General features: G+C 37.3%; 1 protein-coding gene across 1 annotated transcript; it reads left to right on the top strand.

Moving 5' to 3' along the window:
• The first annotated feature begins 38146 nt into the window (after positions 1-38146).
• On the top strand, positions 38147-56017 carry tmem179bb (transmembrane protein 179Bb). Its single transcript, XM_039769107.1, has 5 exons — positions 38147-38341; positions 47420-47613; positions 48427-48561; positions 49720-49798; positions 53701-56017. The coding sequence occupies exons 1-5, from the start codon at positions 38246-38248 to the stop codon at positions 53860-53862; spliced, it is 666 nt and encodes a 221-aa protein (XP_039625041.1). The 5' UTR covers positions 38147-38245; the 3' UTR covers positions 53863-56017.
• The last annotated feature ends 11858 nt before the right edge of the window (positions 56018-67875 follow it).

Below are 67875 nucleotides of genomic sequence, written 5' to 3'. Positions count from 1 at the left end.
GTGGTCTATGTTGTGTTTCAAGTTGGCTCCTAACTTTGGGCTTGATTCAGCAAGTCTACTGGCAGTGTTTGGCTGTGCACACTCACCTCTAAAACAAAGCTATGAGCATTTCCAACTACTTAGATCAAATGGATAACCTACTTGCTTTTCATCCATTAAAGATGATGACACTATGGAAGAAACTCTGGGCTCTCAAGTCAACAGCTGTTATAACTGATACGTTGAGCACAACATATTGCCATTTGAAGGTATTGCATAATATTACAAATAGAGAAAAAGAAATAATGAAAATTAGCATGGCAATATTGGCAACACTAAATTGGCCCTGTATGCATATGTCTAGCAATAGACAGTTGTCTCTGCTGGGGCTGGCTTCTGCCTTACAAATAGCAATACCATGTTAGGCCTCACACCCTTATGACCTTAAATTGGATAAGCAGTTATAGAGTGATAGTGCTGCTGCCTCGCAGTTAAGAGACCTGGGTTCGCTTCTCGGGTCCTCCCTGCGTGGAGTTTGCACGTTCTCCCTGTGTCTGCGTGGGTTTCCCCTGGGTACTCCGGTTTCCTCCCACAGTCCAAAGACATGCAGGTTAGGTGCATTGGTGATTCTAAATTGTCCCTAGTGTGTGCTTGGTGTGTGGGTGTGTGTGTGTGCGCCCTGCAGTGGGCTAGGAGGGATGTACTATTAAAATTATGCCACAATAAACTATTTGCTAAAATAGCTGTGAGTTTATGAGAGTTTCATAAATATTCAGTACTTTTTTGGGTAAGGAAATATCTTGTTAAAGTTTGGAAATGGATATTAACTAAACAATTGGCTGTTGTAAATTAGAAAACCTGCGGTGGGCTGGCGCCCTGCCTAGGGTTTGTTTCCTGCCTTGTGCCCTGTGTTGGCTGGGATTGGCTCCAGCAGACCCCCTGGTGACCCTGTAGTTAGGATATAACGGGTTGGATAATGGATGGATGGGTTATAGAGTGAATGAATGGGCATGGAAACATGTAACTGAACAGAACAGATACAGATTGTTAACTGTCCCAAATAAATGAATGTTTACTATGAAATGCAACAGAGATGATGTGGGTCTTCAAGTTAGATTTAACTATGAAGGCTGAAGAGCTTCACCAACAGGCTTTGCAATAGCTATGCTATAAGGTGTGAACTAACATAAGAATGCCCCAATGTACGTTTTATGTTAAAATCAATCAACATGTATATTAAAAAGTATGCACAAAAGCCAGTTGTATTGCTGCTGTCAGCAAAAACAGAAAACAAGAATGCTTATTATAGGGCATTTTAAAAAGAATGTATATCATTCACTTTTTCTGTGCTAATGTATTTGGTCAAACCTCAATTTTTTAATGGGCATGATTGCTTGATATTACTTCAGTTGTATTTTTGGATGCATTTCCACCGTATGTTACCTCATTGTGACATGCACAGGTTAAAAATTTGCAGTCTCTCAACAGCTCCAGACATCTGAAAAGGTGTAAAACATCTTTTGTTGTTTAGATACTAAGTGCATCAGACTGAAACTACCCAGTGACATTAGGAAATTTACTGAACAATTGTGTCAAAATAAAGTTGTTTTCAACCGGTCAGGTTTGTCATTTCGTAGTTATGCACCATCTAATATATTAAACCTATACATGCAGCAGATTAATCTAAAAATCTTTGCATCTATAGTTATAAACTTTTAAATACAGCAAGGCAAAACCATCCAGTGACATTCATTGATAAGTTATGCTCTAAACATGTCAGGCAAACATGGAACCATTACAGCACTCCATAGTCACAAACTAGCTGTTTTATTTAATCATTTAATTCAAAGCAGCCAGTGGCACTATGGCCTACATTGAAGAGTCATGTGCTAAGTACAACATTTAAAAATATGAAATCTGCATCTTTTCTAACATTCAATAGCCATGTGTTATCTTTTTTATTTAACCACTATGTTTAGTAGACTTAAAGAGACTGTGCATGCTATGTCCCATTGTATCTGGAAAAGTATAGCATTTCACAGTAGTGTACCATTTTCATCAAACACTAGCAGACCCAAAGTGATCAGAGACAATATGATGTTTATTAAACATTTATATTAGATTTATATTCAGAGCAAAAAGTCACATTAAAGGTGTGGCCCTTCTGCATTTTTCAACAACTATATTTAATACACCAAAAGATGGTAGTAATGCTATGTCATTCATTGAACTCTCATGTGCAACATTTCACAGCCACACTTGCTTAATTCAACTACCAGTTTTAGCAGACTAAAACCAGCTTACAAACAACACTGTAAAAGAGATTGAAGGGCTACATAGTTCAACTGGATACAAACAGCCAAATGTACCTAGGAATGAACACACGCAGTAGACATAATATTTAAAGTTTAAGCTCAAGTTTACTGTTATGTGTATAGAGTACATGAAAATTCTTACTTCCATGTCTGACCAGTCAACCATGGACCTTACTTTACAAACTCTGGATTCTGCCATCTCAAAAGTACTTTGTTCAAAAAATGTAATCTAAAAATATTGCAGATACTGGGCGATTAATGCAATACATTCACCTCTAAAAACATTGCTTGATCATCCTAATAAAAAGCTTTTCAGTTATGATTTGCACCTCACAGTTCTTCTGTTCTTTCTGGGTTTATATAGTACTCTTATTATATCACTCATCCCATAGATACAGTATGTAGTTCAGGGTAATTAGCAAATGATAACTAACGTGATGTGAATGAATGTGCTCTGGCTTTCCAACCATAGCTAGTTTCCAAGGATGAAAGTCACTTTACCCTACCTCAATTCTAACAATGCAATATATTAACAATGTAATGCATCAGTCGCCTGTGGTAAAAATGTCTATGCTAAATGTAACAACAATTCTAAAACTTAACAAGAAACACAGAGATTCAAATAAGTGCAGACACTGTGAGTAAAAGACGCACTGCATTTAAAAGTAGGTTAATGAAACCAAGATGGTTTCCTAGCAAACCTTTGCCTTTACAGTATAGCAGTGTTTGATCATCTTCAGTGTTCCCTGAGTACACTGGATCTTTCATTTCTACAAACTGTATGGAAAATGTAACTCAACGCCACACTACCAGGCTGTGTGTTTAAAGGTGACCACCTAGGAGCAGCTCTTTATAAGTTCCTCTACATATTTAAACAAGATTCTTAAAATAGTTGTTAACATGCAGGTAAGAAAGAAAAAAGAAAGAAAAGAAAGAAGCTACATTTATAGATGGCATGAAAAGCTTCAGCATACACTGTCTCCCTGATTGTGTCACCTCAAAATACAGATTTGCTCTTAATGTCACATCAGGCAATCAAAATTCCTCGACTGCAGGATCGATCCATTAACATATGACTTTCACTATATACTTCAAATCCAGCTGTCTAGAATTTGCTTTTTTGCCTTCTTCTTTATGGTGTGCTTTGTTGATTTGTGTACTCCTGATGCCAAAAAGAAATTAAGGAAATACAGTAAAAAGGTTTTTCTTTTAGGAGTCAGTAAAAAAATTGTAGGTCATGAAGTATTTATGATTTACTGTATGATCCCATTAAGGGCAATCATGCTTCTTTGAAGAGAGCGATAGCATTATCAGAATTTACATGTATCTAAATTAGACAATTTGTTCATTTATTGTCAAGATTAATTATTTTTACTGTGTATAAGGATTTCAGTTATAGTGCCTACTGTTATGGCCAAGTGTTGACTGTGTGATGCTGTTCATCTTTGAGTAATATTACTTGTTACTTCACACAGTAAGCTGAAAGATTTAATCTGAATGTATGAAAATCAAACACAAACAGAGGAACTTAAACTCACCTTCCCTTATTTTAATGTAAAGCAGCACTCACTCTAATTGTTATTTCCTTTACCATAGAATGAAGGTTTTAAGATTTAAAAAAAGGTTGTCTTTTCTTAACAAATACACACAGTCATCAGTTTTATGTATCATGTTCTTGTATGTTTATGAGGGGTGGCATACCATCAGTGGCTGGGTCCTGTGTGTATCCACAGCTGCTGCAATAGGCTATGGCCTCCTGACCCTGAATTAGACTAAGTAGATTTGACAATGTCATGTTATGTTACATATCTATATATACAAAAACATCAAAATATCACATTGAGTTTTGTTTCACAAACAAGTGATAATGACATTTTTAGGGCTTTTTTAGAATTTCTAAACGTTACATGAAAACATTGCATGATTTCGCTAATCTTTTTATATAAAGAGAGTAGATTTATTTTCACTATCTGTCTGCAACATGAATAACTGGAGAACAAAATGAACTCTCACACACTGATGATTAATTTATAACCAGCAGCCTAATATAAACTTAACAGCACTGAATGCTATCAAAACATATCAAAAACAGTGGAAAACAATGATTACTACCCTGCAAACCAAGTACATATATTACCCTACTGCTCTAGCTGTCCCAGGGCAAAATTGTGAATATCCACAAACAAGAATATCTACAAATTAGTTTTTGCATCTAAAACCTACACTTTTAACAGTAATGTTAAAGTAATCAAAAAGCTAGAAATGAATATATTTTAACAATAGGCAACATTGTGATTTTCTGGTACCACACAGCTACACAGTAACAGGTGCAAACAGAGGTTTGGTAACAGTATGTGAGGAATTTGCATATTTATCCCCCAAATTTTTGTGGGCTTTCCTCCCGGATCCCAAAAACATCCAGGTTAGGTTAAGTGTTAGCCATAAATAGGTCTATTGTGTGCGTGAATGGGCCCTCTGATGAACCAGTGTTCATTCTTGGTTTGGACCATATGTTGCCAGGATAGGCTCTGGTTCCTCCATGACTAAACAGATGAAACTAGTGGGATTAAAACTGAAGAATTGGTGCAATTCTTAATAATTTCAGTTAACACTCTCTTAAACTATGTGAGATCAATATTATTATTATTAATAATATTATTAATATTAGTTATTTAAAAATATTGCTCCATTTGATTATTTAAAGATATTGCTCCATTTGAATTAGCGGTTTGTTTTATATTCACTTCTTAATTTATCAGTTTTCTTAGATTGCAGTAACTCTGAACCTGTTTGCACTGGGACACACCTGTGAAAATGGTAGGATCTGATATTGGTCCAAATGGCTGTTAAGCATTAAGTGCTTTCTCGCCCCTACTCCCTATTTGAGAAGCACATACACACACATACTGTAGGTCTGTACTGACTTTATGCTAACAGTCCACTTTATATAATTTAACCTCAAAAGAAAAACTCCAAAACAGGCAAAGTTCAGTGGTTTTAGAAATAGTATGTTTTTTAAAAAATGATTTAATTTGCAACACTATAATGAGATTACTAGTTCAGTGACACGCTCTTACGCACATTTTCCATCCTTTTTCAAACTCATGTATTATGTTTGAATTGGACTGATGGAATGACTGTATTAGTATCTTATGGTGCAAATTAGATTAATAAATGCCTTATAAGGAGAAGTGGCAAAGAATTTTCAAAATATTAACTGAGGTCTGAAGCACAAGAGGACAAAATAAACTTTTAATGAAGCCAAAATACTAACCAAGAAACTCGGTCAGAAATCCAAAATGAGATTCAAAGCAGTAAGTTACTTAGACATAGTTTTCACTGCATTTTCAAATGACAGGTATTTTGATCCTAATATCCTGACACATACAGTGCATGAATATACTGCCATATTATATAGAGGTGAACTAAATGACTGGCAAAAGGTTTCATTGCCATAAACAACATGGCTTTGTCCATGAAAAACCAAACACAATATGGGGAAACAAAAACCGTATCAAAAAAATGCACAAGAGTAATAATACAATATTTACAGTTATGAAAACAAACATAAGCAGCATCAAACAATGGAAGTAAACATCCATCCATCCATCCATCCATTTTCTAACCCACTGAATCCGAACACAGGGTCACAGGGGTCTGCTGGAGCCAATCCCAGCCAACACAGGGCACAAGGCAGGAACCAATCCTGGGCAGGGTGCCAACCAACCGCAGGACACACACAAACACACCAAGCACACACTAGGGCCAATTTAGAATTGCCAATCCACCTAACCTGCATGTCTTTGGATTGTGGGAGGAAACCGGAGTGCCCGGAGGAAACCCACGCAGACACGGGGAGAACATGCAAACTCCACGCAGGGAGGACCCGGGAAGCGAACCCGGGTCTCCTAACTGCGAGGCAGCAGCGCTACCCACTGCGCCACCGTGCCGCCCTGGAAGTAAACAGTCAAACAGAAATCTAATACGTTCCTAACAATTTAAATATTACAGACACCAAAGGTTGTCCCAGTAGTATTGGCTGCAAGGCAGGAGACAATGTTAGCAGTTTATTGCATGGCAGAAGCACACTATTTTGTTAAACCAATATAAAAATCATAGGCAGCAATCAGCAAATGTGCTGCCACAAAGACAAGGCAGAGGTAGATAAGAAAGCGACTAGGAGATGAAATGCAGTCAAAGATGTAAGTCAAGAATCGTTAACCATAAGACCTTAGAAATGAAGCAACAAAATCATATCACTTTACAGAATTCATAATCAAAGATCAAAACCAAAGATGTTATTGCACCAGGTTACTAGACATACAAGGCTTGGGAAAACATTTTCCTTTTTTTTTGGTTTGTATCAGTAATCTGGATAACCAGGAAGTGCATGGCCCAGCCATGCCAGTGATGTTATGTATTCTGACCTCTCAGTCATCCCAGCATAGCAACACTATAGCAACCATAATGATATTCCCACAAAATAGCAGCGCCCACAAAAAACAATAACCGTGTTGTACTGAAATGCAAAACAATTTTGACTCCCAAAACATACTCCACTGATAAAAACAAATAAAAAAAATTAAGTTCTGCATCCAAAAAAAAAATCAAAATCTGCAACAGACACCATGAAAAAATAATAAATGACATTGATAAAAACAGCAAATAGCTGAGTTTTTTGAGGTTAAAACTAGAATGAGAACCAAAATGCATTTAAAAACCTCCAATCTTTTAAACAACAATGACTCTAAAATAGTAAAATTGCAAAGAGGCCTACTAACCCTGCAGATGTGAACATATAACTGACAGATTTTTTATGTTCTTCCTTGTGTGCATTAACTTTCCAAATTGTTTGTTCAGTTGAAGGTCAAGGAATGATCTTTATAAACCAAAAATTATTTTTAAAATTATGTTTGCATGTGGAAGTGATTGAAAGGCCTATGTTGGGGCATATCAAGTTTGACTTTCAAACTCAAGCTTATGGCCATGTGTACTGTGATGTTGATATGGGTGGTGGTACTTTTAATGACCACCACGCAACATTACCGTCGCAGCAGGGGGATCATAAGCCCTATTGTGAGGTCTGAGATTCCCCTAGTGGCTAGAGTCAATGTAATGTAGCCTCTCAAGGGTATTGGAGAGGAAAACCAATCTGCCCTTTCTCCTGTACAATGCTGCAATGTGGCTAAGATGCAGGGACACCTGGTGCCACTTGAAGCATCTACTCAGATGACACCAGATATTGATGCCAGCCAGGACCCCATAAGTGCTTATTGATGGGTTACCTGGAAGGATTCAAGGACACAATATAGAAGGCCTTGATTCCTGTGGGCCAGTGAGGTTAGAGTTGGGAGACACCTAGTGACAAGGGATCAGCTGACCAGAAGGAGGAAGAAGGGCCAAAATATTGGAATATGAGCAGGGAGAACAAGTAAAAGAGTAGCCGGAGTTACTGGCACCTAGCTGAGCCCAGAGGGCAGAGGAGCTTATTATTATTTGTACCATATTACTTTGTTGTTCCCTTTGTATTATTTATTCAGTTTTTTTTTTTTTTTAACTATTACCACAGTTCCTTGAGATTAGCTAAAACAGCTGTGCTTTTTGGGACCCCCTTTTTGTGATCCCATGCTGATGTTGTTGTAGTTGTTTTGACCATTTTCATTTAGATTTGACTTTGCTCTTTTGTTCTTGGTTTAGCAGACTTGCTTTAGTAATTTTTTAATTACATTTTGTTTTGTATATTTAGCATTTAGTTTTTTTATTTTGTATTCTTTGGTTATTTACTTATTTGGTTTGGAATAATTAATTATTTTGAACGTTGCATTCGGAGACCTCTTTTTTTTTCTCTTTATTTAATTTAATAAATTAATTTTAACATTAAAAGTTGTGGCTGGGAAAGTTGTGTTTTGGCATTCTGTTGAGTTTAGGCCTGAATCACGACACCAACTACTGTAACTATAGGTGTTTTAGATCTATCTGAATAAGTTTACAGAGTCACTAAGAAGTATTCGGTTATAACATTAGACATTCTATACTGACATTTAAATTTTGATAAGCATGGCATACATGATCATACTGAAATGATGCACAGTTGGCCATTTTTGTTTATTTTGTCTAGAACAGCTAAAAGGCGGATACTGCCTGAGCACTGTTTGAGCCTGACGTAATACCAAGTTAGGAAAATTACACACAAGCAGATGATTGTTGAAAGTGTCTCTCTAAGGATGCTTTTTTTGTTTTTCAAAGAAGACTGGAGTGTGAAATTATATGGGAGTATGACCAAAAATAATAATACAGTCACTGATTATTTATTTCAGGCATCTGAATAAATAACTACCTTTTATGTTCAAATGTGTATTATTTTTATCCAAAAATACAGCTAACAGTATAATAGAAAAGCATGCTCTACCATCAGACTACCAAAATTATCTCCAAACAAATTACAACAATTCTCCTCTAAAAAACCTCTAGATGCCTAATAAAACAAAAACCCATTTTTGGTCAGTGCTCACTAGCAATTTGTGCAGAATTTCTAACCCAAATGGTTTGAAACCAGTGTTGTCTCTGATCCTGCAGGAGAGCAATATGCTTAGTTGTTTCATAGATCTGAAGAGGCAGAAAGAGCCAGAGCCATCATGCACTGTAAGGGATTTCTTTCAAAAAGCTTTTTTTCTCCCAAAAACAGAAAGACATTAAAATGATCTCTTATAGAAGAGAACAAAAGAATATAAGGAGTATTGGAAAAGGAAAAGAAATAAAAGGGAACAGCACCTGGAGAAAGAGAGAAACATAGTGAAATTAAGACTCTAATGTGGAACTTCTTCATAAAAGAGTGCTCTGTAGCATACAAGGCCCCTGGAAAAGGAGCCTCAAAGGCAATTTAAACAAACAAGTGCACATAAAGGACAGGCTCTTGGAACTGAAGGCATAATCATGCATACTCCCATTATTTTATAGTACTTTAGAGTAGCTACAGTAGAAAAGCACTATATAAATATAATTAACTAATTAGTAAATACACGAAATCCAGTTAAGGGTAATGGAGTAGCCAGAGTACATCCTGGCAGTATTGAGTACAAGGCAATAACCAAACTTGGATGAGGCCATCAAAATGAAGACTGAATGGAAAACAAGATCAGCTGGAAGTATGCATATCGTCAACACTCAAAATTGCAGATGTAGAAGCAGCCAAGCAGTATGGCCAAGTGAATGGATTATAAAAGAAAAGCAAGTTTATTCACTGTTCATTTATTTTGAGTTTCTCAATGCAGCTACCTGTACAATAATTGCATTTTTCAACAACTACATTATAATAAACAAGTGCCATGAAGTTATGTTTAATACAGAATGCTGATATATAAAATAAAAGGCACTATCTTTTGTAATACTCTCAATCTGTAGCAGACTGAATCCAAAACCTGAGGAAAGAATGACTCTTCAAAAGCTAACAATGTTGCATTTCTTCTGATATACTAAGAACAAACACACACAGAATCACTCCTGTGTTTCATGCAGAGTGCATAGCAGATTGCATCTGTCTCTGTCATTGCCTTTCATAAGGTGCCTTTGGTCAAGTCAAGGTGCTCAAGCACCTCTTGCTTCAAACAGAACAGGCTTGCCATGTCAGCTGTTCTTGAAAGAATGTGGGTGAACACTTGATTTTCTTCCTGACAGCATAAACAGGATTGTTACTCTCCAGAAGCAGGATTCCTCACAACACAAAGTAGTAAAATATATCAAGACCAGAGTAGGGGGTCTGTTGCAGCTTTTACTCTGTTGACAAGTAGAAAAATGAAAATGTATACAACAAGGTGGCTTGCATTAAAGTTTTGTTGCTCCTATCTTTTATTCATTAAAATGGATGACCATTTCTTGCTTTTTTAACTAATAAGAAATACATTTCAAGTTCCCCAAATATTTTTATCTCAGCACTTTCTTGTTTCTCCATGCTGCAACTTCACATGTTTGCCTCTAAAACTGTAAAACACTATCCCATAACCCATAATTCTCTGTTTCTGGAGAAGATGGGGTAATGTTCAACATTTTGCCACCAAATGTGTGTGGTTTACATAAGAAGGTGTCTGACAGTCCTATTGTTTCTCTTTTGGTGAGTTGTTTCCTATTTTTGCCTGAACTTACAATCGGTCATAAGAATTGCTGTGATTTTTATTCCTGCACTGCACATAGTGTTGCAGTCTCCCAAACCTTTAATCAGATGATGCAGGACTTTGAATATTATGTTACAGTCTGGAAATCCAATAATTGTGTTATTGGCATTGTGACCACTAGGAGGTGCTCAGTAATCTGTGACATGTGTTGCTTAGTGTTTCTTTGAGTGTATTCATTCTGACTTGTTTATTTGGTAGTAGCAGTAGTAATAGTAGTAGTAACACTGTCATGTGGTTTATTAACAAAATCAACTGTCTTGTTCTTGTTCTCTGACTGCATTAGACTTTTCTGTCCCAGGGATACCTGACCTGTATTGGTCAGTAGGGCAGAGTTCCTGTCTCCTTAAAAAGGTTAAACCAAATAACATCCATTTTAGCCTATCTACTTTTATATCCCCTAAAAGAAAAATAACCAAAGGGACATTACTGTTAACCTCTCTGGTGTCTTCCTAGACTATGCTGACTCTGGGTTTTTGACTTCATTTACTGGTTGTGTCTCACTGTATCAAATTCTTGTGACTTATGGGAATAAGAAAAAAAAAATAGTCCCCGTGGTATCTTGAGCTCTCAGTCCATTTATAGTAGTCATGAACAAATTGCTACAGTACTTTTTACTTTCAATGAAGATGGGGCTCACAATCAATTGCATGATGATTAATTTGATCCTCTTGTGGTATTTTATTTTGCTGCAGAATAACATTTATTGACAATTAATTGCCTGTAATTCATCATTCCCCTCTCTGGATTTTGTCATCTAAATGGGAAGGGTTTTCACAATCAATAGGCAAAACAATTTGGATGTCACCTAACCATTTTTACATCAGAATAAGATCATTTTGATAGTTAGGCAGTCCTGTGGTGGTCTGAGAGGTTTGAGAGTATATGTTCCTCCCTGGCAGTTTTTTTTTCTCTGATTTGATATCTCCACTGATCATGCCACCCTAAGTAGTTGCCTCATCACATAAATGATTCTGCATAGAAGAGGAGATGGCTAGATGGTCTCAGATGGGTTTGGGAATGCATATGTTTGATATCTCTCCTCTATCTGACTTCATAATTGAAGATGTTTTACTATTGGCCTGCACTTTCCTCTTGCGGGTGCTATGTAGTGCTTCCGGCTAGTTTTGGAGAGTGCATTCAGAAATTTACACTCCTCAGAGTTGTCCTTAATGTATAATTCTTTATGAATGTTTTCTTGGTGTGCTGTATGCTACAGCTGAATTCAGCATAAAGCATACATAACATCAACAGGTTAAGATCCTGAGAGAGTCAAGTGCTATCAACTGTGTTTAAGTCCTAAAACTTAGATGGCTAAATTCAATACCAGATGCTCTAATGCTCACTGAACTGTCACATGTCATCAATATTTAATAAGAAAGCATAAGATCCCATGCTCCCAATGATGGGGATACAGAGCAGAAGTAAAATACAAAAATAATAATTGTGCACCATCTAATGCATAATAGACTGTACAGTTACAGACTCATGGTGACTGCAGTTTTATACTTACATTCAAGTAAACTATTCAGCTAGTAGCTTTTTTTGTATTCTACTCAAGTGCCACAAATGCTTTTAGCATGCTTACAATTTCAATGTTGCATAAACACGGATGTGCCCAAGGGTATCCTGGAACTAAAACCTGTTCTGGATTCATGTTTGAGATTTTTGAAGTGAAAACATGTATGATCTGGTGAAAATTCCATATTGAGAGTGTCTTTAAACTTTACGTATCTTGAGGTTATAGGTTTAACCAATATGATATTACATTATTATTTTGCTTGGCAGAATGTCTGCTTTATTTATCTTGAATCTTGCGCTTGTGGCCCTTTGTTCAAAACTGTCCTTTTCCTGAATTGCCAGATGGTGAGTGTGGTCATTAATATGCCAGCTCACAAGTGACTTGGGTATTCTTTGGCATTAGTCCTTTGCCTTGGCTCTTTATTGCAACTCTCGGAAACCACATTTATCAAGCTGATGGGTGTGGATTTGTTTTAGTTATTGAGACAGTTATTGGCTTATGTGTTCAATATCAGTAGTGCTTCGAAATATCAATAAAAAATGAAAACTTAAGATGTATACAGCGTTCACAAAATGTTCAAAACACATCTTGTTTCAAGTTCAAGCTTATTGTCACATTTAAAGAGTACAATGAAATTCTTTCTTGCTTGTCTAACATGAGCCAATATTAAAGGAAATTGCATGTGTGAGGAATAATATTAAATAGTATGCTATGGCACAGTTTGCTAAATGTGAAATGTATTCATGTTTAGATCCATTCATTTTCTGTACCGTCTTTGTCTAGTGCAGAAAGGTGGTGAACAAAGTCTTAGGTGTCTGCAAGGAGTCCAAGGGAAGAAACAACTCTGACCAGGTAAATGTCCATCTTAGGCAATCCTTCCTCAAACAGGGCTAGTTTAGAGTTGCCAGTTAATCTAATGTAATTATTGAGATGTGAAAGGAAAACTAGACGAGCAGAAGAAACGCCTAAGTAAACACAATGTGAGCCTGCAAACTCCACAAAGAAAGTGTCCGGTCTGACTTATTCCCAGTGTTCTGCAACCCTGTCTAGATTCATTGCCTCTTTTTTAACTTGCTTCTACCAACACTGGCAGCATTGGATATCTTGTTAAAAGAAGCACACAGGAGCATGGTGGTTCAGGGGGTAACTCTGCTACCTGAATATCCACTATCCTTGATTTGAATCCTGCAACTGGATGCTTGCCCAGGTGGAGTCTGAATGTTCTCCCAATGACTGTGTGGGTTTGCCTCCCACATCCCCAAGGAGGTTCTGGGCTCTGGGATGGACTGGTGCTGCAGTGATAGACTCCAGGCCTACACAAGCCGAAATTGGATTAAGTGAATTTGGGAATATTGTATTATTTAAATTGAAATACTTGAAGTGTTTGCATTTTTCTTTAAACGTGATGGAATTTATATCCTAAGCTGGTACACGAATATAACAAGCACTGCAAATTGTTGTTGCAGTTTTATAAAGATTCTAATCCTTCCATAAACAAGTCAGCAAAACAATAAAATCTCAAGAACAGAGATTTGGATCCTGGACTAGATCTATGCATCTTGTCTCTCTGATTATCAATGGTGTATAATCATACTAAAGGTCTGCACATACAATGCACATTTATTCAAGTTTAACTGGCTTTCTGTGGATGACAGGGTTATTCCAGTTTCTGATTCATGGGCTATCCCCACCAGTGAATCTGAGTGAAATACAGTACATCTCACCTTATACCCATGGTCTGTCTGATTCACTACTCTTCTGCTCAGATAATAAGTAAAGCATACAGTTCAATATCATTAAACAGTGCAGGTGAGTAGTAGTCCAACACCATAATAAGTTTTTTAGTTCGGGACCTTAATCAAACTCATATTATGAAATATATAAAAAATCACCCCATGTGAGCCCAAAATCCAAAGATACACTAGTATTAGGGTAATGCTTTAAAATTTTCTACAAAAGACAATGACATTATTGTTGTACATATTTCTACAGCTAGAACACTGGCATATTACGTGGCACAATGTCTTTGATTAAACCAACAACCTTGTGATTCACACTCCAGTTCCTTAACAACTAGTCCATCTTCCCATCTGTACATTTGCTACATTTTCCATCTGTTAATTTTCCAAATCTCCCTTACGCCTTAAAAGGCAGCAACAAGCCTAAGTTTCCACTACTACCAATGGGACCAAGGCCTGAGCCATTCCTACGATGTCAGATTATCATGAGCAATCAATACTTATGTGTACACTCACACGTGCACATGCTGAGCAAGTACAAATCCACAAATTTACTTAAAACCTTCATCTGTTGTTTGTGGAAGGAAAATTAAGTAGATGGAGAAAACCGTGAACAGCATACAAACTACTCAAAAATGTGACTGAGTTAGCTGTAAAGCAGTACTAGAAATAGTATTGTCAACTAAACAGAATAGAGTTAAAGTCATACTTGCATGTCACACCCATATGTAACATATTACCACTGTTCAATGTCATCATAAGCTAGAATGTAATAAAATATATAATTTCATTTTATTTAAAAGAAAACACAAATCACCGTATCTGATGTACTCATACTACTGGTTCAGTTTTGCTCCTGCATGAATTTCAGGTGTGCTCACAAGTATGCTACTAAATGTTCTATTTTTTACCCATCCAGTTGATTTATTTTCCTCCTGCTTTTTCCACTGCAGTTCATAAGGACTCAAAGCAAATTCTGCACATGGACTACACAGTACTGAGTGCAAGCTAAGAAACAATGCTACACAATTATAAGGGACCACTTACATACAAACCCCTATATTCAGTCACACTGGGCTGGTTAGAGACACTAGTTGTCCTGATACAAATACCACTAGGAAATTAGAGGAAATCAAAGGGAAACTCCATACAGCTATAATCAGAATGTGCATAACTAGGATGGGATTTGAACCCAGGTCACATGATCTGATATGCAGAACTACAGCTCTTTGCTGTCCTATGCTCTTGAGTACTGTATTTTGAAATATTTCATGCTTGATATTGCATACATAAATGTAAGACTCAAAGCATATTTAACATTTCATAAAATAAGAAAAAATTAAGATTGGGGCATAATGCTACAACCATTTTACAATGAAGTCTATAACATGCATTAAAATTAAAACATGGTGAAACAGTGTGAAGGAGTGAATTGTTTAATTTTACAACTTTTTACAATAAAAAAAATCACCTTTCATTCCAATTAAATTCAGCCAGGGATTCTCAAGTGTTACAGAAATTACAAGTTGTGCAAGTAGTGTGCCATATTGATTAAGGTACTAGTCTGTAACCCAATAGGTGACTTATTCAGTTGACTTTACATATCGTTTGTGTGACTCTGAATGAGTCACTTCACCTACCAGTGCTCTAGTTTTAACATATATACTTACAATATACATGTAATAAATTGTACTATAATGTTACACTTACAAAGTACCTCACCACAGAGCTCACTTTAATAATTCACTACATAAAATATAGTGCTTTATCCCAATGGGTTTGCCAATATCTATATGCTAAAGGCTGGTGAAGGAAGGTCATTTTTGACCATGCTCTTTTGATGTAGTTGGAAGACAGACAAACACCATAATGACAGGTTTCTTCCTATATTCCTTTCATGAATCTAGGTCTAACTCTACAGGTCTCCTTCCTCCCATGGTTTTGGGCAATTATAAGAGTGTCATCAATAAAGTGTCTATACCCAGACAGGCTGTGGCTCCATCATTTGCCTACCTGCCAAACACACTGACTGGGTTCTGTCATCTTGCAGTTTCAAACCTCAGTGCCAACCCATTGAGTGGCCTGCCTGTGCTGGAGCAGAGCTTCTTATATAAAGCATTTGCAGGGCTATGAAAGATGGACTGTTGTTAATCATCAAAAGAATTAACTGAAATACACCAATACCTTCTCTATAAAAAGTACACCAGTATTTAGAAGAAATAGTCAATTGATCGAAAAGGGGGTCTTTATTTCATACAGTCATATATGTCCAAAAATAACAAACTACTGTTGCTTTCAAATTAATTCTGCCTTGAAGTATTATTGCCTCTTTCACAAGTAGTATATAGGTTTGATATTTTGTATACGTCTTCTTGTAGTACTTTTTCCCATGCATAACAAGCAGCTTAACTCCCCTTCTTCTATGTCATATGCTTTCATAGTGGGAATCATATTTGGTTTTTACTTTCATTTATCTGGACCAAAATAAAAACCTGTTTGTAATGTTGATGTTTTTATGGTAGAATCTAAAAAAGAAACCTTGTGATCACTTCTGAATATTTTCATTTCTGCTGTTTAATTCTATAGCTTTTTAAGTGGCAAGAATTTGCCTTCTAAACACTGGTTTACATTTAAATGTGTTCTTACCAAATGTTTGCAATTTACTGCTTGCCAGATTAGGCAGTTACGCACATGTATATATCTTTATTATGGCTTATCAATTTATTATCCATGGACACTTGGAAACATCCTGTAGATATGAAATTAATAATCTGTAGATGCATTGTGAACTGTTTATATGCTGCCGCCTTTTATCTTTGATTAATTTTCCTTCCTAGATAGTAAAAAAAAAAGCAAAAGCCACTGGAGCTTAATTCAAATGCTGATGATATTTTGGACTTTGTATGCTTCACTTCTGAAGAAAAGAATGGCAACAGGGAGCACTGAAAGGTTCACCCATCATTACTGTATCATCCAGATTGCCCTGCTGTCATCCTGTATATCAGTAATTTATAGCATCTGTTATAATTATTATAATACATTTTTGAAACATAGCCCTTCTCAATGCTTTGATTTCTTTTCTTTAAGTTTCCTTCCACCTTTCCCGCCTTATCTACTACTCCAAATGACTCTTACCTAAATAACTCAAACATAAGGAAAAAAACAGCAAAACATTAACAGTGTTAAAATAAAAAAGGCCAACTGTATGAAATTGTACAAATGGCCATGGCTAGTGATAGAACGAAATATCTCTCAGTTATTGAAGAAATAGTGAGATATACAGAATGAGTATTGGTCACCCTGTAGAGTGCCAGATGATGGCATTGTAACTGATTGATTGATTGATTGATTGATTGGTAACTGGCTATATTCCTACATCCACAGGTTGACTGCATTATGGGTAGAGACTACACCCAGAGAAGCATTTCACTCCAGCCTTTCTGCTTTATATTTAAGATAATATAATTGAAAAGCAAATCAAATTCGGGTGCATTTGATTTTTCTTTCAAAAAAATGTTAATGTAGACTTGTCCTAACAGATACAGTTTTTCAGAAATGTATATTATTTAGGATACATTACATCATTGTTAAATATAATCTAAGAGTCATTTAATCCCTGATTTCCTACACTTGAGGCATTTTTAAAGGCTTTCCTATGAAAGATACCACTGACCATTCATATATCATTTCATAACATATAGTATATACAATAGATTTAGTTTATTATATAGCATAACATAATTTTCCAATCAATCTAATCAAATTTAGTTGTGGAAAGACAGAGCAGCATCAGAAGGAAAGAAGGAGCTTTCATGGATTGGGTACTCACACGGAAAGTTTGGAATCACCAGTTTATCTAACATGTCACACTTTACATTATGAGAGGAAAAAGTGTGTATATATGGACTCAGAGCACCTTAAAATTATGCATTCACGTTCCAGACCTACTTACTTTTTCAGGTATAGAATTACATGCCATTGGAACCTGCATTAGGTGCAAGGCAGAAGCCACTGCAAGTGCCACTATAAGTCACTCTCATGCTCACACCCTCTCTCATTATCACTGGTACAATTCAGAATCTCCAGTTCACTAAATACATGGCATAAATATGCAGAAGAAAATGAGAATCAGAATTAAACAGAAAATGCAAGCCACGTAGATAAAACCAGGCTATTTTAGAGGTCAAACTGGATTAAGGAGGTTCAAAAAATGGATGGAGAAATTATTCTGTTCTAATCAAATTATCTGCCAAAGACAGGTAATATAATACATTTTAAAATATTTGATATTTGATTTCTGTTGACCTACATGTACTCAACACTTCTTTCCTTGTTATTCTTGTGTGTTTGAACTTCTCTTGTAGTGTCCCCTTATTCAAATGCATTTCTGTAAAATCTGTTTCTCAGATTTCTTTGTCATTCTGAGGCATCTTTCTTACCTCCTGTATACTTTTATACTGCCCATTTTTGAAGGTGACTCTCTAATGCCTTTACTACTCTTCACATGTCTCTGCCTCACCTGCCCAGCACTTCCTCTTTTGAAGTTGTCAAAAAAAGTAACTGACCAATCAGACCAAAGCCAAACTAATCAATCACATTGCTCAGGAGGACAAGGCACACACATGCTGTAGAGTGTATCATTTTATTCTATAGCAGATAGTTCACAGTGGATGGTTTTTATAACTGATGGTAAAGTGACTAGTAGTATTGCTACGTTATAGCTCTACAGGCAAGGGTTCAGTTCTTATATTGGCTATTGTCTAGTGTTTTACATATTCTTCAGTTGTGATTTACTCCAATATTTTGAAAGAAATCCATTTCAGTTTAAGTAGTGACTCTAAATCTGCCTTATATGAGAGTGATATAAACATTGTCTCTCATTTGATCAAAGGTGAGTGTGGATGTGCATCCTGTACCATACCGCTTTCCCCTGTTGCAGTCTATCAAAAGCTGAACTTTTTGTAGAGAAGTATAAAAAGTAAGAAGGGAAATATTTTCCACAGTATACATGAAACCCATTGTCCTATAGAAAATTTAAGCATGAAGCTTTTTGGACAGTACTTAAAGCCATTTATTGCATGAAATTCAGGGCATCATAAAGGCAGATATAAAAGCAAAAAGATGTTTGCTGCTGCTCTTATTAAAGCTGTAAGAATACAAATTAAATCATTTCCAGCATCTAATGTGTTAAATCAAGACGATGTGTTGTAAGTATGTAATATTTGCACTGTGAAAACCAGCGTGAAAGAATGCTCAGCATCACCCACGCTCACACCTACAGCACCCATTTCATCAAGTTAAGAATATCTGCTCAAGGCAGCTTGCCACACATTTTTTCTCTGTTTCTACCGAGTAGCTTATCAACAGCCATGGATTGCTGTCACATTGAATTCAGGCAGAGATGAAAAATCAGATTGCTTTCCAGCACACACAAAAAACAGTGAACTTGTGACTAATTTTCTTTCATTTAATCCTGATGGTTATTATAAAGAGCAACTTAATTAAGAATTAGAGCTCTGGGAGTACATCACATCCTCAAATAAATAGTACATGTTAAATGAAACTAGTTTGTCATATATTTAATCCGAACAGGACAGCCATGGAAATGAATATAAAACTCTGCATGCCAAGATGCACACATATCACTTATAAATCAGGAAATTGACATGACATCTGTAAAAATGGATGACAAACAGTATTATGAAAGGAATAAAACATTCATCCATTTGTTTTCAGAAGCTGCTGAATATAAGTCAGAAATCTGGATATAACATCTTTAAACATGTAATATGCTAAAACAGTGTTTCTCAACCACTGGTCCAGACGCATAGCTAGTGGTCTAAAGTTGCTATTGTGATTATAGGTTGTGGGTCGCAGTGGTCATGCTTGATCCCCATCCTGCTCAAATGATGGGAACACTCTGATAATCACTCTGTTCTACTTCCCATGTTTTTTTGTGTGTGAGACATTCTAACATCTTCTCTAGAGTATTAATAGTAGTTGAATAGGTGAACAACTATCCTAAATTCGGTTTATGCACAGGGTTAGTTGGCACACTCATTTGCTAGGTTTTCTTGAATCCATTGCTTTGCTTTATGGTCTGGACAGGGAATATAGCCCCCACTTAGTTAGGGATGCTCAAGGTAGTAAAATGTTGACATATGTCTGTAACAATTATTCAAATAATTTTGATAGGTGATTGCTATTTGACAGAGAACTGTAGCCCAATCCAGGAGTTTAGGCAGATAATCTTCTTCTTTCAGCTGCTCCCGTTAGGGGTTGCCACAGCAGATCATCTTCTTCCATATCTTTCTGTCCTCTGCATCTTGCTCTGTTAAGGAGTTTAGGCAGATAATAAATATATAATGTAAGCAATTATTGACTTCTCAATATAAAGAGAGTTGGTCCAGATGTCAAAAGGAATGTTTCACTGGTTCAAAGAACCCTGTGCAAACACTCAGTTCACCAAAGTAACACTCATAATTCAGAATTTGAAGTTCTTTAAACAACACTGCTGATGCTATTATAGCCCCTTCTCTGGCTGACTGCTGTAATATTACTCAAATCTTGATAAAACAGAACTCACCACATTTAAGAGTGCCAGCCACAGAGAGCACACAAGCAGTGTGATGTAGTAGGAAAAGTGAAAAACAAATTAGACAGTCTGAGACAGACATGGACAAACAACACAAGTAAATTAATGTAGTGCACACCCAGACCATGAAAATGTCACTCTGCTCATTGTTCACCCACATTACCTATTTTTGCACTATTAACTGAATGGCCCTCAAATAAAGAAGCTCTAATACTTTTCTGTTGTCCTTAAATTTCTTATCATATGTAATTATTAACATAAAATTTTCAGATACTCTTTATTCAATTCAGAGTTACAGAGGGCCAGACTCTAAAAAGTCAGCATTGGGTGCAAGAGAGGAACAACCCTGGTTGGGGCACCAGTCCATTGCAGGGCTCAGCCATGCATACACCCACAGTGAGACAATGCCAATACACAGATTAAAGTAACACACATCTTTGAGATAAAAATTGGAATACTCTGAGAAAAACCCTTGTGGTTTGGGGGAGAAAATGAAAACTTATCTTAGAGTCATTATCTTTTAAAACGTATCTTTGTTTTTTAAATGTGAAAGTGAAGGGTTAGTAGAACCGTGCAGGACAAAATGGTCTTTCCAAATGATTTTCACCACAAAGCCATTGGAATTCCAGAAAAGCCAGAGGTTATTAGAAAAAAGGACAGATAGAGAGACAGATGGAGCAAAGACTCAGATGACTAAAGGACCTTGGTTAAGATCAAATATTTTTCTGCCCCATTCCATGTTTGCTCTTTGCTTTTTGAAAGTTACAGAGATGGATTCCTTCAGTTGAAATATCAGGTGATTGCTGTGTGACTGGATAATACATGAGGAGCAAGGCAGACTGCCAGTATTAAAATAAATATACTGTCAGGTCCAATTAGTGTATAAATAAATAGTATACAGCATGGGAACATGTGCGTGAGCCAGTGGACATTTAGCTGATGTTTTTTCCATTCATTACTAAGTTTTTGCTGCCCCAATAAGAATCCTCCCTGGATAAAGTACTAATCCCTCACATTTGGTTGTTAGTATAGCTAAAAACGTTTGTGAGAAAAATTGAATTAGTGCAGAGCTGTGATGATAGATGAGTCTACTCAACACAAACTCATAATTCTTGATGACAATGTTAAAGGGAATGCTTGTGTACAGCAATGTGAAGGGTAACAGAAGATGCCACATTACGCAGAGGCAGACAGGGATTTGAACCCATGCAGGCAACCTCAGAGAAGCAGAAGGCTAATTTTAGCTTACCGTATGTACATTTTTGCAATTTTCCATTTGTTCTTCACTGCTTTTTAAATACTCTGTAAGAAAATGAAGCACTCCCTTGTGTTACAGTTTGTTCACCCTCTGTAGGGAATTAATAGCCAATCCTAGGGCACTATTATGGGCATGGGCACACCAAAATGCAACAAATATTTAGTTAAAAAATCACTATAGATCCAAGTAATTTTAAACATTCTAAATATGGTTTGTGGACAAGTTTGCTACATAACATTGGTACCTGGCAAAAATTAGAAACCCAAGACTTCATTCAAGTCTTGTAAATTAACTTTGGGAGTCAGCAAATGTTTATTTTTAGAGTAACTGTTCGCACCTCTGTCTGCAACATTTAGATATGTGTTGCAATGCTCATATGGGAGTTAAAACTCTTTGGGAAGATCACCCAGTGATATACAGTAGATAGATTAAATATAGCAGTGGGAATGTGAATGGGTCTAAAACATCACCAACCACAAAAACGTCAGCCAGTATAAAAGAAAATGCAAATGGTTAAAAATTGCAAACAAGTCAAATTACAAGATGCCAAACCTTGTTGGAAAACAAAGAGACAAAGAGAGAAGCAAATCACAAGAATTCTCTGTCCTGCCACTTTAATACATGAAGTGATGTTGGCAAAGGGGCAAGAGTATGAGGGGACAAAATGAGTGCCTGATGAGAGGTCTATTGTTTGTCTTTAACCCTAGTGAATTGGATTGCCCCAGGGTTTGTGTGGCTTCTGCCCTACCATGAAAGCAGATGCTTACCATAATCATAAATCTTTTAACACTGTCTTTCTCTTCTTCCTACACCAATATATCAGTCAACTAAAGCACAAGCTAATCCTCGACAATTTTGTTTCTCTTCTTTTGATAACTTAGAGGTCTGGGGGCCATTCTGTGCTTGCTCATTTCCCTTCTGTGCACGTCTGAGCCTTCTCCCTCTCTAAGCCTTGAACACAGAGTGCTGTAACTGTCATGTATTATAGGGAAATCTCACTGAACACCTTCATGTGAATGTGTGGAGGGCTCATGTAGGTAAAGACTAAATGCAGACAGTGCCAAAACAGAATGTGTCATCAGCCCTGACTACTGCTGCTCACAATTAACAGTTCAAAACAGTTGTCATGGAAACACACATAGGTCTACTCCTACTGTCTACAGCATTTCCGATTTCATTTTAATTGTTTTATTTTCTTTCTGAGGGTGGGGTATTATGTTTTTAACTTTAAATTATTTAGATAGATGCTTGAGCAAGTGACTTAGACATCACCTCTGCTATAAAATGTACAACCTCTACCTTAATTATAAGATGCTAACATTGCATTTACAACTCTTCATTTAAAATACGGCTTTTGTCCAAAATGAATTATAAAAACATAAGTACATAAAGACTAGCATAAACCTACCATACAGATGCACAATCTTTATTTTATATAGCTTTTTTTTAGCAAATACCAACACAAGGCAGTTCACAAGTACAGACTCTAAATTACTACTGTTTATATTTATTGTTAATACTTGATGCGCACGCAGAGCAAGTGACTTACTTGTTTGAGACAGCAAATCAGAGATGGGTACTAAATGTGTAACTTTGTGCTAAACAGTCCACTTTCTTATGCATTTTTATGCTCCCTACTTATATCTAACCAAATTAAATTAAAGCACAGTTGTTCCATTGTATTTTGAGTATTCCATTAATTATATTGGTATTCATTGCAACTCCTACAACATAGTGAAGGATAACTAGTGTATCAATTCCTCTGGCTGAAGCTAGTCATATGTGACCATCTTTTGTGGATTGTTTTTTTTTTGGTTTGACAAAATTGTTCCTATAGAGGGCAGCAATGCCAATATTCTAAGAAGGAGAAGAGCACGACTCTCATAGGCAATCATGTGCTCTTCATTAAGAGTGCCCATCTGTTGCCAAGGAAACGCGCATACACAGTTCTACTATCTCCCATTTAGACTGAAGTGCTTTTATTGATTTTGATGTTGTCAAAATGCCCCTATACACGTGTGTGTCTGTTCCCCTGCAATCCATTAAATAGCCAGTACAATCCAAATAGGAGCAGAATAAAGGTACTTTTGAGACTGGGTAAATGGAAAGATAAATAAATATATCCGATAATAATCTGTCCACTTTTGTTGTGGCAATGTTAAATATTGTACTTTTAAGCTGCTACTTATGGTTGAGGGGTGGAACAATGGCACTTCTCTCACACAGGTTCAGGAGATTTGGTTTGAATCTTGGTCTGCCACACTATTTACTGTGGAGTTCCATGCCCCTCCCATGGCCGTGTTGGTTTTCGGCATGAACTACGGATGTCTTTCCACATCCCAAAGATGTGTGTTAGATTGATTGGTAACTCTAAACTAAGTGTCTGTGTGTGTGTTGATTGGTACCACTTAACTAAGTTTCTGTGTGTGTGTGTGTGTGTGTGTGTGTATGGTTGAGTGTGCCCCTACAATGTAGCCAGATTAGAAATATATCTTCCCATAATGCTAAAATTGGAATAGCAGGTCAGTGGATGCATGAATAAACAAAGATTTAATGCTTTAATGTCAAGACAAATTTTTAGCAAATATTCTACATAGCAATAAAGTTCTTTAATTTTTTTCATTCTCTGAAGTAACGGCCAAAGAGGAGAAAACATTTAAGAAAATAAATAAAACAAAATCTATGAAACCAAAAGTTTTGTCTTATATTTTTTCCATGGTAAATAAGCTTTCTTCTAGTGTCAAAAGGCATTGTTGCCTATAATTAGAAAATGACAACTCATCCATTTTGGGAAAGTGATTATTGGGGCAGTTTTGTTCAGCGATAAGAAGAAGATGGTAGTGGCAACATGGTACTTAAGACAAAGGCTCAGCTTTACCCGAGAAACACTGAGGTTAGAAGCATAGCTTACGACGTATATATATATTAGTTCCAGCTACAGTGTCAACTAGAAGCAGAATCCTAAATCAGTTCATTGCTCTCATTAGTACATGAGCAGTCTCGTCTAAAATGGTCTGACGTGAACGGTTTACAATGAGTACCAAAGTGCAGAGAGTACAGGCAGTAGATGACAGATATTGAAGATACTGTGTGTGGTTAGAAAAAAACTCCCTTCACAATCACTTCGAAAGACAGCAAAATTTAGTTGTGACAGAGTTTAAAATAAACTGATCATACATGCTTTTCAATGATTAGTTCTGACACTGCTGGTTCCATTTATGACTGAGATGTGTCGCCCTGGCATAGTTATGATGTTCTCTTGTCTTAAAAAGATTAACACTCTTTAATGGTTCCAAATCCTCAATTTTAAATCTCTTACAGGGTATAATCTGGGGTTCCATCCATCAGTTCATAAAACATGTTCATTTATCCATAGGCTATGGTTTACTAAATTGCACTGGGCATTCACAGTATGATAAACCTGGATATAACCCCTGAAAAACCTGTGTCAGCAAAGCATAATTTTCACTTGCTTAAGAAAACAGAAAATTTTGGTCAATTGTATACTATGTTGCATTTCTCAAAGTATATGTCTTATATAATTAGGTTCAGAGATACCTGTAATTACCTTCTAATTTATGTTTATATAGCCATCTTCTCATTATACTGGTACTACTACCCACCCTTTGTTAAAGGCTTGTATATATATGGCAGAGAGAATAGTCACTGGTGCTGTCACAGCCAGGCAACTTTTAGACTGTATATTGTGTAATGGGCTCCAGTTTAATAATAGTTGCAAGGACAGATGGCAGCTGACAGAAAGACAGTTAGGAGGAAAGGTTGGTTAGGCTTGCACAAAACAGGTTACAGGTCTGCCTGTGGTCAAAAAGATGACAGATGAATTTGTGGTGCAAAATGTATAAGAAATATGTAGGCCAAATTCATACATATGAAGGCACCACCACTCACATGACTTTTGACCGACCCCTTATGCTGCACCTGTGTTAAAAAGAACATGTGTGTTGGAAAACAGAGATCCACAGTTCCAGAAGAGAGGGAGACAGCCCTTCTAGCTATATAGAATATTCATTTGCTAATCAGTCAGTCATAAAATACACCTCCTAAACCTATCTTTCCTGCTTTGCACTTGATACTGCGAAAATAGATTGTGGTCCTACATGTCTTAACTGCATGAAGAGGGTAAGCATGAATATATAGTATGATTTAATTAAACCATTTGAACGTTTTACTCCAAGCTGCTACTAGAAAACGTGTGCCTTTTCTATAGTTAAAGTGACAAGGAAGAATCGAATTTTATATCATGCTTCTTTCTTTATCTCTGCTGTTACTAAGCAGATCATGAACCATTAACCACATCATTACTTTGCTATCTTTGCAAGGTGCTTTCTGAAAGTGTTCTTAACAAAAGGGGAACTATAAAATTAGGAATAATTGACTCAAAAGTAAGATAAACAATACCATTATCTTGTAGATATAGCATTACAATAAATTAGGAATATCTTTCATAATAATGTGCTTTGTAAAACTGGAAGGCTTCCTCTGCACAATTTCTTTATAAAATGTTTGCAAACGTTTACCTTGCAGTTAGTTAGTTCTTTTTGCATTAGATTTTTCATAAAAACTGAAAATTAATAAAATCATATCTCGGCAGCAGCAGCAGGCACAAGGCAGGAATCGGGCCTAGACATGGTGCCAATACACTACAAGGTATGTTCTCTTGTATAATGTAGGAACAATCTGAAGTTTGCCACTAAACCTAACATGCACATGGTTAAAATGTGGAATGAAAACTGAATTATCCAGAGAAAGACTAAGGCAGATAAGTGAAGAACATGTAAACTTCTCACCGACAGCCTAGGATTCAAACACAAGAATCTAGAGCAGTGTGGTAGTGGCACAGTGACTCTTTCAAGTTAATAACATTGCTCTATCGTTTAATGCAATTTAAGGTAAAGGATACCTGAGCCTATCATGATAACATCTGTTACAAGGTGGGAAAAAACTCCAGATGGTGCACTAAGGCATCAGAAGGACCCATCAACACACCCTCACTTGGCACAAATTTAGAAATGACAATTTATTCAACAGAGATGACTTTGCAAAGTCACTGAGAAACCAAGTGAGACATCATCAAAGCTCAAATGAAGCAGGTTGGGAGTACCCTGTACATAGGATGCAGCAGATTCAGATAAAAAAAAAACAAAGGCAGAATCAGAAAGCCCATGGGCAACAGTGACACAAACCAAAGGGAAAGACTGGGGTCCCAGGCTATGAGGCTGAAGAAGACCTGAAAGCGCTGGAGAAGTAAGTTACACTATATCAATCAACAGTGTATGGGTGGGTGAATAAAAAAATGGAAGCAAAAATTGGAGATTGTGGTTTGGTGATACTGGAAAAAGCAGGCACAAAAGACAGGACTTCACAAGAAAAAGCAATTGATAGGGGAACTGGTGGGTCTTTAATCACAACAGCGCAACCGGGAAATGGTAATTCAATCAAACTGTAGCAAGTACTGAAGCAGGTGGTTCAAAAGTAGTGGTAAACAACAATGGAGTAGCCGATTGAAAAGAAATGTTACAAAAAATGGAGACTTGAGTATAACAACAGCAGACTTGGGCTTAATGGAGTCTTCTTAGAATAGTACTGGGAGACTAGATACAAATAATTTAAGAATGATTTCATAGGAACAAAACTGAATATAAATGATCTTCATTTCCAAAATACTCATCATCATCCTCCACATCCTTTCTTTTGTTGAAAAATATGGCTATCCTCAATTTTTTATTTAATCTTCCTTGAACTATCCTCATACTAAATCAGTCGTGCTTCAATTAAATCCTTTAAGAATGGTCTGCCTCAGCTCAGTCAATTAGAACTTGGTTGTCTGGGTCCCATTGGCACTGTTCTTTTCATTCTTTGAGCCTACTCAGGTGGTGTGGTTAGTCTCATACTTTTTTTTTTTTTTTGCTTTTATCCATATACTCTTATTGGGAAAATTAGGTGCAGTTGGATTACACTATTCACTTCTTAATAGGCTTACCTTTAAGTTTCATGTGTACACATTTTGTTTCAACAAAAATTGATCACAAAAAAGGATGCTTTCATAAGTTTATTTTTAAAATCTTGAAGTTCATTAATAGCACAAATTATTTTCATATTATTATTACATTTAAAATGGATGTCTGGCATAGAAAATGTACACTAAGCTACTCTTAAATCAATGTTTTTTTTTTTGGTCTTTTGAACAAATCATTTTTATGTGAAGCAAAGTCTCAAATAAGGTAAAAAGGGGTGCAACACCTCTAAAATGACCATATCCAGAAGAGTCTCACCTCAAAGTAGATGTGTACAGTTCAGTGGAAATTCTGCAGGACCTGACCTAATTTTTTGTGGCATGGGAGTGAAATTTAAAAGTAGTGGGTGAGTAACCTTTATTCCTGTGGTTGTAAGCAGAGTGTCAAAACACAGATGAGCCTCAAAGAATATTCTTGAAAAATAAATTGAAATTTATATGTTATTTTACTCTTTAAAATGTATCATCAAAGTCATAATAATAATGTCATAATACTGTTTCGCTGTAAAAGTGCATATTTGTACAGTTAGATAATAAGAAAAGATAGAGTGCATCTGTCTGTGGTGTGTTAGTGTCTCTTTTTTCCTTTAAATAGATCAATCTAGGCATTGTGGTGTGTATGCATGGTAGTTTGTTATAAGGATCTGTGATATCATTACTGGCTGTAGTACTGTTTTTTTTTTTTTTAAACCCCTTTGGGCGGAGTGGTGGCTCTGAGGCTAGGGAGGTTGTCAAGTCAAATCCCAATAATGCCAGAAGTGATTCTACTCCGTTGGACCCTTAACCTGCAATTGCTTCGTCCTGGGGATGATTTTGACCTGCATCCAGCCCTGCAGGCAGGTCCTCCAACTTGGAAGGACAGGACTGGCATTCCAGCCACTGTAAAAAAACCTCACACTGTTCCAGCGTGGTGCTGAGATGTCACCTGCTGCATGGCTGCACTCGGGCCCCAATCCAGGTGACTCGTCTTGTGGTGGGTGCAGCAATCAGCACACGCTCCCAACTTCTTTCTCTTACCCGTTTCCTTCATACAATATATATATTTACTTAACTTTCTTTGGATAGGGTTAGCAGTGTGAGTAGCAAGTATTGTCAATGCTTGTCTTAGCAGCATGGACAGCAAAGTAGGCATATCTACTATTTATTAGGACGACCAGATTAATAAATGCAAATATCTTAGTTTATATTCAGCTACTTAGTAAACTTTTTGAGGATTTGCAGGGCTGCTATTTTTCTTGGAAAACAGCAAAAAAGGGACAAACATAAAAACATTATAGTGTTATTTTTAGCACATCAGATTTAATTTCTAAAGTAGAAGTGAAAACTGCTACATGCCTCATAACTTAGTAAAAACTCATTGATTTTAAAAATTATCAGTTTTAATTAAACATTTTTAAATATAATGAAACCAAGCCTCACCATAGAGTCTACTGATAAACACCCTTCCTAAGCAAAGGTGTTTGTGCTTTTCAGAGTGAACATGAGCTTTTAAGTCACATGTGCCAGCTTGTCTGATTGGCTTCCTACTCATTACAGTTTGGTTGAAAATTTAGGTGTTAATTTTTTATTTATTTTGCTTGTCTGTACATGTAGACTTTTTTGAAAACTTTTCTATTTATAAGAGGGTGTTTATTATTATTATAATTATTATTATTATTATTAGAATACTAATGTGATTCGGCTCAGTCCTACTAGTTGTCTCCTGAGTCAAACTGCCATGTGAGGCTTTCTTTTAACAAACTCACTTGCCGCACACAAATTACACAGATTGCAGGGTAAAAACACATATGTATCACACATGGAACTGACAAAATATATAGGTCTGTGCTTGTGTACATAGTCTAAGCAATGATCAAGGGAAAATCCAGGACAAGTTTAGAGATTTTATAAATATCAGCCAGACCACTATTTTAAGTCTCAAAAAAAGGATATCATTGGGGAAAAAAGACAGAGAAGACAGAGAAATAATAAACCTCTGTCTTGTGAAATAATGCAAACAATGAGTCTTTATAATGAAGACATTATTTACAAAAATAGAAAAAGTAATAAAAAAAAGCCCAAAGAATCAAAAAAAGATTTGCCTAAATGGCAATCTGAAGCAAACAAGACCCCAAAATGCAAATCCAAAAGCAAATTCAGAAAATAAATAAAACACATGAACCAGTAAATCCAAATAAAGAAAAATTAGTTACAAACTAAACTATAAATTAAATGCTCCACTACTAGGTTCTCTTTAAGGCTAATTTATAAAATCAGAAGGAGGATCCAGCAGAAGTGACGTCAGGAGGGTGGACCTACTTCTTGGAATTCCACCCACAAAATAGATAGAATGGCAGCACAATATTTAAAGAGATAATAAATGAATGTTAATTCATAAACAAAACTAACAGAAAATACACAAAAAAAATTTAATTGTAATACCAAAGCAACAGAAAAACAGAAAAGAAATGCAAACTAGGTAAACAACCCTAAATGCATAATGGATGCTTTTATTCAAATTACTTACTAGATGGAAAAATTAGGGCCAGTTTTGAATGGTCATGACATGAAGACAACTGCCTCTCAAGGCATTGTCAATCAGTGTGAAGAAAATAGGATGAGCCATCCCACAAGACACACCACGAGAAAGATGAGGACATCTCCTTTTGTGGAATATGCAGTGGGTAATCAGCTCTTCACCATCTTTTTTTTCTGTTCTGTACATTCTGTTCTCTTATACAGATCTGCCCCTTCTGCATACTATACTATAGTACTTTTCCAACATTATATTTTTTTAGTATTATTTTCCTAATGTTGTATTCTTAGTAATGTTTTAGAAGTTTTTGACTTGAACACTTCAGGTTTTGAAAAAGAAAGCAATACTAATGGTAAATTATAGATGGAAAACAATCCTTATGCAGACCTCTATTTTGAAACACGATTACAATTCAAGACTTAACAGAATATCAGTGTCTCAAATTTGGAAGACACATGTCATTTTTACAGCCTAATATAAAGTCAAAAAGGTTTGTAATGCACTGATCTGCTCAGTTATTATTAAACCTGTGCACTTTAGCCAGGGGCTGGAGTGAGAGAGACAGAGATAGATAGATAGATAGATAGATAGATAGATAGATAGATAGATAGATAGATAGATAGATAGATAGATAGATAGATAGATAGATAGATAGATAGATAGATAGATAGATAGATAGATAGATAGATAGATAGATAGATAGATAGATAGATAGATAGATAGATAGATAGATAGATTTGTATTTGTCCCTAGAGTAAATTTGGCTTTTTACAGAAACTCTTTAAATAAATAAATACATAAATAGTTCAATAAATATATATACACGAACTATGGTCTGGGCAGATAACAGAATTATTGAAAAAGAAGGATATTTCAAAAAGAAAGAAAAGAAAAAGAGGAGCATGAGGTTCATGAAAGGAACCAACCCTGGATGGCACACCAGTCCTCAGGGCACACTTACTCACAACCCCACCCTCACTTATAAACTGTTAATTTAGAGCCCCCAATTAACTTAACACAGACATCTTTACAATGTGAAAAAAAAAACCATGGGAAGAAACTGCAACCTGTACATAGAATGTAAATGGGTTAGCAGTCAAACCCAAGACTTTGACACTGTGAGGCAGCATTGTTAAAACCTATGACTCCATGCAACCAAAGCTTTAAATCAAAAGAAAAAAAAAATCAGAGTGAAATTGCCAACACTGAGTAAGTTGGATCAATAACACATGGCCTGGTTGGCACTAAGTGTATAGTGATGAAGGAAATGCAGACATAGCTTTCCTTTCCAGGGACCATTCCATTACTTACAAAGTGTGCAAAGTACTGAGCTGTGCTGATTTTGCAGGACATTAACTGTGGTTATATTTATGTGTTTCCTTTCTAGGTCAAGGCAGTCACTAAGAGATGACAAAAAGAATCAATTCATGCTTAAAAAAATAATATGACTTGATAGATAGATAGATAGTACAGACAAACAGAAAAATCAAACTGCACCTTGTTTCCATCAGTTCATTAACTTTTATTTCCTTGCTTATCAAATTCTGGATGGCGGACAGCTGGACAGGCATAGGAGGAAAGGCCAATGCATTGCATGCCACTGCACATTAAAGAACACCTTCATGCTCATGCAGGAACAATTCTGATTCACCAGTCAGACAGAATTTTGTTGAAAACAAAGAAGGAAACAAAAAGATATTCACACACAATAAACATACAGACTTTACACAGGAACAAAGGTTCAAGTACAATGGCACTGACCTGCTGCACCATTGATCATGGCTCATTTTGATTTTCTCTAGCTATGCTAACATTTGTGTAAGAAGTCTTCCTAAAACAGTGCTGTGCTTGCTTTGTGAAGGAAGGATTTAAAATTATGTACCTCCAATAAAAGCTGGCACACTGACACATAAGGCAGAAAGTAGTGAGGGCATTTTGGAGTAGAAAACATGCAGAAAAGGCAAGAGAGATGCATAGAGAAGGAGGGAGGAGATAAGTAAAGTGAAGCTGAAAAAGTCCTAGAGATGGTAAGATAAGTGATAGAAGAATTAACAAAAAAAAGTAAAAAAAACAAACATAAGAGAGGTTTAATTTACTTAGATGTGTAATAATCCAGCGTAAAGAGGGTTCAACTTGGGCAGGAAGTCATAGGTGTGAAAAATGCTGAAAGTAATGACAATACTAAAGGTAAAAACAGAAGTATTAAACTAAGATGGGCCAAAGAAAACTGGACAATAACATCAGTGGCAACACTAAACTGAACACTAAAACCAGGGGAAATATGAAACTGGACTTTTAACACCAACTAAAACACTAGCATATAAAACTTGGCATCAATAGCAGTGCATACATAAACTCATTAACACCAGTATCTGAGCTAAAATGGGCATAGTAAACTGGGTGTTTGGGGCCAATGCCTATACATATATATATATAAACTGGACATTAATCACAGTGCTTATATATAAACTGAACATTAATCATTATTGCAAAACCTCCAACTTCTGTCAGGCTTATTAACCAAGACTATTGGGCTGGACCAAGGACTATAACTTTCCTCTATTACTCCCAAGTCCAGCATGCGCTTGATTTCAAGATCCACTTCAGCCTTCTTTGTCTTGGGAAGACAATAGGGGTTCTCTCAGGCTATAACCCTGGGTTCTGTCTTAATCAGGTCTCCGAATTTGATGCTTATCCAATGCCTCGAGTGGGCGACCTCCTTGAGAGGCTTGGACAGGCAGAATATTTGACCACACTTGAAATAACAAAGGGGTACTGGCAAGTTTCTTTAACGGACTCCACAAAGGTCAAGACTGCGTTTAGCACCCCTAGTGGACACTGGCAGTTTTGTGTCCTTCCATTCAGGTTACATGGGGTTCCTGCGACTTTCTGGTGGACAAAGTGCTGCGCCCCATAACACGTATAGTGCTGCCTATCTGGATGACGTTGTCATCTATTCCATCACATGGAAGGAGCACCTACAGCATGTCCCAGCGGTATTACGGATGCTGGGTAAGGCCAGTATTCGGATCAATCCAAAAAAATACTTTTTTGGGTTGAAAGAAGCCAAATATTTAGGCTACCTGCTGGGTTGTGATACTGTGAAGCCACAGTGGTCTAAAGTAGATGCCATTTTGAAATGGCCCCATCCGCGAACCAAGAGGCATGTCCAAGCATTTCTTGGTTTAGCTGGGTACTACCACCAGTTGGTACCTCGGTTTTCAGAGAGAGCTGCGCCCTTGAGTGATTTAACAAAGAAGAGGGCCCCTAACACTGTGGTAGGGACCGACATGACAGAAGCTGCATTCAGTGACTTAAAATGGGCCCTGACGTCGGCACCCATTTTGAAAGCGCCTAACTTTTCGCTTCCTTTTATTCTCCAGACGGACACTTCGAACACAGGCCTAGGAGCAGTACTGAGCCAAAGCGTTGATGGTGCTGGACACCCTGTCATGTTCCTGAACCGGAAACTGCTGGATCAGGGGACCAGGTATGTGGAGGTGGAAAGAGAGGCTCTTGCAATCAAGTGGCCGATTACACAGTTGAGGTACTACCTCTTGAGTCGTGAGTTTACACTTGTCACGGACCATGCACCCTTACAGTGGATGACACAAGGAATCTAACCCCCGAGTCATTAGGTGGTTCCTTGATCTGCAACCTTATAAGTTTTTGCTCATTCATCGGAAGAGCTCTCTCCACACCAACGCCGATGCTCTATCTCATGTTCACGATCTCTTTGTGCAGGACGCCCGACCCAAGGGGTTTGGGCTGAGGGGGTGGCCTTGTCATACACACACAATTAGGGGACAACTAAAGAGCCTGAATAAACGTAATTCCATGCCTGACCAGGGGGTGGCGAAGTGCACTGATTCTCTCTCTCAATTCCTTACAGACCATTCTCGGGAAGTCCTGACCGGTTCTGGGGCAACCAATGAAGTCACTTCCGGTTCAGGCTCTGCCGACGACGTCACTTCTGGTTCTAGCCCTGATGACATCACTTCCTCTTCTTGCATTTATAGGCGGCTATTTTAAGGCAGCAGTCAGTTCTGCTTTGGACTCAGTCGTGTGAACATGTCTGTTCTTTTTGATCGATTTTGCAGCTGGGAAATATTATATGGGTGGCTGCCCCAAACCTTTCCAATGACTCTTTGTCGTTCTTGTGACAAAGCCTATGCTTCAACAACTGAATATGCATACAGTCAAGTATATGAGTTCTGTGATTATCTCTAAAAATGACATACTGATAGTGACATGAGACTGGAATGCCAAAGTTGGACAAGATGCAGCAATCAGTTGGAAACACACCTGTTGTCAATATTGTAACACTGAGACAAATAAAGGGGGCCTTAGACTCCTGTAATTTGCTAGCTACAACAACCTTTATTTTGGCAAATACCTTCACCCCCCAGGGCAGTCATTGGAAGCTATCATGGCCTGATACAGATGACTTTATATTATAACCTAAAGAAAATACACAACCAGAAGTGCATGAGCCTTCAGTGCAATCCTAAAAAGTTGAAGGACCCAAAGGGGAACAAAGCATTCCATACGATAATTACTGGAAGATTTGTACCACTGAGTATTTTTGTAAATAAAATTGATGCAGAAACAATGGTTGTCACGTTCAACACAGCAATGATAGAGAAATTCCTGATAGAAGTCAGCAAACCAAAAAAGCCCTGTATTGAAATACGGACACTTGATCTATGTAACAAGAAGAAGAAGTGAAGAACAAAAACAATCAAGCTGAATGTGCAAGAAAACACAGAGAAGTCAGTGACTAAATAAGAAAGAACATGAAAAAAGCAAATCAGGACTTGACAGAACAGCACTTTACAGAGATTGAGAATGGTTTGAAAACAAGCAACATAAAAAGAGCATAACTAATTGTGAATCAACTTACAGCCAGTAAAAATGGAAGAGTCACCACCACCCAAGACAAGTCCAGAAAATGCTTTATGGTAAAACAAGATATTCTTTTGCTTAGACCAAACACTGTGCAGACTTGTACAATTAAGAGGACATTGGAAATCCAACAGTGTTGCACTGGCCTCAGGCCACTGACGAGGATGATTATGACCATTCCATCCTCTGAGAAGTAGTACAGACAGCAGTGAAATCTCCTTGAACTGACAACATACCGGCAGAGTTGCTACAAGATGGGGGAGAAGAAGCAATCAATGTTTTGTCAAAATTTGTCAGTTGGGAAAGTGGCCAACAACGTGGACTCTGTCCCTTGTCGTCTCTCTTCCAAAACAAAGGCAACTTACAGTTATGTCAGAACTAGCATACAGTCAGCCTCATTAGTTATTTTGAAAATTCTCCACAGTAGACAAAAACCTCAAGCAGAGAAATTTCTTGCTGAAGGGTAAGCCGACTTCAGTGCCAGAAAATCTACCACAGAACAGTTTATCAATCTCTGCATCTTCTCCGAAAATCACCTGCCACACCAACAGAATCTATATCATGTCTTTATAGACTTCAAGATGGCTTTTCACATGGTATGACATATGGCTTAAATGGCAACCATGAGAAAATACAACATTAGCACTAATCCAAATAAAGACACTTAACCACTTCATATCAGAGTTACTAGTGCAGTCCTCTATAACGGTAGTTAAGGATAGTGGTTTTAGATAACTTTTGGAGTCAGCCGGGGCTGCATACTGTTTTCCCACCTTCTTCAACGTCTCCTAGTAAGGATAATGACTGATGCACTGGAGGACCATCAACATCCTCCAATTTGCTGTCAACCTTGGTAGTTTTGTCAGTAAAAAGGGGACACTAAAAAGACCAAACTATTGACAAGCAACATAAACTGCATCAGAAAAGACAACAAAGTAAGAGGTCAAAAACTTGAGACAGTGAAAAGCTTTGAATATTTTGATGCACTTGTGACAGATGAAGAATCCAAAGCAGAAGCTATTTCCTTAACTGCACAAGCAACAGCAGTTTCTGCAAAGATCAAGACCATGTGAAATTACAAGAATATCACTCTTTTTTATGTAGTGAGAAGTCAAGCAAAATGACACCTTTTATTGGCTAACTAAAAAGATTACAATATGCAAGCTTTCGAGGTAACTCAAGCCCCTTCTTCAGGCAAGATATCTCTCACTACATTCATAATGGCTAGCACAATTCAACACCCTAGTAATCTTTGTTATAAAATGAAATTAATGTGAGCATTTGTAATGTTTGTCTTTCACCGTGCTTGTGAAATATGGATCCTCACTGCAGATCTCCAAAGAAGATTCCTGGCCTTTGAGAGTAGATGTTACTGTAGGACATGCATAGAAGGATTCATACAGCCAGTGGACCATTTGCAGACCTGCTGACAACTGTACAGAAGAGGAAGCTCAAGTGGTATGGGTACATCACTAGATCATTTGGCCTCGCTAAAAACATTTTTTAGGACACTGTACCAGGAAGAAGGAAAAGAGGCAGGCAGAGAAAGAGATGGGAAGACAACAGCAAAGGGTGGACTGGATTGTCTTTCAGCAGCTCGCAGAGAGCAGCACAAAACAGACAGGAATGGGAGAATTGTCATAATGCCCCAGTATGCTAAAGGTTCAGGGACTGAGGATTATGATTACACTAAACTGAACATACATTTAATTGAATATTAACATCAGAGTTTACACTGAAATGGATGTTAGCACCAGTGTTTACACTACCATGTGCATTAGTATCAATAAATGCATTACACTGGAATTTAAAACCAACACTTATACAAAACTAGACATTAAAACCACTGCTTATGCTACCTGGACATTAGTATCAATAAATATGCTAAACTGGAATTTAACACTACTAAACTGGACATAATTACCAATGTATACATTAAATGTTAACATTAACACTATAGTTTACCCTAAACTGGACATTAGCCCCAGTACTAACGCTACCCTGGACAATAGTTACCAGTACTTATACTAAAGTGGACTTTAGCACCAGTTCATACATTTACTTGGACATTACCACTGGTGTTTACACTAAACTGGATATTAATACCAGTTCTTACACTAAACTGGACAATAACCACCAAAGCAGTCTCTTTGAGGCCACTGCTTACAGCCAAAGCAGTTACACAAATCTGATGCTGACATCAGTATGGACACTGAACAGGAAGATGATGCCAGACTGTAAAATTGACCACTCCCACTTTAATTCTGCTATTTCTAAGTTTAATGAAACCCATTTAAAACAACCACAAAACACACACAACGATTCAGGCAATTAAATAATATTCTTTCTATTTAAAAGGCTGTACAATGTTAGTTATTTTTTTATTTCAGGTTGAATGTTGCAAGAAGCGGCATGGTGGCGCAGTGGATAGCGCTGCTGTCTCGCAGTTAGGAGATCCGGGTTCGCTTCCCGGGTTCTCCCTGCATGGAGTTTGCATGTTCTCCCCGTGTCTGCGTGGGAGACTAGGTACTCCGGTTTTCTCCCAAAGACATGCAGCTTAGGTGGACTGCTGATCCTAAATTGTCCCTAGTGTGTGTACCCTGTGGTGGGCTGGCCCCCTGCCTAGGTATTTTTTCCGGCCTTGCGCCCTGTGTTGGCTGGGATTTGCTCCAGCAGACCCCCGTGACCCTGTGTTCGGATTCAGCGGGTTGGAAAATGGATGGATGGATAATGGATGGTTGGATGGATGTTACAAGATCTAAAACGTGTCATTACTTTTCTTCAAAAACGTTACATTTGTCTATTATGTGTCAAATAAATTCCTCTCTGACCAGTGAAAAGAAAAACTCAGTCCGGTATGGCTAAGCTGCCAAGGTTTTAGCAATAGGCCTACTTAGGAAATGTATAAATTAAAACCAGATGTCACTACGTCCTTATACGCCTTTGGGTCGGGAAGCACCTTTCAAAAGTTCCTTATATGACTATTCTGTAACTCATAGTGATGAGCCAAGTAAAGTTTGAAAGTTTGAAATATAAAGTGTTAACCCTTTCCTTACGTTTTCAGTCCGCTCTTTCACGTTTCCACTCGAAGCAGGTCTCGCGATGTGGCGTTGCAGCGCCCCTTGGCGGTCAGTGACAGGTGTCTTTCCGCTCGAGCTGCAAGTCCAAACTTCTGGCCTTCTCCGCGCCAGCTGCCACTCTCCTCGTTTCCGGGTAACATGGCACTGCCGTGGTGGTTTGTAGCTGAACTGCTCTTGTACACTGTGACTTTCGTCTGCGGGATAATTACGGCTTCCTCTGTCACTATAACACAGGTAAGAGGGCGAGCGCAGGAGCTGGCTATCACCTTGCTAGTTGCCTATCGCGAAACACGCAACGGGCGTTTGACTTGGAGGGACAGCGTTGTGCGCGGGCCTTGGAGATGGCGTAAAAGTATTTGTGTTGGGCACGCTCGCCTGTCTGCTGATGTCAGGTTTTAATGTCAGGGATGCACAAGAAGCCAAGCAGCTCAGTAGTCGGAGTATCCTGTCAGGACTAAAGTGGCGGTGGACCGGCAGTAATTCAAAGCTTAATATGATTGATTATTATTATTACTGTTAATTAGCACGTTTCGTTAAAACAGTAGTTTATTTGACAGTAGGACAAGCTGCACTAAGTTCTCCCAGAAATGTGACCATCCTTCTTCCTGTTGGCGAAGCTTCGCAGTACTCAGGGCACATTACTGTTTACTATGAATTGTATTAAAAAGAACGCTATTTTACTAAATACATTTTAAAATTACAGCGTCTGAAAAATTGCTGCGTCTCCATGGCAACTCGTGAAAAGGGAACTGCAATTCCACAAAATTCAATTTTTAAACTTAAATATGTTTCCCGGATTCCTCACAGAGAGCATAAGAACAAGCTAGACTTCTTTCTAAGAGGAAACGCACAGAATATGAGTGTTTTGTTTAATGTGATTTTTAAAACAGTATAAAACCACGGTGAGTGTTGTCAAGAACATGGAACTATGTATCGGCTGTGTGACCCTTTTTGTGGGGCTCTTTAGAACAGGGAAGAATCGTCTGCCAAACACGCCAGCCAAAAGAGGCGCGGGGATACCGAGTCCTTACTCTGCCAGGCACAGTGCTGACAAGTCCGAAGAGCACACACTCTTCAATCAGTGTGTACTCATCATGTGACAGTCAGGCTGTGTTTCCTGATTTCTGCAGACTAATTCGTGTCAGGTGCCTGGTGGGTAAAAGTGAAAGAGAGAAACAATAAAACGAATGCCTGAATGTTTTCAGGAAATGTTCACTGTGCTGTCAGCATTTTTGGGGCCCAACACATAGCATAACTCTTTATTCCGGCCATTTTAATGATAGAGGATATGATCTGTCAGTTAGGATTATAAATAGACAATCTGCAGGAGGGTGAAGAAAAAAAAAAAACAGTATCCTATAGGCTTAAACAGATTGACTCGTATTTAGCAGCGAGAAGAAACAAAAGCAAAATAACTAGTATTGTAATGACGTTTTCAGTTTCAGATTTGTGTGAACTTGAATAGTTAGTAATAAAGTAGTCAAACCACAATGTGTACAAGATTAATCAAAGAAGATAAAGCCGGTCAACTAAGTCACATATTTTACAACTGCTACACTATCATTACATTTTTTTAAACATTTGCTTGATCATCATTTTCCCCTCTGTGACGGTAATCCATTTCAATGCTCAGCCCTCTTTCATCTTTTTTATTGATTTTATTAAAAGCAAGTCAAGCTTAACAAAACTAAATTCAAACTCCATCCAAGAGAAAGAGAAGGCCAGCAGCCGGAGTAAAATGTTAAAAGTAGAAAAGCTTGAAGAGAATCCGTTTCCCCAATATAAATGCTTATTCTAAAATGTTATTTATGAGATCCTGCCAGGTTTTAAAGATAGATAGATTGATACTTTATTAATTCCCAAGGGGAAATTCACATACTCCAGCACCAGCATACTGATAAAAACAATATTAATTAAAGAGTAATAAAAATGCAGTGCAAGTTAAAAAAAATGCAAGGTGGAAAGTGCAAGGCAGGTATAAAAGACAATAACATTGTATAATGTTAACGTTTACCCCCCCGGGTGGAATTGAAGAGTCACATAGTGTGGGGGAGGATCGATCTCCTCAGTCTGTCAGTGGAGCAGGAGGGTGACAGCAGTAAAAAGTATTGAATAGATCCTCTATGTGAGAATTTGATTATTTGCAGTTTCAAATAGTATATAACATCAGTTACCCACTGACTTAAAAGAGATGGGTAAGATTCTTCCAATTGAGCGACATGAGTCCATGTGCTGGTAGTGAGGTAAAGGCAATTACTGTTTGTTTGTCCTGCTCCACTTTAAGTTCATCTGGGAGTACACAAAACACAGCTATTAATGGATTAGGAGAGATTGTGACACCAAGACTGTCTGATAGGCATTTAAAGTTGAATAATTGTATGCTTTGTGCATATTAAGCTAGAGTGAATTCTGTGCATGGCTGCCTTCCATTCCTTTTCTGAAATATTAAGTAAGAAATAGGTGGGAGATGAGGAAAATTGGGCAGATTCCATTTAGCAAAGTTTATAATTTGAAAGTAGTGGAAAAATTGTGTTGATGGGAAGTAAAATTTTAAATGTAATTGTTTGTAGGATGCAAACATGTTTTCTATATGTATAAAATATACATATATGAAAATATATAGGTTAAATTTTAAGTGTAATTGTTCGTAGAATGCAAAGATATTATTTATTTATATATATATATATATATATATATATATAAGACCTTGTTAGTCTTTTGATCAGTGCTGTTTTATTTTCAAAAATCTGGAGTGGTCTCCCCTAGACTTTCTTGTGTACTCAGATGTTGGGATGGATATTTGAGGACTAAGCTGCAAGACAATGATTATATTATGTAGATTAAAGAACCACCAACAACATATCAAATTAATAATATATTGAACAATTATTATAAAAGTAATGTTAAATAAATCGGACTCTGCAGCTGCATGAATAAAAACAAATTGAGTAAGTGTTCAGGTAAAGTACCACTTCCGCTTGATGGATTTGCCCCTAAAGTTAATACTGATCTACAATTTTGGTGTAACAACCACATGCCAAATTTCATCCATCTATCAAGTTGCGTTTTGGAGTTAACGTGATTACACATACACAGACATAATTCTAAAAAACGGTATTTTCAGACCCAGGGAGGTCTAAAACGTCAAGATTCATCAAAATTTTGAGGTCAGATTTTTTTCATGATTACTGTACTTTCTCTATACTTCGTGTGCGAAGTGGCAGGTGAATTGAAACTGCACAAATAAACTGAAACGTTACTCACTCGTGATTTTTTTGTTGACCTGCACATTCCATTTTCAGGGGTTTGAATTACATCTTGATATACAGCAAATGCAAAGAAAGGCGGCACATAAATCGCTTTCTATTCCAAATGCTTTACGCGCATATAAGCTTGCTTTGTCACCGCAAATGCTGTGTGAACAGCTGCCCTCCTTCACCAGCCGCTGTTCCCTGGATTAATATGTGAGGGTGGCTCGTGGTTGATGACTTTCAGTTTTAGAGTTAAGTTATAAGGGTTAAAAACTAACAGCAGGAATATTAATTCAAAAATGAAAACTAAAATTATTTTTAATAAATTATTTTATTTCAGGTAGTTTTTCCAGCTACTAGTTTTGTTTAATTTTAGTTTTTCATTTTGGTTTTGTTAATTATTTTATTTCAGTTTACAAAAATGTTTTTTTTAATAATAGTTTCAGTTTTGATTTTCGTTTTCGTTAACTATTATAACCTTAAATGCAACCTATGGTGTACCTGTAATAGCAGAGGTTTAGGGAGTTGGTATCGCAAAGCTGAATATTCACAAAGACCAGTGTGAGGTGGCTAAAAGTCTGGCATCAGAACAACTGAAGTTTCTTACTAGTTAGACAGTATAATATTTAGACAAAGACTAAAAATAACAATTTACAGTACATTTTGACCTAAATATTCTGATTTGAATACAAAATCTTTCTGCACATTTCAGCTTGATTAGTTTATATACCAACTATGCAAGCAGAAATTTAGACATATGCTAACAGGCATGCTTTTACACAAATTTTAGTTGGGATTAGTTGTTGCAACAGAACATGTGATAAGCTTTTTTTATAGCAGTGTATAATTTCAGAATAAAGACAGACTTTTTTTTTTTTTTGAAAGAATTAGCCTGTAGTTTAGGTAGATCATTTTCTTAGATAATGAGCTACAGAAACGTTTGCACATTTTTTTACATTAAAATACCATTTATATGAACATATTTTTTGTTTTGGATACTTTTTTAATATTCGTGTGTGAACCTCGCATGCAAAGTTAGTGTCATACCAACAAATATTTTTAGTGAATACTTATTTTTTCAACTTGTTTCCATTTAAATTTTACTTATAGTCATGGTGTCCAATTCTGGTTCAGGAGGACAGGGTATTAGTCCAGGTAATGTCTCAACAGGATACAAGTTATTTTTTTGTTATTTAAGCTTACTGTTGACCTTGTTGGAATGCCATACCTCTGTTGTTTGCAGTCGTAAATACTAAAAACAGCATTTAGTATTAGCGTCTTCCTGAAGTTTATAAAGATGCTGTACGTGGTTAATAAGGAGTTACTAGTGTCAAGGGCACCACTAGTCACAGAGCAACTACAAGTTGCAAACAAGTCCTTCAAGAGAGATTATGGCAGAAGTCCAATAGGCAAAGGCACAAACACCCATTCATACTTATTATCCCACAATATACTTTGTTCATTTTTATGTACATCAGTAGGAATTTCTTATTTAACAAAATAACACCAGGAAGAAGAAATGTAATATCGAACTAAATGGCAGAGTCAATTAATTAAGAAATCAAAAATATACCAGAGAAGGGACCTTAACTATGAGCAGTGGCATCAAACACCAGGTCATAAGTTTTGAGATCTAATTTATGATCGCTCTGGGGAAAATATTAATTTATTTGTCAAATATGGATTAAAAAGTTGAAGGCAGTGGTTTTAAAATGATATAACATATCAAAAAATGTCAGCAAGGTTGTGCTCAAGTGAATCACTGAATGCAACTCCAGAAATATTGGCACCTGAAAAATTGCAAAAATGAATATATAAAAGGGGCCACACATGCAATGAGTGATATTTTGTGCTTAAACAATTGGGTAAGCCTTATGCTTTTATTGTCAAATAGACATTTGGAACAAAGTTTTTCATTTGTTAACACAAATTTTCTTAATAAGGCAGATTCCAAAAATATTGGAACACCAAATGTCAGTATTTGGTGGAGTCTGCGACATGACAGCACACAGTCTTTTTCTGTAGTGTTTAACAAGACTGGAGAACACTTGTGGAGGAATCTTTGATCATTCTTGCATGCAAAACATTTCCTGCTCTTGAGATTCTTGGGTTTTCTCTTGTGAACTGCTCTCTTCAATTGAGACCACATATTTTCAGTGAGTTCATATCTAGAGACAAAGATGTCCATTGCAAAACCTTGGAATTTGCGTTTCTCCAGCCAATTCTTTGCTGATTTTGATGTGTGCTTTGGATCACTGTCTTGTTGAAAGACCCAACCATTGCCCAGTTTCAGCCTTCGTGCAGAGGCACCCAGAATTTTGGCTAAAATAGTCTGGTATTTAATGGAATCCATTATCCCACTGCCCTTAACAAGAGCCCTGTACCACTGGCAGCAGAACAGCCCCAAATAATCAAAGAACCACCACCATATTTTACTGTGGGAATTTTTTCACCAAACTGAACAATAGTGTGTGTGGCCTAAAGGCTCAAATTTTGTCTTATCTGACCAGAAATTTTATCTCCAATGTTGCTTGGCAAAGCTGAGATGCTGGAATTTGTGTCTTGGACTCAGGAGAGGCTTCTTACGTGCATGTTTCCATACATTCTGGTCATGGAAGTGTCCTCTCACAGTTGACTTTGAAACAGTTTATTATGACCCTGGTTTACTGTTAATTTCAATTGAAAACCTATTTTTTGTAGCCATTCTCCGATCTATGCAGCTTAACATTTTTTTTCTCATTTGAGTTGATAGCTCCTTGAATTTACCATTGTTGATGGATGACAAAAGGATTTTACCTGTATGTTACCTCATATTTAGACCCCAGTGGAGCTGGAAATGACCATAGACAACAGTTCTAGACACTAAAAGCAGCATAAAGATGCATTTTTTGTCTTATTTAAACTATTCCTCAGGGTACCAATAACTTTGCCACATAAGTTTTTGTGAAGATAAACTATTCCAAAGAAATAAGAACAATTTTCCAGAAAATTTCTCCAAACTTTTGAGGAAGTTTAGAATCATGTTTCATGTAAGTATTATCAATATTACATTAATGTTTTTGTTAATTTTTTTTCAGGGGTGCCAGTATTTCTGGAGTTGACTGTATAACTGGGTCACAAAGACATCATTATGTGTCAAAGTTAATTGGACATTACATGATGAGTAATTTGTGTTAGTCTTTGGTTACAAAATGATTTCCTTTTTGTTTCTAATTATCAAAAAGTTATAAAATTAAAAAAAGTAATATATAAAATACTTTTTTTAGATAAAACACTAATCAAAACACACATAAATAGAATAAGATTGACATTTATGTGCAATAGTGAGTCACTGTTATTGATAGGATTTTGACAGTACTGCACACAGTGGTGGCAAGTGGTAGCCAAACCTTCCATTTCTTCAAATGACAGGTTGTAATTCATAAGATATAGAGTTTGTTTGACCTAAAGTGGACTGGCATCCCTTTCAGTGCTGGTTCCTGTTTCTTTTTCTGTTGCTGTTATGATTGCTTCCCATCAACCCAGTCCAAGAAAGAGCTGGTTTAGAAAATCGATGGATGGTAACTCCTCAGGGTGTTGTATTTTTATATATGTTTATGTCCGTTTCCATAAGAAAAATATAATATCACACCTTTGTTTAATGTTCTTATCAAACTTTTTCACATTTAAGCCTTCTAGAAATCATTGATGAAAATGTAATTGTGAAAGAAGAGGAGAATTGATTAATCATTTTTATTAATCAGTAAATTTAATTTTCAGGTGATATAGCAGACTTGGCAACTCCAAAATTAAAATAATGATAATATGACCACTGTTTTCAAACAGGGCTTATCAACATTTTCCCAAAACGCCTAAAGCAAAACGATATATGGTTTCTAGGTTTCTTTGGTCTAAAATGAGTCAGTAATTCTTAGAAGTTAAAGAATCTTAGAAATCGAGGCTGACAAAAAAGGAAATTGGAAAGAAATGCAAGAATGTTGTAGTCATGCATTGTCTTACCATGTCATCCTTGTGTATACAATGAGTACCATAATATTAAATAGAAGGCTAAAAATCTAGGAGTGTTTCTGTCATGAGGAGGAGGTTAGGAGCACGTGCTGATACAGTGCATTGCCGCACCCACCACATGACAAACCAACTCAAGATCCGGATTAGGACCAGAGTTCAGCCATGCAACGGGTGACATCTCAGCACCACACTAGTTCAGGCGGCAAATGTAAAAAACCCTGAGAACAGATTTACTTCTCAGAAGTAAAGGCACTCTGTAGTGTCTTTTTCATTATTATCTTGGTGTTGTGGCCCTTCTGATTTGTTTGAATATCTCTAAATTGTGGTAAATGAAGCAGGAACCATTTTTTGCTGTTGCACTCTTAATACTGACCATGATGGCCGTCTTGCTGTGTTTCTTTGGCTACATTAACCATGCTGGCCTAAACATACAACTTCAATATTTCCTTTTTGAGATTTGCAGATCTGTACCTCCGTCTGAATAGACCTGAATGCACAAATAAATATACTAACAGCACAATGCAGAGTCTGTTTAAACAAATGTAAATCTTTTACTCTTTCTTAGCACTACAGATGTAATGTCTCATAATCCAATTTGACCATGCCAAGAGTTTGTTTTTCCATCGTCCATGTAGCTTTATTGGTGCAGAAGCATAATGCCATTCTCCTAATGTGGAACTGGATACACAACCTACCCGTAGCTTTGAGACCTACAATATATTGTTAACCTTTCTCATTATTTTTGTAATTAGTCATTTTCATCTATGTTTGTTCAGTCACACATTAATACTGCTAATCACCTATGTTATGCAGAGTAAAGTGGCAAACAAAAATCATATTGGCTTCTAAAATTCAATTTGAGCATCCTCACAGGTTGTCATAAAATGGTGGATCTCTATTCCAATACTAGGGTCAAATTCTGTCTAACCTTAAATAAGCTTATGTGTTAGGTAAAAAAAAGATTGTTGTTGTATATGTCTGTGTCCATTGGGAGCAAATACTGTTTTTTTAGCTTCATGTGGTGCATGTCATGATTAGCTGGACATATTGGTTGCTTAAATGCTCTTAATTAACATCAGGTCTGTTAAATATATTTGTTTTGTCATGTTACAATATATTGTATGTTGGTTCATGTTGTACTGATTTTTTTATGTTTTTGGTTGTTAAAGTCTACATTTGGAATCTCTTAATGTGTGTTTTCCTTTTAATATTTTAGTGGTAAGCAAATACTGTATATGTGAATAACAATTTCAATGTATTCATTGACATTTATTTAAAAGAAAACACTGTGTTGAAAGAGTTCTGATGCATTTGAATATACTGTACTGTATACAATATGTTTTATCAGTTTACATTACCTCAGAGTTTTTAGTTCATATTCTGAGTTCAGTAAATGAATAACTGTTATTCATGCTATATTGTACATCTACTTAATAGTCTGTAATGTTTAGCTGTAGTCCAGTTGAAGCAGTGTTTAAAGGACAAATTATGAACCTTTACGCTACACCTTCAATTCCCCACAATAACAAGAGATCCTTATCAAATATCTTTGAAAACCATGATATAATTGAAACAATAAATTGATGTTTTAGAAAACCAAGACATGCTAACAAAAAGAAAACGCTGCAAGAGTTTTTGTGTCACAAAATATATGGAAACTGTATGCATTAAGTTCTTCTTTTTGGGCTAATTGAAGAGACATAGTCTAGACATTATATCTGAAAGTCAAGGAAGAAGAGATTAAATACATGATGGAAGAATTCTCTTAATATTACCACACTGAGCTCCAGACGTTTAAAAAATCTAAATAGATGTATCATTGAAGAGCATTTGTTCAGGCAGGAATAAGTCACAAGAACATGTGAAAGGCTCTTCAGTGTCATCCGATTTCTGTAAATGTACTCGCATCAGAACACATTTGTAGTTAATAACAATGAAAAATAGCCATATAATAGCCTTAAGGGGAGGACTATGAAATACAGTATGTCATTCAGATGGGGGCTGTGTGTTATTGCTCAATCTTGACACTTTCAACAACTTGCTTGTTGTCCAGGGGCATTTTAATGGTCGATGTATGCTGTATGGTAGTGTGAAGTTCAATAGTACCAGCGAGGAGTTCACCGTTGAGAGCTCTCAAAATGTGTCCTTGTGCTACTTTGTCTCTGCCATCTCCATCTTCATTGCCATCTACTGCTTCTCCATAGTACTGTACTGGATTTATAGCAGCTGCATGGATGAAGTCAAACGGTGAGTATATGTTAGATGCTGTTGACTAATTTGTCATGGTCACTGTGTTCTTCTAAAGTGTAATTTAAGTGTTGTATAAGGCTTATGTCTTAATTTATGAGGTTAGTGTTTTATTACATAGTTGCACTCCTTATTTGTTTCTGTAAGAGTTAATACATCTAAAAATGCAATCATGTTACGTTATAGTCCCCAGGATATTATACTGTTAAGACAGGTTTTTTTTTTTTTACAGTGAATGACAGTTTGGTTTAGTGATAATTAGCCTGTTTTATCTGTAGTTTATCATGCATTGCAGAGTGCTCATATATGACAGATAGTACTCTGCAATCATCTGGGGTTCATAAAATGAATGAATGTAAATCATTTATGTTCAACATGGTGGCACTGTGGTTGTTGCTTCCAGGCCAGTAATTCTGGAGTTTACACATTTTCCCTATATCTCAGTGGGCTTTTCTGGGAATTCAGTATTTTCTTATTTGAACCAGACTCCGTTGTGTATGCCAGTGGATGTGCCATTGTTTAAACTATACCTTTACTTAAAAATTTACATTTCTGGAAAATATGAATGCATAATATGTGTGGTTTATTATAATTTTTTGCAGTATTATCTCCAGATTTTTAAATTTGCTAGAATAAAACATTTTGGCACTTGTCACCATCTCAAGACTATTACAGCGTAATGAAACATTATTAAGGACCAGCTTGACAATTCTAATCAATGGCAACTGTTTAGTATCATCTGTTTTGTTTTATTGTAGTTAACTTTCTTGTATTTAACATTGCATTTCATATTTTTGTGTATTCTTTCATTAGAGGAAAGAGATGGTTGATGATATCTCTGGTGATTGGAGCTGCAGCCCTGTTCTTTCTCCTCATCTCAGGGTGTGTCCTAAATGTAGGACTCAAAACATTATGTGACAGTGTGTTGAAAGATCCCAAATTAAAGAGGTATTGAAGGTGTTTATTACTAATTTATTCCTTATAAATTGGTGTGAGTAAATGGTTTAATCAAATATTGATTTTTATTTATTTATTTTAATTATTTTGAATTTCAGAATATACTATTTCTGTAATTGTAGAACTCATTTTAATATGTTTATGGATCAACATTTAGGCCAAAAATTAAACAAAATGCTGACTTTGCAAGTGAAAGTTTCTCAAGATACCAAATATGTTGGCTCAAAGCTATAAATATGCCAACAAGCACACTTTCACTCTCAGCTGTGCGATTTCTTTTGTGGAATATTTGTTACAACAGAACACGTGACAGGTTTAGTTTATATCAGTGTATAATTTCAACATAAAGACAAACCTTTTTGATTGAATTAACCTGTAGACACTTGCTTCTAAGGTACCATTATTTTATGACTATTTGTTCACTGTGAATGACATCTGTAGTAGAGAACTGAAACACTGTATAGTAGAAAATGCAGTAACTTTAAATAAAGTTGTACTCTAATATAGGCCTGCAACAAGTAATTGTCATAATTGTTAACAATCAATTATTAAAAACGCTGGCAACAATCGCTTTCATCGATTAGTTGATTTAGACTGAGTATGTTGTCTCACAGCAAATCAACCATGACAGAAAGGAATATCGTTTATTCTGAGTCAAAAGTTAGGAGCAGTGTGTAAAAACCAAAGTTTCAGATTAGATGGCTATTGGACTTCAGCTGCCTTTTATACAATCTGGGGGAAGATGTGATAATGTACAAGAACTGCTGCAGCAAGCCTAGTTTAGCTGGTAAGACATTTTGTGGTAGGATCACACAATTGGAGTGCAGATGTTTGTGATGTGCCATCTGTTGGAATGAAAATGCAATATGCTTTAATACTATTTGCAATACAAAATACATTCAAATAGATGGTTCACTGCAGACGTCAATAGATTTCAACCTGTGTTTGATGGGTAGCACACCTAGTTTTTGTATAATTCCATCATTAAATGGAAAACACATTTTTTTTGCATGTCAAGAACATAATTTGGGGACATATATTACATTTTTGTTATTTTCCTTTCTAATTCGCATTTTATAAAGAGAACTAATAGCTCATTCAGGTTTCCCATTGACACTATAATAAATTATGATGTTTACCTTCATCTAGCTGTCAAGAGGCAGAAGCCAAGAAATGGAGTAATCCTTATCAAGGATCACAGTTCTATACAAGTCTTCATAATGCAGAGGTAATTTACTTTTGAAATTAAATTCTTGACTTGCTTATAGAAACAAATTTTGTCAAAACATATAATACTGTGGATCTAATAATTTTAAAACATTTTATCTTATACCAGAATTTGCTCTTTTATTAAATTAAAGTTTAAAACTATATCTATATATTTGAATATAGTTGTATGTTTGAACCTTCTGAGTTCTGCACACCATTAACTCAATAATCAAGCAATGGCAGCTATATCACACCATTCAGATGTTGCATAGAAATGGACACCCATCAAAATTCTGTATATGAATAGGAATAAATTTTGACAAAAGTCACTGAGAAGTCTTGAAATATCTTAAGAGCTCAGCCACTAAGAAAGGGGTAAAGGTACATTTGTCAACTATATCAAAACCCTGTCTAAAACATGACTTGTATGGGAAGGTAAAACAAAAGAAATTACTGCTGAAAATGAATTACCCTGAAGTCTGCCTGGGACAAAGTGCTGTGGTTATATTAGACCAAAACTGAGGAAAGTTCAGAGCACTTTGTGAATTTCACATTTCAGAAGTAAAATTATCCCAAGCATGGAGACAGGGCAACATTGGAATGCGCAGAGAATAAATAGGTGAATGTCCCTAATTTCCCAGTCAGTGTCCCAACCACCTATCAAGAATCTGTCGTATAGTGTGGAAACAGTGTCCATATCTGTTTCCTTAGAGGCTGGATGAACTGAAACAAATTGGGCAAGGGGAATGGCATGAAATCTAGTTTGTATGCAGAGCTGGTAGACAACTATCCCAGGATGTTTCAAGCTGACTTTGTGTACAGGAGGTACCAGATATTATTGTCTGAGTATTTACTCAGGGAGCATATATTTGTTTTTAATTCATTTTTAATTGGGCAAGTGAGCATTCAATATAAATAAAGATATGAACAAGCTAGATGTTTTACTGTTTGTAATCCGGCAACATGTAAAAATATTAAAATCATATAAATATTTTAAAAAGCACTATATACCATCATGTGAAAAAGAAAGATCACCCTCTTACATTTCTATGGTTTTACATATTAGGACATAATTTTATAAACATCTGGGGCCTCATGTATAAACGGTGCGTACGCACAGAAATGTTGCGTAAGAACTTTTCCACGTTCAAATCGCGATGTATAAAACCTACACTTTGCGTAAAGCCACACACTTTTCCACGGTACCTCATACCTTGACGTACGCAAGTTCTCCGCTCGGTTTTGCAGACTGGTGGCACCCAGCGTCAAAGCAATGGTACTGTTCTTGTGTGATTACTCATTATTTTCATGACGCGGCTTTATAAATACACCGAAACTAACCGCATATTGTTTATTAGTGTAATGCATCTGATTGTAATTAACTCGTAACAATATAATGGTCCAGGGAACAGCCATAGTATTCCAAATACCATAACTGCTTTAGTGTTGTTACTCTCACTTCTATTTCTTCTTCTTCTTTCAGCTCCTCCCGTTAGGAGTTGCCACAGCGGATCATCTTTTTCCATATTTCTCTCACTGCACGACTCGGAGTATTTATATCACTGTATCTGAGTGTGAATCACAGCAGCAGCTGATCGGAAAGAGAATTATCGGTATACAGCTTTAAGGACACGCTGTCTCTGCCACTGCAAAATGTTTTAAAGCCTTTCCTGTACGGACCTCGTGGTTCAGAAACAGTTTAATCCCAAGAACTTTAAATGCACTCAATCAATTGCTCCTTGTAGAACTGTTGGTACTTATAAGTACAATCACCCCACTGTAAACTTGCACTACAGTTATAATATCTCACAACCTGGGCCACTTTATAAAGCGCGTATTTACATATGATGACGATATCATTTTTAAGGTGAAATGAAGCAAAATATGTTTGTTAAATTATACACATAAAACTTTAACTTCATTTAAATAATCTATATTCTTCACTGGGAGTGTCGTGAAGGATAGAATAATTAAACATGTACTACTAAGATATTTCAATGTTCTTTAAACGCTTTGAAGAATCGGCGCTAAGCTTACAGATGGCTTAACGCCTATTACAGAGCTGATTGTGTGGCGATCGGTTACTTGGGGAAAGAAAAGCAAGGACTCTTGGGGCGGCCACGCCAATATATATTGAATATAAAACAGAAAGAGAAAATAACAACACAGCTAAAAACGCAGCGACAAATTTCGACAAAAGATAATGCTTGTCATGAGCACGAGGCTCATGAAACACATGTTTAATAATGTGCTTTAGCTCCTATCATCATGAAAATGACATCACGTATACATCTCAGTATTTTAGTTATTCAGAGAGCTGTAATATCACAAATGTAATGGACTCTGTGTCCAGTTGGAGGAAGAGAGCCAGTTTAAGAAGCAAGTAGTGATTCACACACATAGATCACATACGAGTAGAAGATCAAATACAAAACAAAGCATTTAACGCTACTTTAATTACGATGTAATTTTGAGAAACTGGTTAATTAAACGATTTTAAGATGAAGTTTATAATGTTCTACTAAATGACAAAATAAACTACGTGATTAAAGTGGAAAATTCGAGATTAAAGTTGACATTTCGTGCTTTTTCCCCACCGTGTGCCTTTTTTCTCTGTACCCTAATAAGCTTTCATATGACACTCAGACAGTGGGCTTACAACTCTTCTTTTCACGGCAACTTTGATATGTGACTTCTTTTTATTTCCGCACTGTGCGATTTTGTGAATGTGAGCTTTCAAGTTTCTCCAACACGCTATGTCACTCGATCAACTTCATTTTGTTGATTATACCACGGTTTATTTTAACAAATAGTATGTTTTTTCCTTTGCCTCCACTTGGTATTCGCTGAAATTCTTATATTTTCCCTGTGCTTTCCCCATTGTCTTTTCACAGAAGGCTGCGTTTAAGGGCGATTTATATTGATTTGCATATTCAAATAGGCGTAATTCTGGGAGGATTTGGGGCGTTACATAAAGCGCGTGCACGAGCGTTAGTTTTCATGCTGATCGGGATTTATGTAACGGAAGAACGTGGAAGTTGGAGTACGCACAGATTCCTGCATCTGGATTTTTCTGTGCGTAAGCACATTTCGGCTTTTGTGCTTACGCCATGTTATAGTGCGAGTTCTACGCACGGCGTTATACATGAGGCCCCTGGTCCTTATCAGGGTCTAAATTATTTAAATCTAACCTCAGGTGTAAAACAACACACAACAGATTCCACCATGTCATTATTTACTGAAGCCAAATGGAGATCCATGTATAAAAAAACTAAGTACTCCCCATGATTCAATAGCTTGTAGAACCACCGTTAGCAGCAATAACCTGAAGTAATCATTTTCTGTATGAATGTATCAGTCTCTCACGTGGAATTTTGGCCTACTCTTGTTTACAATGTTGCTCTATTTCATTGAGGTTACAGATCCCACAACATGAAGCTTTATCCAAGTTCATGTATAGTGCTTTTCTGAGAATTAGTTAAATGTGTAATTAGAGAGCAATATGGAATATCTAGGTTAATATAAATTCAGCAAGATGTAGTGGAGGTACGTATTACTGTGTCTTCCCAAAGTTGTCAACATTATAAACCGAATTAATGGTTCTAGAGTAGAAGCTGCTATGGTAGATTTGTGAGGCAAAAGAAATGATGCTTAAATGATTTTATTATTACTGAGGTATGTGCCACTGGTTTTCAATAATTTAAAAGATTTAGTCCACAAAATTACAACATTAAAGTTTTGTTTTGGTTTTTTTTTTACACTCCACTTGTGTTTCCTTTCCAAGCTAGAAGGCAGAGGATATTGGTCATTGGCCATCAGAATGTTATCACCCAGACTTGATTATTAGACTGCCTTTTGTATACTAGTAAATGTCAGATACAAGAAAAATTAACATTCTGTTTGTCGTTATTTTCTTTGTAGGTGGCAGCATGGGTGAACTTCTTCCTTTGGGTGACTACAATGGTTCTACTGGTAATTCAGAAAAAGAAAGGCTCTGAATTTACACCTTTGTCTGCTTCTGACCCAGAATGGAGTACATCTGAAACAGACCCCATTTTTCACCGTTCTACAAGGTCTAAGTGAGACAAAATAGAGGCCAGCTTCTTACTTTTAAAGTTTACTTAGTTGAGTCAAAGGTGGCCTTTGGCTTCAAGGAAGATTGCATTACACAGACTGATTAACTGGTTCTTGGTTCTGTCATTTTTTTCTAAATTGCTTCACTCTATTGCCACATTTCTGTCTTTTGTTTCTTTTGCCTAAAATGGTGTTTCTTATCTTCAGCTGTTTTGGAGCAGATAAAACGATTACAGTTTGGTAAGTGAGTTCTTTCCTTCTGTGTTTTCTCCATTGGCTGTTAAACAGCTGTCATTTTTTTTCTTTCTCCAAACAAGATTCCAGAAAAATGCAACAGATACCAAGTTGCCAATTTTCCCCATAGAATGGGTAGAGTAAGAATACAACTGCCAACTTGATTTACAGAATAGTTGGAGGTAGAATGCAGCCACACATCTGACCTAGAAATTACATTTTTTTCTGCATGAAAATAACATTTTTGAATAACTATAGTGCCTTAAAAACAGAAGTGCCAAGAAACTGTGCCTATAAAATATGCCATGTAATGTTTGGGCTGCCTCATTCAGTACAATGATAAAAAATTAGATTTTGTGGATATTAAAAACATTTTAGTTAAATGGTAGCTTCAGCTTGTTGCATCATCTCTTAATATTTAGAGCTGCGTGTTTAAGTAAACTTGGCCTGCACCATGGAGCTTCTTCTGCAGCAAAGCCAACACTCGGCTCCTACTAATGAAGATGAGTTTTGTCTCATACTGCTAAATCAGTAGAACAAGCAATACTCACTGAATTGTGCCTACTTACTTGGTAGGCATTTGTTACTACTTGTTAAGAAGAGTTGCCTTAAAAAATAAACAGTCTCAGTTTAAACATAGTGAGTATGTTTTATGCATTGGTCACAAGAACACAAACATGAAGTGTGTAGTTTTTCTGTTTGCATGATTATAAATTGGAAGGGTTTTGAAAGATTTTTTTATTATGTATTCAGTATAATTTTGCCACAAAGTGTCAACAATAGCAACTTCAGTTAGTTATCTGAATGTTACATATCCTGCAGTTCTGTTGCCTGTAAACTGTCTGGAACATATGCTGACAAACAGCATGGAAGTATCTGTAGCCCATTTTTTTAAACATCTTCGCTTTGCTGTGATCACTGGGTGCTTTTAAATATTAGCCACAGATCCTTACGTCTCTTTGACACTGCGTGCCGATGTTTTATGGGTGGATGACTTAGTGAGCTGAGCTGCCTTTTTGGTTTATAAAGTCCTTCATGCTAGAAGGATCATGAACCTCACGTGTGAAAAGGATCACCTCTCGTCTTCACGGAGTCAAGTATTTGACATTCACACTGAGTATCATCAATTCCCGAAAACTATGCCTTTTTTGTTTGTTAGTGCAATATTAATATTATTTATGTATTTTTATTTTCTGGTATAGAGCAACATGCAGGCAAAACCTAAAGCCTTTGGCAAAAACTTTATTAAAATCCTTGGCGTTAATTGTCTTTATAGTGCTTTTTTATGTATTTGTTATGATGCACTTCTGTAAACTAATTTCACTTTAGCTACTTCTTTAGCAGGTGGTATGGAATGTCATTGTGCAATCTTTGCCATGCCAACAATTCTCATTTCAAGGTCTTCTTATGGGTGGGTGTGTGATATGGACATCTAGAAAGGAAGCTACAATGTCCTATGTTTCCATTTCAGAAACAGTCACCACTTCGAGGTGCAGGTAGAAACATCAAGGCCATCTGCTTTGGCTGCTGTAAAGAATAAGCAAAAAAAAAAAACAGTTTATAAGACTTGAAAAATATGATTCAAGGAAAATGAGTGATTTACTTTTGTGTTTGTGGAGATGAGCCATGGAAGTGAAAATCACCCAAATGTTCCTTTTTTGTATTATTGTGAACAGTATGCCAATTTTTCTCGTGTATGTTTTTAATATTACAGATGTATAATAACTGATATGAAACTAAATTTATATACCAATATATTGTAAAACAAATAAAACCCTCTAAATGTTATGTCTAGTGAATAGCATAGTTGTCTGTCACACCTACAAACCTGGTGTGTCATGTCCATAGCTGTAGTATTGCCTAATAATTACCTTGTCTTTTTTGAGATTTGCCTGTCATTAAATTAAATTAGATCATTCTATTTATTTAATAGAGGGTTTTCAATTTTATTTATTTCTCAGTCAGCATTGTGTGACTAAATGTGCTAATTTCTAGTGTTTTGAACCAACTCAAATATGGTAGAACAGCCAGTTGTGTCAGAATATGTATATTTTGAGGCCTTTCAGTTACTACAGCTGCATCTGTGCTGTAGCCTGCTAAACATCCATCTTCAGTGAGCTTTGAGGTCTGGTGTGTGTCTTTGGGTCATGTCCTCTTTCAAACACACACACTGCAGAAGACATTTCTTCTGGGATTATCAGCTTAGTGCTGCTCACTGAGTGCACATCCGAGGATAGGTAAAGACAAAATTTACATTCCACCTTCAGTCTCAACAAAAATTAAACTCTCATGACAAATTTCCATAAAGAAGACGTGTGCCATATTTCAAGAAAGTTGGTCTACAGTTGGCTGAGATGTTTTATGCAGACAGACAGATAGACCTAGCTATCAGAATAGGTGATTTGTACATTTTGTGAACATAACTAAAAATAGATCAATAGCATTTTGTATGATGTACTTATAAATTTGTGTACAGAGTGACTACATATTGATTAGGTCACAGTTTAGCTTAAGAGTTGTTTGGCAATGTATCACAATCATGAATGAAATAACACAAAAGGGTAACAATAATCATTAAAAAATAAATGAAGACTGTACTGGAAAAAACAAGTTTCCGACTGGGACAGTGGGACGGTTGTGTTGTACATTGTACAGTGAACTGGCACAGACAGCAGCGTTGACAAATTCTATCTATACCATAAAATATTACTTTGAAAACTGCTACTTCAAAATGTTCTTTTATTAAAGAAAATCGTATTGAGCTGCAGGCTTTTTGCTGTTTTTCCTTCACTGGTCTGAAAAAGATGTCTGCCGTCATCATTTAACTAAAAAAAAAGAAAGAAATGTCTATTTAGCTGCTGGAGGACTTATTAAAGAGCTTGTACCACCCTGATAGTATCATTCACTTGTCTCAATAAATATCCAGGAAGAAGAGTTCATTTGGATCATAAAAACTTACATTGTAAATAAGCTTCATATTGCACATATTTTCCTTCTTTCCCCATATTTGACTGGAGGGGTCATTACTGATTTATTGTCAGTGCACAGGCCTGTCTTTCTCTCGTCCCTGTGATTCGTATACTGGAGTGGGCACCATGCTGTAATTTTAAGAATATGCTTGATGTTTCTTTATAATGAGTGCTTAGCAGCTTCAGAGACCCGAGTTCAAAATTCTGCCTGGTTAGTAACTGTGCGGTGTTTCTTCCCAGCCTGTGTATTCCCACCATGTTGCTTCTCTGTAGATTCTGTGATTTCCATCCACATCTACAAGTTCTTCTCTAAGGTTTACAGTTCACTTGAAGTTGGTGCCATGAGAGTGAGCAGACCTCTGTATTAAATGTCTGACTGATGGCCGTCTTGTATTGATGTTTGAACGCCATTATGCCCTTTATTACAATGGGATGACTTGTAAATAACACACAGCAAAGTTATACTCCTTATCAAATAAACAGACATCAAAATTAAAAAAATATATATATTTTGCTATTTCTAATATGTCTAGACCAAGGGCAAATGGCATGTTCTAATATGCCAAATAGTCTGTTGAGTAATTGTGAAATTCACCTCGTGCCGGCAATCCTCTTGAGGCCTCGTTTTGGGTCTGGACTTAGAAATTTTTTGAATGTCCTTAAGACGGATGTTCTGAGGGGCCGAGGCTGGGCCTGGCATGCCTGGCGGAGAACCATAATTACTCATCACCGCCACAAGGCTTTTGGGAGGAACGAAGTAAAGCATTGTTAAACATGATGACCTTGGAGTTGTTTTCATTAAGTATCACATATCCTTCAGCATCAAGATGTAAAGTTAGGGAGGCTTCTGTTTTACTCACTTTGGACACAGGCACTTTCAAAGAGTGTCGTTCAGCACCCTAGCACTTGACTAATTTCACCAAGCCCTACTACAGTACAGAAAAAAGAAAACTTCTATACATTATATGTACAAAAGTTTGCGGACACCAGACCATCACACCAATATTAGCTTGTTAGATAACCTACTCCAAAAGCATTAGCATTAATATGGAGTTGCCCCCACTTTGTGTTTATAACGGACACCATCTTCTGGGAAGGGTTTTTACAAGATTTTTGAGTGTGGCTCTGGGAATTTGTGCCCATTCAGCCAAAAGAGCAACTGTGAGGTCAGGTACTGATGTTGGATGAGAAGACCTAGAGACATTTGGGATTCCAATTCATCCCAAATGTTTTTAGCAGGGTTGAGTTTAGGGGTCTGGGCAGACCACTTGAGTTCCTACATATGAGTATGGACCTGGCTTTGGGCACAGTCATGCTGGAACAGAAAAGGGCTTTCACCGACCTTTTGAAACGGTGTCTTAAGATATATTCATATGCAGCAGCATTAAGAGTATCCTTCACTGGAACCAAAGCACCTGAAGTCCAAGACCATTACAGTGGGTACGGAAAGTATTCAGACCCCCTTCAATTTTTCACTCTTGTTATATTGCAGCCATTTGCTAAAATCATTTAAATTATTTTTTCCCTCATTAATGTACACACAGCACCCCATATTGACAGACAAAAAAAAGAATTTTTGAAATTGTTGCAGATTTATTAAAAAAGAAAAACTGAAATATCACATGGTCCTAAGTATTCAGACCCTTTGCTCAGCATTTAGCACAAGCACCCTTTTGAGCTAATACAGCCATGAGTCTTCTTGGGAAAGATGCAACAAGTTTTTCACACCTGGATTTGGGGATCCTCTGCCATTCCTCCTTGCAGATCCTCTCCAGTTCTGTCAGGTTGGATGGTAAACATTGGTGGACAGCCATTTTTAGGTCTCTCCAGAGATGCTCAATTGGGTTTAAGTCAGGGCTCTGGCTGGGCCATTCAAGAACAGTCACAGAGTTGTTGTGAAGCCACTCCATGCTTCACTGTGAGGACTGTATTGGACAAGTGATGAGCAGTGCCTGGTTGTCTCCACACATACCGCTTAGAATTAAGGCCAAAAAGTTCTATCTTGGTCTCATCAGACCAGAGAATCTTATTTCTCACCATCTCAGAGTCCTTCAGGTGTCTTTTAGCAAACTCAATGCGGGCTGTCATGTGTCTTACCTCTCCTCAGTGTGTGTGTCTGATGAGACCAAGATAGAACTCCAACAAACGCTACAGTAGGTACTATGCAGTTTGAAAGGCAGTGTTCTGGTGTCTCTAGACCAAGATTCATCCATCAGACTACCAGATACTAAAGCAAGATTCCTCACTCCAGAGAATGTTTCTACTGCTCCAGAGTCCTTTGGTGGCAAACTGTACACAACTCCAGCTGCCACTTGCCATTATGCATAGTATTGTTAGGCTTGTATGCAACTGCTTGGCTATGGGAACCCATTTCATGGAGTTCCCCAGTGCATGCTTCTTGTGCTGATGTTGCTTCCAGAGGAAGTTTAGAACCATGTGAGTGATGCCACAGAGGATAGGAGGTTTTTACACACTAAGCACATCAGCACAGAGCATTCCTGCTCTGTAGGTTTGCGTGGTCTGCCTCGTCATGGCTGAGCTGTTGTTGCTCCTAGACACTTACACTTGACTGGGTCAGAGCAGAAATATCACATACAGGCTTGTGGCAAAGTTGGCATCTTATGGCATTGAAGGCAACAGACTAAAAGAAGTGGTAGTTTAGGGTGTGGTGTGTAGATGGGAGCAGAAATGGCTTAGACACAAGAAGCAGAGGGTGATGTTACAGATGTTATCTGAAACTGGTTATGTTAAGAGTGGTGTTCCTCAGGGGTCACTGCTAGGGCACCGATTTGGCTAGAAATATTAATAACAAGGAATGTGGATTGGTAGAGAACCTAGAATCTGTTGAATTATTACAGAGAGACTTAGACTGCTTACCGGGTTGGGCATTACATGTCAGAAGTAAAAATGCAGGGTTTGAACACACAATGAGAGGTCTGAAAATCGAAAGTACACTTTATGAGAAGGGTTTAGGATTTGTAGTGGACTCATCACTAACAACTTCCAGGCAGTGTTCAGAAGCCATTAAGAAGGTTAACAGAATGTTATTTAGCACCCTGATATATAGACTGCAAGTCCCAAGAAGGATATGCTCAAACTTTATAATGAACTGGTGAGGCCTCATTTGGAGTACTGCTTACAGTTTTGGTCTGCGGGCTACAAAAAGCACATGGGAGTGCTAGAAGAGGGACTAGGCTGATTCCAGGGCTACATGGCATAAATTAAGAGGAAAGATTCAAAGAGCGGAGTCTGTTCAGTTTAAGCAAAAAGAGATTAAGACATACTGTATTTGGAGTTTTTGAATTAATGAAGAGACTCAGTACAGTGGATCAAAACTGTTATTTTAAAAGGAGTTCAACAAGAACAGTTGGAAACCCGTTAAGGGTAAATTTTGCACAGACATTAGGAAGTCTTTCTTTATACAAAGAGCCATAGACCCATGGAATAAGTTGGCAAGTAGTGTGATGGTTTAGTAGGACTTTAAGGACTTTCAAAACTCGGCTGGATGTCATTTTGGAAGAAATAGGTGGATAGGACTGGCAAGCCTTGTTTGGCTGAATGGCCTGTTCTCGGCAAAATCTTTCTAATGTTCAATCAGATCAATTTAGCATAACTGACTCTAAACAATGTCAACGATCAATAGAATGGGATGAACCCGAGCCAAATCTCCAGGCTCATTGCAAAAGGTCCGAATATTTGTGTCAATGGGATATTTGTTTTTTTTTTAATTTTTAACAAATTTGCTAGAGCGTTTCTAAAATCAATGTCACTTTGTCATTCTGGAACAATGAGTGTTGTCTGATGAGGGGGGAAAAAATTATTTAAATCATTTTGGCATAAATCTGAAACAAAGTGGAAAAAGTGAAGAGGCCTGACTACTTTCTGAAGGCGCTGTCTGCTGTCATGAGGTTTATGTAGACCATCACCATACTGTGTTCTCAGTGTACTAGTGAACCTTTACTCAAGTAAAAGTGGATTGAACACTATTAACATTTATTAAGTGTCAGGATGCTTTGTATTTTTTTTTTTAAATATGGACAGTGGCCTCCTTTTGTTTTGCTTGCAGCGCCTTGCTGTAGTGCACACAGAAGTTCATTTTGATAAAAAAGAGCAAAGAAAATATTCACTGGAGGACATAAATACTACTCTCAGATGTGATAAGCAATGGCAGTGGAGGTTTTGTCGTTCTCAGCTTTCTCTTTGGTTATAGCAGTTTAGGACCAAGACTTCTCAACTCGTTCAAGTGCTCCTGGCTTTTGGCATTCTGGATATTTGGTCCTCACAGCCGCTCAGGGGGACCACAGAGATTCATACCCACAACCCTGGTTCTGTGAGGCGGCCATGCTAACCGCCAAGCCAGAATTTATAATGGCTGTATTTCATTGAAAATAAATTCCAATTTAAAGTTTTCATTCTGATGTCTCTGCCTTAAGGTTCCTGCAAAAAACCCTGGCTAGTTAAGCAAATATACAAAGGTGCATAATAATTTACTTTAGTGCATCACAGAAACAAACTTAATTATTGCCTCCACTTTCTGACTCAGATCGTTAAGCATTTTTATTCAACCCATTACTTTCAAAATCATATGTTGTGTAATCTGGGAAGTGTACTTCCAAAAATACACCCATTATTTTGGACTGGCTGGGTGTGAAAGCTTCTCCTTTCACATTTAAGAAAATAAAGATTCTACCTCCGACCTCTGATTCAGAAGCAGCCTAAAGACATTAGGCCAGCCGACTTTAAACAGCATGGACTAGCAGTAAGGGCAGTGGTCTTCAAAGCTGCACCTCCGACTCGATGTGTAATCGCTGTCCACACACACACACACACACACACACTGTAACAGGTGTAAAGAATACAAAACTAGCAGGCCACCATTTTCCAAAAACAAAAGGTCAAGGTGAGGTAGAACTTGGAAAAGGTTTCTTCCCATCTTTTACTATTCCTATTCTTTAATTTTACAGTCGGAAAATATTGCAGTTGTCACATCTTCTCCTTAAACTTATTTTTATTAATAAGTGACAAACGACTGTTTTTAATATCGCTGGAATAAATGGTATTTGTTACAGTATATCCATCCATTTATTATCCAACCCGCTATATCCTAACTGCAGGGTCACGGGGGTCTGCTGGAGCCAATCCCAGCCAACATTGGGTGCCATGCAGGAAACAAACCCCAGGCAGGGCGCCAGCCCACCGCATTGTTACAGTATACCCATATCCAAAATGCAAGTTACACATAAAGGCCAATACATTGTCCTCTTTATTTGTCACTGTCATGCTCTGTATATAGGCTACATTAATAAACTGAAAAGTGAATTGTGACATAGTAATAATACCCAATTGTGACATAGTAATAATACCCATGTCTTAAAGCTGTACTCATAGATAGATAGATAGATAGATAGATAGATACTTTATTAATCCCAAGGGGAAATTCATACAGGTAATACCAAAAATATACACACAAAATAGAGGCAGAGCACTAATGAAACACTGATGGAAATGTTTGGAATAAGCAGGTTATGACCATGCAGGGCAGCACGGTGGCACAGTGGGTAGCGCTGCTGCCTTGCAGTTAGGAGAGCCAGGTTCGCTTTCCTGGTCCTCCCATCATGGAGTTTGCATGTTCTCCCCGTGTCTGTGTGGGTTTCCTCCCACAGTCCAAAGACATGCAGGTTAGGTGCATTGGCGAACCTAAATTGTACCTAGTGTGTGTGTGCCCTGCGGTGGGCTGGCACCCTGCCTGGGACTTGTTGGCTGGGATTGGCTCCAGCAGACCACCCGTGACCCTGTAGTTAGGATATAGTGGGCTGGACAATGGATGGATGACTATGTAAGCATGAACAGAGTTTACTGCATGGCCAATAAAGCTGGTTTCAAAAGTAGCTTCTGTCCAGCCCCATCATTAGTAGGTTTAGGCAACATGGTAGTGCTACCATCCAAATCAGAGACTTTAAATTTAAAAAGGCAAACTGGCACAACCAAACAGATCAGAAGATGACCTTTGTGAAAAAGCTTACATTGACAATGTCCTGTATATATAAAGTTTTGACAAATTAATATACAAGGAAATACATTTGTAAAACAGGGTAGAAAAGAATTTACAATACATAGTCATTGTTTAAAAGTAATACATCTTAATTTTACTGTCACATTTTACATTAGTTTACATTGTGCATTAAATTGGTTTGACTCGACTGCCTCAACCAAGACATTTGCTAGGGTCGCCTCCTTCGCCCACTTCCTATCATTTTCTCCACGTATCACATATCAACAGTGTTTGGAATTAAAACAGCAGGCCGTCGCAGGACAGGACAATACGTACTGAAAGCTGCTAAGTAAATCCTGTAATAGCAGTCCAGATTAAAGCTGTTTGCTAAGTTTACGGACTTGTCTCTCTCTCGTTTCAAACGCCATCTTGGTGTCTACAAGCTCATTAATGGCACGCTTCATCTCTGCCATGTCAATCTCGGCCTGCACATACTTGTCTTGCAGCTCCTGGTTGTCACGACGCAACTCACTGATGACCAGGCGAATCTCCTCGTTCTGCCGGCGGCAGCGGTTCTTTAGCTGCTCTGCCTCTATCAGCAGGGTCTCCACACTTTGCACCACAGAGTCAATATGATCTCGAGACATTGCCGGACCCTGGAGGAGAAAGAGTAAACGGGATTCCATTAAATAAACGCCGGTGGCACCACTTGAAGCAGAAGTCCACCTCACTGCAGGCCATCGTTCACTTGAAGTTGCTTAGCAGGATGTCTCATTTTTGCTGCACTCTTTATATAAAATCTCCCACTTGTTTAGTAGGTGGCATCCCTTTAAAGGAGTTCAGGTGAAATGAGACAGATCACCAAGAGAAACGCACCAGGAAGGTCATGTATGTGTCCACTGCACAGTTACAAGATGCAGTGTACAGTAGAAAAGCAATAGCATTCATTCTGGGAATCCCTGAAAACACCTCTCGTGACTGACTCCTTATTATCAGTATTAAAAAAGGAAAATAAAATCACAAAAAGGAAACCTGGTGTAAGAAATAAAAAGTGTTATATTATCCTGGTTAGTACTGACATGCATTCTGAAATACGTGTGCTACTTTTACTAGCAGATTCTCAAATCTATTGATTCACGATATGTGAATCGTATTGTTTAGCAGCCATAAGAAAGTATTCACCCTACGTGGACTTTCACACCTTATTGCATTACAATGTTGAATCTTCATTTTGAGAATAACACAGTAATATCTGTATTAGACTTCCAAAACAATATATATATATATATAAGAATTATAGATTAGTATATACAGTTTTAAACAAACTGTTTATAATTATTCATAGTAGGGTAGTAGTACTGAGCAAAAGGCATGTTGATGGTTACAAGAGGTGCAAAGCATCATGGGACACCACGACCTCGGTGCTCAATGAAGCCAAATACACCGCAGAGCTCACTGTAGCTGGGGTCCTAGAGATGGGGTGGTGGAGGGAGTCAGTACACTAAACCTTAGGACCCTTGACATTTGTAATTGGACTCCTAGATTTACTGTTGACTGAAAGCACACGAGATGCCAGGCATTTTATCACGGCCAGCGTGAGTCAGACTACTTTTTAGCACCATAGCCCGTTAACATGTTGCTTTAAAAGCTGTAGGGATGCCGTTTTTTATATCATTTATTAAAGAAGTTACAAACATTTAGTAACATTAAACAAAAAACATACAACATTTTTAAAAGGCTATATTTTTATCAAAAGGCTAGAAGAAAAAAACAGTTTAATCAAATTAGTGTAAGTGAAATTCGGAGTAGGTCCATTTTTCCCCCCAGTGTCTGACTCCAGTAACCCAACTCGAAAGCCCTGGTCCCATTGTTCCTTCTCCAAAGAGAGGTGCGGGGGGGACATGGTTCACTTTGAAAAGCAGCTGGTATCACATAGGCAACTGCAATGTTGGTTACACATTATCCTGTTGGCACCAAGTATGCCCATCACAAATCTGTTTCTGATTTATTTGACATTATGCAGTGAACTGATCCTATAAAAACGGGGGTCATACTCTGTTCCTGGAGGGCTGTAGTGGCTGCAGGTTTTCATTCTAACCTTCTTCATTAGTGACCTGTTTTTGCTGCTAATTAACTTCTTTTGCCTTAATTTGAATTAACTTGACAAAGACCCCTTAGTTCTCTTTTTCCTTAATTAGCAGCCAAACACGAATGAGACACAAAACAAGCAGCCGCATGACCAGCTCACCTGTGCCCATCACACAATATCTGAAAATAAAGAAAGGTGAAGGTCTCAGTGAGGTTGATCTCGCAGGTCACCAAAACATTGTGATGGTGTTCTTAGAAAAAAACAGAAAAATCAACAGTTTTGGGAGAATGAGAGCAGAAACAGGCCATGGAATTAAATAATTTAATTGTTAACAGCAAGAATCGGCTTCTCATTAAGAGATTGGTTGGAGTGAAATTGGTTGGAGTTTGAAATCCCAGTTTAGCTGGTCATCTGTTGGCTCGTTTCACATCTTATTTCTGTTTGGCTGTCATTTAATGAAGAAAGGAATCAAGCTGGACTTCTTGCAAAGCGGACGTATGCCGAGGTACCACTTGTATATCGACAAAATGAAAAAAAAAACAAAATTCTTAGCAATTGGTGTATAAAAACATGAACAAGGTGCATTGTTACAACACAGTAATTCAGCTATCGTGCCCCTGCTACATCGCGGATTTATTAATACTATTATTATCACTAGGGGGCTCTGCCCCCTGCTCGCCCAACCCCTCGTTTGGTTTACCAGATAAACAATTTAAAGACATTGTTATTTTGATGGGAATTGTTACATACGCATTATTTTCATTTTTACTTTAAAACTTTTTTAAAAACTATATTTGTCCTTTATTTCCTGTCCTAGGCGTGGTTAAATCTCTTTCTTGTGGCACTTATAACGCTGCCCGCATTGTGAAGGGGGGTCTGAATGCACGCTAAGCAGAAGTGGACAGATCAGCTACTGGCTTTGTGCTGCTTCTGCCAAGATTGCTGTTCTGTTTGCGTTCTGAAGGAGGAGGAGGAGGAGGAGGGGGTGTGATGGCTGAACGCATGCTAAGGAGAAGTGCTCGGATCTGGTCACGATCGCTTCGCTCAAAGCACGCTAAGGAGAAGTGGACTTCGTGCTGGCTCTGTGCTGCATCTGCCAAGATGCTTTTTCAGCTTGTCGCTCTGCGTCTCAATCATTGCCTCTTATCCTGTCTCACTGCCTTGTCTTGCGTGAAGTTAAAATGTTTTATAATAGAGAGATGTTACTCGGGGCGGCACGGTGGCGCAGTGATAGCGCTGCTGCCTCGCAGTTAGGAGACCCGGGTTCACTTCCTGGGTCCTCCCTGCGTGGAGTTTGCATGTTCTCCCCGTGTCTGCGTGGGTTTCCTCCCACAGTCCAAAGACATGCCAGTTAGGTGGATTGGCAATTCTAAATTGGCCCTTGTGTGTGTCCTGCGGTGGGTTGGCACCCTGCCCAGGACTGGTTCCTGCCTTGTGCCCTGTGTTGGCTGGGATTGGCTCCAGCAGACCCCCGTGACCCTGTGTTTGGATTCAGTGGGTTGGAAAATGGATGGATGGATGAGATGTTACTCATATCCTTAGCCCGACATCCACATATCATATGTGTTTACAAAGTGTGTTTTAAGAAGTTTAAAGCGTGTGGGAAGGATATTTAAAGGCTTAAACTATATATAAAAAAAAAAGGTGTGTCTGTAACGTAACTTCCGCAATAGGCGGGGGATTACTGTATTGAAAATGGCTTTATAAAAATGGGTTGCAAGCTATTCAGAAGGCTTCATTGTGACAAATTCTGACAGGTACATAGTTTTAAGCTCTTTGAATGAAGACGTGCCCTCTTTGGCATTTAATGAAGTAAAATTAAACTAAAAGACAACAGCAGCATTCTTCACTATCTATATAAATATTTGTAACTTTTTACAGCAGCTCATGGTGACAGTGAAATTAGATGTGGTGCTCATGTCAGAGCCTTTTCTGAAGATAAGTAGGATTTTGGATGAATATAAAACATATATTTGAGGTATTTAGCTATTTTAAAAACAAGAACAAAGTGCCAATAAAATGAACAACAGAGTATCAGACATCCCATCATGGCGCTGTAAAGTGTGCTGAGCCCTTGTACAATTCAGCGGGTTTTGTATCAGTCTAATAGCATTCTGTTTTGCTTACAGGACCTCTAGATGCTGCTACAGAGACATTTTGCTCTTAGGCCAGTTCACGTTTACAGTGTTTGAGTTTCAATGTGTAATGCTCCCAATACCACTTTCCATCGATATTTGCTGGAATCCTCATCTGCACTTCTTGCCTTCCACTAATAGGACTTTAATGTTGCCTGAACAATGTTATTGTCATGAGGCTCACATTGAACATTAAATTATAACAAATCATTATTAATCTGTTGAACAAAGTTCCACGTTAACTAACCATAGCACAAGTCCTACACATTAGGCACCATTTTCTTTGCTTATGAAGCTTTGCTGCTGCTCAGGTCACAATTCCCTTTCCTATAAAAATGAATTTTGGTATGGCTGGTCAGGACAAGAACAGAGCAAATATCCATAGGAACTTACTGTATGTTTACTGCAGGCAAATGCGACAAGCAATTCAACAGAGGTTTCTCCATTTTTCCCTTTCTTGCTGACTACATTAGTTTGTGTCCACAGAGAATGGCAAATTCAGCATGAATCGGATTTGAAGCGCTTCTGTTAGCTGGAGGTGGAAAATCAGTCCTAGTTTGCAGCAAGCTGGACGACTTCAAAATGACAAGGTTTGTAACCTGC

Source organism: Polypterus senegalus, chromosome 11, assembly GCF_016835505.1.
Source record: "Polypterus senegalus isolate Bchr_013 chromosome 11, ASM1683550v1, whole genome shotgun sequence".
Lineage (NCBI taxonomy): Eukaryota > Metazoa > Chordata > Cladistia > Polypteriformes > Polypteridae > Polypterus > Polypterus senegalus.
The sequence above is the reverse complement of the archived record's forward strand: the minus strand, read 5'-3'. Positions and strand labels throughout refer to the sequence as shown.

Bases quoted from the DNA above. Each gene is read 5' to 3' on its own strand.
- tmem179bb (XM_039769107.1), top strand. From the start codon at position 38,246: ATGGCACTGCCGTGGTGGTTTGTAGCTGAACTGCTCTTGTACACTGTG. The intron at 47,614-48,426 runs GTGAGTATATGT...TTCTTTCATTAG, and splicing joins TGCATGGATGAAGTCAAACG to AGGAAAGAGATGGTTGATGA. The intron at 49,799-53,700 runs GTAATTTACTTT...TTTTCTTTGTAG, and splicing joins CAAGTCTTCATAATGCAGAG to GTGGCAGCATGGGTGAACTT.